Source organism: Biomphalaria glabrata, chromosome 3 (genome assembly GCF_947242115.1).
Source record: "Biomphalaria glabrata chromosome 3, xgBioGlab47.1, whole genome shotgun sequence".
In the NCBI taxonomy this organism is placed as follows: Eukaryota; Metazoa; Mollusca; class Gastropoda; family Planorbidae; genus Biomphalaria; species Biomphalaria glabrata.
This window is the reverse complement of record NC_074713.1, coordinates 29,087,909-29,159,997: the sequence shown is the minus strand read 5'-3', so window position 1 is coordinate 29,159,997 and position 72,089 is coordinate 29,087,909. Positions and strand designations below refer to the sequence as shown.

The window sequence follows — 72,089 nt, the reverse complement described above, 5'->3', positions numbered from 1 at the left end:
AGTTATGTAGACTAAGTTTGAAATGAGATGTAGTTATGTAGACTTTGTTTCCAATGAGATGTACTTATGTAGACTTAGTTTCTAATGAGATGTAGTTATGTAGACTTAGTTTCTAATGAGATGTAGTTATGTAGACTTAGTTTCCAATGTGATGTACATATGTAGACTTAGTTTCCAATTAAATGTAGTTATGTAGACTTAGTTTCCATTGAGATGCAGCTATGTAGACTTAGTTTTCAATTAGATGCAGCTATGTAGACTTAAATTCCAATAAGATGTAGATCTAGTTATGTAGAATTACTTTCCAATAAGATGTAGATCTAGTTATGTAGACTTAGTTTCCAATGGGATGTACTTATGTAGACTTAGTTTCCAATAAGATTTACTTATGTAGACTAAGTTTTCAATGAAATGTACTTATGTAGACTTATTTTCTATTGAGATGTTCTTATGTAGATCTAGTTTCTCATAAGATTTACTTATGTAGACTTAGTTTCCAATGAGATGCAGCTATGTAGACTTAGTTTCCAATAAGATGTATATCTAGTTATGTAGAATTCGTTTCCAATAAGATGTAGATCTAATAATGTAGACTTAGTTTCCAATGAGATGTAGTTATGTAGACTTAGTTTCCAATGAGATGCAGCTATGTCGACTTAGTTTCCAATGAGATTCAGCTATGTAGACTTAGTTTCCAATAAGATGTAGATCTAGTTATGTAGAATTAGTTTCCAATTAGATGTAGATTTAGTTATGTAGACTTAGTTTCCAATGAGGTTTACTTAAGTAGACTTAGTTTCCAATGAAATGTACTTATGTAGACTTAGTTTTCAATGAGATGCAGCTATGTAGAATTAGTTTCCAATAAGATGTAGATCTAGTTATGTAGACTTAGTTTTCAATGAGATGTAGTTATGTAGACTTAGCTTCCAATGAGATGTACTTATGTAGACTTAGTTTCCAATGAGATGTAGTTATGTAGACTTAGTTTTCAATGAGATGTAGTTATGTAGACTTTGTTTCCAATGAGATGTAATTATGTAGACTTAGTTTCCAATGAGAAGTAGTTATATAGACTTAGTTTGAAATGAGATGTAGTTATGTAGACTTTGTTTCCAATGAATGCAGCTATGTAGACTTAGTTTACAATGAGATGCAGCTATGTAGACTTAGTTTCCAATGAGATGGAGTTATGCTGACTTAGTTTCCAATAAGATGCAGCTATGTAGACTTAATTTCCAATGAGATGCAGCTATGTAGACTTTGTTTCCAATGAATGCAGCTATGTAGACTTAGTTTACAATGAGATGCAGCTATGTAGACTTAGTTTGAAATGAGATGCAGCTATGTAGACTTTGTTTCCAATGAGATGTAATTATGTAGACTTAGTTTCCAATGAGAAGTAGTTATATAGACTTAGTTTGAAATGAGATGTAGTTATGTAGACTTTTTTTCCAATGAATGCAGCTATGTAGACTTAGTTTACAATGAGATGCAGCTATGTAGACTTAGTTTCCAATGAGATGGAGTTATGCTGACTTAGTTTCCAATAAGATGCAGCTATGTAGACTTAATTTCCAATGAGATGCAGCTATGTAGACTTTGTTTCCAATAAGATGTAGATCTAGTTATGTAGAATTAGATTTCAATAAGATGTAGATCTAGTTATGTAGACTTAGTTTCCAAAGAGATGTAGTTATGTAGACTACGTTTCCAATGAGATGTAGTTATGTAGACTTACTTTTCAATGAGATGCAGCTATGTAGACTTATATTCCAATAAGATGTAGATCTAGTTATGTAGACTTAGTTTCCAATGAGATGTAGATCTAGTTATGTAGACTTAGTTTTCAATGAGATGTACTTATGTAGACTTAGTTTCCAATGAGATGTAGTTATGTAGATGTAATGAAATGATAACGATTAGAATACCAATAACATGGCTTTTTTTGACAAAATTAAACTACAGTAAACAGTGAATGAAACCAGCACGTCTAGCATACCACTGATGCAGTCTATACACACCCACACTGGACATGAAACACACATAATGGTCATGACCTTTAGACACGCTGGACGCACGCAGAAAATCAACTCAGTTACACTACAGTACACTTAGCTTCCAATGAGATGTAGTTATGTAGACTTAGTTTGAAATGAGATGTTGTTATGTAGACTTTGTTTCCAATGAGATGTAAATATGTAGACTTAGTTTCCAATGAGACGTAGTTATGTAGACTTAGTTTCCAATGAGATGCAGCTATGTAGACTTAGTTTCCAATAAGATGTATATCTAGTTATGTAGAATTCGTTTCCAATAAGATGTAGATCTAATAATGTAGACTTAGTTTCCAATGAGATGTAGTTATGTAGACTTAGTTTCCAATGAGATGCAGCTATGTCGACTTAGTTTCCAATGAGATTCAGCTATGTAGACTTAGTTTCCAATAAGATGTAGATCTAGTTATGTAGAATTAGTTTCCAATTAGATGTAGATTTAGTTATGTAGACTTAGTTTCCAATGAGGTTTACTTAAGTAGACTTAGTTTCCAATGAAATGTACTTATGTAGACTTAGTTTTCAATGAGATGCAGCTATGTAGAATTAGTTTCCAATAAGATGTAGATCTAGTTATGTAGACTTAGTTTTCAATGAGATGTAGTTATGTAGACTTAGCTTCCAATGAGATGTACTTATGTAGACTTAGTTTCCAATGAGATGTAGTTATGTAGACTTAGTTTGAAATGAGATGTAGTTATGTAGACTTTGTTTCCAATGAGATGTAATTATGTAGACTTAGTTTCCAATGAGAAGTAGTTATATAGACTTAGTTTGAAATGAGATGTAGTTATGTAGACTTTGTTTCCAATGAATGCAGCTATGTAGACTTAGTTTACAATGAGATGCAGCTATGTAGACTTAGTTTCCAATGAGATGGAGTTATGCTGACTTAGTTTCCAATAAGATGCAGCTATGTAGACTTAATTTCCAATGAGATGCAGCTATGTAGACTTTGTTTCCAATGAATGCAGCTATGTAGACTTAGTTTACAATGAGATGCAGCTATGTAGACTTAGTTTGAAATGAGATGCAGCTATGTAGACTTTGTTTCCAATGAGATGTAATTATGTAGACTTAGTTTCCAATGAGAAGTAGTTATATAGACTTAGTTTGAAATGAGATGTAGTTATGTAGACTTTTTTTCCAATGAATGCAGCTATGTAGACTTAGTTTACAATGAGATGCAGCTATGTAGACTTAGTTTCCAATGAGATGGAGTTATGCTGACTTAGTTTCCAATAAGATGCAGCTATGTAGACTTAATTTCCAATGAGATGCAGCTATGTAGACTTTGTTTCCAATAAGATGTAGATCTAGTTATGTAGAATTAGATTTCAATAAGATGTAGATCTAGTTATGTAGACTTAGTTTCCAAAGAGATGTAGTTATGTAGACTACGTTTCCAATGAGATGTAGTTATGTAGACTTACTTTTCAATGAGATGCAGCTATGTAGACTTATATTCCAATAAGATGTAGATCTAGTTATGTAGAATTAATTTCCAATAAGATGTAGATCTAGTTATGTAGACTTAGTTTCCAATGAGATGTACTTATGTAGACTTAGTTTTCAATAAGATGTACTTATGTAGACTTAGTTTCCAATGAGCTGTACTTATGTAGACTTAGTTTCCAATTAGAGTTAAATCTTGTTATGTAGACTTATTTTTTAATGAGATGTAGATTTAGTTATGTAGACTTAGTTTCCAATAAGATGTACTTATGTAGACTTAGTTTCCAATGAGATGTAGTTATGTAGACTTAGTTTCCAGAAAGATGTAGTTATGTAGACTTAGTTTGAAATGAGATGTAGTTATGTAGACTTTTTTTTCCAATGAGATGTACTTATGTAGACTTAGTTTCCAATGAGATGCAGCTATGTAGACTTAGTTTCCTTTTAGATGTTCTTATGTAGACTTAGTTTCCAATTAGATGTATATATGTAAATTTAGTTTCCAATGAGATATTGTTATGTAGACTTAGTTTCCAATGAGATGTAGTTATGTAGACTAAGTTTGAAATGAGATGTAGTTATGTAGACTTTGTTTCCAATGAGATGTACTTATGTAGACTTAGTTTCTAATGAGATGTAGTTATGTAGACTTAGTTTCTAATGAGATGTAGTTATGTAGACTTAGTTTCCAATGTGATGTACATATGTAGACTTAGTTTCCAATTAAATGTAGTTATGTAGACTTAGTTTCCATTGAGATGCAGCTATGTAGACTTAGTTTTCAATTAGATGCAGCTATGTAGACTTAAATTCCAATAAGATGTAGATCTAGTTATGTAGAATTACTTTCCAATAAGATGTAGATCTAGTTATGTAGACTTAGTTTCCAATGGGATGTACTTATGTAGACTTAGTTTCCAATAAGATTTACTTATGTAGACTAAGTTTTCAATGAAATGTACTTATGTAGACTTATTTTCTATTGAGATGTTCTTATGTAGATCTAGTTTCTCATAAGATTTACTTATGTAGACTTAGTTTCCAATGAGATGCAGCTATGTAGACTTAGTTTCCAATAAGATGTATATCTAGTTATGTAGAATTCGTTTCCAATAAGATGTAGATCTAATAATGTAGACTTAGTTTCCAATGAGATGTAGTTATGTAGACTTAGTTTCCAATGAGATGCAGCTATGTCGACTTAGTTTCCAATGAGATGCAGCTATGTCGACTTAGTTTCCAATAAGATGCAGCTATGAAGACTTAGTTTCCAATGAGATATAGATCTAGTTATGTAGACTTAGTTTCCAATGAGATGTAGATCTAGTTATGTAGACTTAGTTTTCAATGAGATGTACTTATGTAGACTTAGTTTTCAATGAGATGTAGTTATATAGACTTAGTTTCCAATGAGATGTACTTATGTAGACTTAGTTTCCAATGACATGTAAATATGTAGACTTAGTTTCCAATGAGATGTAGTTATGTAGACTTAGTTTCCAATGTGATGTACATATGTAGACTTAGTTTCCTTTTAGATATAGTTATGTAGACTTAGTTTCCATTGAGATGCAGCTATGTAGATTTAGTTTCCAATGAGATATTGTTATGTAGACTAAGTTTCCAATGAGATGCAGCTATGTCGACTTAGTTTTTAATGAGATGCAGCTATGTGGACGTAGTTTCCAATAAGATGTAGATCTAGTTATGTAGACTTAGTTTCCAATGAGATGTAGATCTAATTATGTAGACTTAGTTTCCAATAAGATGTACTTATGTAGACTTAGTTTCCAATGAGATGTAGTTATGTAGACTTAGTTTCCAATGAGATGTACTTATGTAGACTTAGTTTCCTTTTAGATGTTCTTATGTAGACTTAGTTTCCAATTAGATGTATATATGTAAATTTAGTTTCCAATGAGATATTGTTATGTAGACTTAGTTTCCAATGAGATGTAGTTATGTAGACTTTGTTTCCAATGAGATGTACTTATGTAGACTTAGTTTCTAATGAGATGTAGTTATGTAGACTTAGTTTCTAATGAGATGTAGTTATGTAGACTTAGTTTCCAATGTGATGTACATATGTAGACTTAGTTTCCAATTAAATGTAGTTATGTAGACTTAGTTTCCATTGAGATGCAGCTATGTAGACTTAGTTTTCAATTAGATGCAGCTATGTAGACTTAAATTCCAATAAGATGTAGATCTAGTTATGTAGAATTACTTTCCAATAAGATGTAGATCTAGTTATGTAGACTTAGTTTCCAATGAGATGTACTTATGTAGACTTAGTTTCCAATAAGATTTACTTATGTAGACTAAGTTTTCAATGAAATGTACTTATGTAGACTTATTTTCTATTGAGATGTTCTTATGTAGATCTAGTTTCTCAAAAGATTTACTTATGTAGACTTAGTTTCCAATGAGATGCAGCTATGTAGACTTAGTTTCCAATAAGATGTATATCTAGTTATGTAGAATTCGTTTCCAATAAGATGTAGATCTAATAATGTAGACTTAGTTTCCAATGAGATGTAGTTATGTAGACTTAGTTTCCAATGAGATGCAGCTATGTCGACTTAGTTTCCAATGAGATGCAGCTATGTCGACTTAGTTTCCAATAAGATGCAGCTATGAAGACTTAGTTTCCAATGAGATATAGATCTAGTTATGTAGACTTAGTTTCCAATGAGATGTAGATCTAGTTATGTAGACTTAGTTTTCAATGAGATGTACTTATGTAGACTTAGTTTCCAATGAGATGTAGTTATGTAGATGTAATGAAATGATAACGATTAGAATACCAATAACATGGCTTTTTTTGACAAAATTAAACTACAGTAAACAGTGAATGAAACCAGCACGTCTAGCATACCACTGATGCAGTCTATACACACCCACACTGGACATGAAACACACATAATGGTCATGACCTTTAGACACGCTGGACGCACGCAGAAAATCAACTCAGTTACACTACAGTACACTTAGCTTCCAATGAGATGTAGTTATGTAGACTTAGTTTGAAATGAGATGTTGTTATGTAGACTTTGTTTCCAATGAGATGTAAATATGTAGACTTAGTTTCCAATGAGACGTAGTTATGTAGACTTAGTTTCCAATGAGATGCAGCTATGTAGACTTAGTTTCCAATGAGATGCAGCTATGTAGACTTAGTTTCCAATAAAATGCAGCTATTTAGACTTAGTTTCCAATAAGATGTAGTTATGTAGACTTAGTTTCCTATGAGATGTAGTTATATAGACAGTTTACAATGATATGTAGTTATGTAGACGAAGTTTCCAATGAGATTCAGCTATGTAGACTTAGTTTCCAATAAGATGTAGATCTAGTTATGTAGAATTAGTTTCCAATTAGATGTAGATTTAGTTATGTAGACTTAGTTTCCAATGAGGTTTACTTAAGTAGACTTAGTTTCCAATGAAATGTACTTATGTAGACTTAGTTTTCAATGAGATGCAGCTATGTAGAATTAGTTTCCAATAAGATGTAGATCTAGTTATGTAGACTTAGTTTCCAATGAGATGTACTTATGTAGACTTAGTTTCCAATGAGATGTAGTTATGTAGACTTAGTTTCCAATAAGATTTACTTATGTAGACTTAGTTTCCAATGAGATGTACTTATGGAGACTTACTTTCTAATGAGATGTACTTATGTAGACTTAATTTCCAATGAGATGTAGTTATGTAGACTTAGTTTCCAATGAGATGCAGGTATGTAGACTTAGTTTCCAATAAGTTGTAGTTATGTAGTGTTGTGATTGTTGTGAACTCCTAGCCTATGACTTTGACATGGATTCATTACGTATGCACTACTTAAAGAACACCAGGGATGCATTGGACGTAGCTTTGTTCTTATACTTTAGGACAAGAGTTTTAGTCCCTGTGTTTATAAATTTTCCAGCTCTTTATTCCAAGAAAGTAGAGAGCTTACTTCTAACCAAAAGATAATAGATAGAAATCTCCTAGTTTATGTCAAAGGTTTGACACGTTAGTGATACTATAAGGATGAAATAGTTCACCTGTCAACTTGTTGACACACTTGCTGCTCCACCATTGTTGTGATTGTTGTGAACTTGTAGCCTATGACTTTGACATGGATACATTACGTATGCAATACTTCAAGAACACCAGGGATGCATTAGAAATAAGAAATATTTAATAAAGAAATAGGAATAAATTATAACTGTAGATAATGCTAACAAAAGCTGAATTCCTAAATATACATTAACTATCAGAAATGCCTTATAATGGCTCCTACTATGCTATCACAAAACTCACAATAACAAAACTTCAAGGGCTTTCACTCTGTCACAACCAATGGACCAATGAAATAATAGTAAAATATAAATAAACATAGAATTCTTTAAGTCTTACAACTAAGGTTCTATGACGTACCGTTTACAATATTATATACAAAACATAATCACCACATTCCCCTCTTACCAAAATAAGCTATTAATATAAATTATTAATAGCGTTCAAAGTTACTAGCTTAGATTTCAGTATCAGGTAAAGAAAGAGTGCACACAAAAAATACACAGATGCACTCTACCATCAATAGCATTGAACTCAAAACCAAATAGGAAAAAGAAAAAAAAGGACAGAATCACACAAAAATTACAAGTTAATATATCTACATTGCCCAATGAACTCTCCTTGTTCACAATTTCATCCAATTTCTTTACAACATCAAGAATTAACTAGTATTGGAGAAAAAAAATCACTAACTATACATCATCAGTTTAAACTAATCAAAACTGGTCATTAAGCTCTCATGTACAATACAAATAGGAGACTTGCTTCACTTCATTGTGAATTTGTTTAAAAGGAAATACATCTCAACTGATCAGCATTTATATTAGGTGTTTGGTAATGCGGGCCTTGGTCACTCATCAAGGCGATTCGTGTTCCTTCGTATCTGGTCAACATTGGCTGTAAGCTGAGAACTATTTTTCAAACTGTGCACATAGAAAGGAGTCAAATGGGTTGTTGACATATAATAAGATAAGAATAGGAATAAGATAAAATGTCCTGAGGATTGGGGGGAGGTAAACACTAGGTATGGGGCTATAATTAGTCATACATCCTAAGAATGTAGGTCTTAAAACGCCATGAATGGAGTCAATTGTTCTGAGGCTGTTATGGTGGAAAGCTGCCCCACCAAAAGACTTGGTCACTCAGACGTCACCTTGTTTCACTATTCACTTTTTACACATTGTCTCATACGCCGAGGTTTCAAAACGTTCTTACCACACCGAGAAGATTAAAGGTAGTGGTGTAAAGATATGTTGACCACGTTCTGCAGTCTGATCAAATGTGGTGGAGTCACAGTACTGGGGGGTGTAGAGGGACTGCTCTGTTGCAGTGCTGTTTTCAAACTTGATGCACATCGTCTGAATCAAGAGTGACTCAAAGTCAAAAGCGATTCGAGAAAGTAATGCCAGTTGTTAAGGAAAACAATGTCTCTATACACAGCAAACTTGTGACTGTTACAGACAGATTCACATTGTCTCATACTAACACACAGTTGTTTCCTTCTGGACGCTAGATCAAAGGTCACTAAGTAAAATATTCTGCCTAATACTTCGACACAGGTATGTTCACGTTGTTGTTTTTTCAGTCACAGGAACTGAAAGTAGTCTCCACACACACACAGTCAGCTACAGTAAGGCTGTAACTCTCTATATGACCTTGACCTTAAGGAAATTTAGTCCAGGCTATACTAGTAGCTCTGCACATGTGTAGCTTCAAAATAGATGCACATTCTAGAAGCAGGTCAGCCTTAAATTTCGCCACCACTGTCAATAAAAAAAAAACATTCATCACTCTACTGGAGCGTGCACTGCCCTCTGAACATACTAGTAAAACGTTTCTCTCTGTGGTCTCCAGTAAACGAAGGGGTTCCCATTTCATCCTCTTTCATGTTGACAACGGTATCTTGAGGATGTCATTGCTTACTTCAGTTCTTAGCGTCTGATGTTATGGTCGTTTCTTCCTTTTCCACGTCCATAACCAGCTCGAACCAATTCTCTTCGTCGCCATGGACCTCCCCATCTGTCTCGGTTACCATAATATCTGTTGACTGGTGGGCTGCCATAATATCTGTTGAGTGGTGGGCTGCCATAATATCTGTTGACTGGTGGGCTGCCATAGTATCTTTTGACTGGTGGGCTGCCATAATATCTGTTGAGTGGTGGGCTGCCATAATATCTGTTGACTGGTGGGCTGCCATAGTATCTTTTGACTGGTGGGCTGCCATAATATCTGTTGATTGGTGGGCTGCCATAATATCTGTTGACTGGTGGGTTGCCATAATATCTGTTGACTGGTGGGCTGCCATAATATCTGTTGACTGGTGGGCTGCCATAATATCTGTTGACTGGTGGGCTGCCATAGTTGCGTCTGTAACAAGGTCTACGTCCTTGATAGCCTTGGTATCTTTGAGGCTGGACTTCTCCTTGGTCCTCTGGATACTGCCACCTTCCTCCCTTACCATTTTCTCTGTACCATAGATACCATCCACTCGTCCTAGAGCTACTTTGGTCAGCAGAATCTCTACTGCTTTGCACATTAGAACCACCTGGACCAGTTACGTTTGCTGTTTCTCTTCGTTTCTCTTCTTCGACGACGTCAAATTCCATTTTTTCCGCCTTCTGTAACACTTGTAGGGTATTTTTTGGGGTTGCTTTTAACTATGGCCGTCTTGTGCACAAATAAATCTTCCTTATTTTCGTTACTGTTAACATCATCATAACTTTCTTGTTCAGTTTTTAGTTTTTGTTGTCTGTCTTCAACATGTTGTATCGTTTCTAAAGAAATTGTTGGACTACGGTTTTCTACGTCTTTAGGATCGTAGCCTTGTCTCATTTGTTGTTGCCCTTGAAATTCAGTCGTTGCTGATTGATTGATGTCATCAGCTTCTTGTGTTGGCTCCCAGTTAAAAAATTGTTTCCATCTGTCGATCTGAGCCTCACTGGGACACTCTATATTTGGTACATTCCCTATCACCACTTCGAATGGACCATTTTCAACGACTATAGCTTCAACCTTTTTATTGAAATACGGAGAGTTAATGTGTACTATAGCTGTTGGGTACCTCTTTATTTGCCCTCCGAAACCTTGTACTCTGCATTGTCTCTTGGTGTACTGGTGAGGTCTCACAAGTTTAGCTAGGAGTACACATTTGGTGGCCCCAGTATCGCGTAGGGCGTGGGTATGATAGCCATTTGCTATAGCTGGACATACGTACGGTGAAAGGCTATCCGCCAAGCCTCCAACATGGGCTACAACATCGTTCTTGTAGTATTCTGTTCTCCGGGCATCTCGACAATACTTCGCTATGTGCCCCATTCTCCCACAGTTGTAGCATCTCACTTCACTTCTCTGGGCCGGTGACTGATATAGTCTATAATCATTTCGTTCTCTTTGTGTATCTCTGTTTTGTGGTGGACTATGTTGTTGTGCTGTTTCTTCCTTTGTAAATCGTGCTGTTGTAGAGACTGCTGCTGCGGCAAATTCGATTTCTTCATTGTTTTCAATCTTTTGTAGTATTTCGCCCGGATGTGCCGCTACATAAGTTTGACACAGTTCCATGACGGTCTCCACACTTCTCGGTTTTCTTTCCTGTAGGAAAGCAAACAGATGCTTCCCAGCAATGATTTTGTCCACGATGATAAACTGCTTCAGACTCTCGAACGATTCTTCAATTCCAGACGCTTGGGCCCATTTTTAGAACGTTATTTTCACATCAGAAACAAATTGCAAAATGGTGGTTTTAGCTCATGAAACTTCTGTCGGTAGTCGTCCTCGCTGTATTGATAGAAATCGAGTAATCTTTTCTTGAGGATGGCATAGTTTGCTACCTCGTCATCGTTTAGGACTTGTAGTGTATCGAGGGCCTTTCCTCCGACCAGACTGTGAAGTTGTATGGCCCATTCGTGTTGTGGTTCCTTTTCAAGTTTCATCAGCATTTCAAATCTGTTGATAAATGCATCCATCTTATCCGTGCCTTCCACGAATTTTTGTCTCTTTGTTTGGGGCGTATTTCTTTTCCTCGTGTCTCTATTTTCCTGCCCCTCTAGATCCTTTGCTTTACTCTCTTTTTCAATTGCGGCAATTTTGGCCTTCGATTCCTCGTCGTCTCTTTTTATTTTGGCTGCTACTTGGTCCTCTTCTATTTTCCATTTAAATCTCATCTCTTCTTCCTGCATTGCCATCTTCCGTTCTTCTATTTTCGCCTTTTCTTTCCTTTCTTCCATTCTAGTATCTCTCTCCTCATTCTGTCTTATGATTTTAGCAACCCACTCGTCCAATTCTTCTCTCTGGTAGCCAAGACTCTTCCCAGTTTCGTTAAGTTTTAGTAGGTCACCGTATACTTTTTCGGCCATCCTATGGACGTAGCTTTGTTCTTATACTTTAGGACAAGAGTTTTAGTCCCTGGGTTAATTAATTTTCCAGCTCTTTATTCCAAGAAAGTAGAGCTTACTGCTAACCAAAAGATAATAGATAGAAATCTCCTAGTTTATGTCAAAGGTTTGACACGTTAGTGATACTGTAAGGATGAAATAGTTCACCTGTCAACTTGATGACACACTTGCTGCTCCACCATTGTTGTGATTGTTGTGAACTTGTAGCCTATGACTTTGACATGGATACATTACGTATGCAATACTTCAAGAACACCAGGGATGCATTAGAAATAAGAAATATTTAATAAAGAAATAGGAATAAATTATAACTGTAGATAACGCCAACAAAAGCTGAATTCCTAAATATACATTAACTATCAGAACTGCCTTATAATGGCTCCTACTATGCTATCACAAAACTCCGGTCCCCTGTCAACAATAACAAAACTTCAAGCGCTGTCACTCTGCCCCAACCAATGGACCAATGAAATAATAATAAAATAATAAATAACATAGAATTCTTTAAGTCTTACAACCAAGGTTCTACGACGTATCATTTACAATATTATATACAAAACATTAAGTTTCGTGTAACATTAGTTTTTGTGTAACTTTAATTTTGTATAACTTTAGTTTTATACACTTTAAGTATTGTGTACATTTAGTTTTGTGTCCATTTAGTTGTGTGCACATTAAGTTTTGTGTACATTTAGTTTTGTGTCCATTTAGTTGTGTGCACATTAAGTATTGTGTACATCTAGTGTACATCTAGTTTTTCGTATATCTAGTTTGTATACATTTAGTTTTGTGCACATTTAGTTTTGTGTACATCTAGTTTTGTGTACATTTAGTTTTGTACACATTCAGTTTTGTGTACATTTAGTTTTGTGTACATTTAGTTTTGTGTACATTTAGTTTTGTACACATTCAGTTTTGTGTACATTTAGTTTTGTGTACATTTAGTTTTGTGTACATTTAGTTTGTGTATTTAGTTTTGTGCACATCTAGTTTTGTACACATCTAGTTTTGTGTACATCTAGTTTTGTGCACATCTAGTTTTGTGTACATCTAGTTTTGTGCACATCTAGTTTTGTGTACATTTAGTTTTGTGCACTTATAGTTTTGTGTGCATTTAGTTTTGTACACATTCAGTTTTGTGTAACTTTATGCACTTTTAGATCGCTAACAGCTGATCAAAGACATAGAATCTGATGTCATTACAGTGGCTTTGATTTTGTACACATTCTCTCTCAGCAACTAGTCAGTGCAGAGCCAAGAAGTTCACCACACACACACACACACACTGAACAGGCTTTGTTATTTGTTGGTTTATGACTTAAACGTCGCCTTTGAACTCTACAGCGAATACATAGGAAACAAAAAGTAGACTGTTGAGGGAATAAATCATTTGAAATGGAAATTTAAGCTTCAATACTGTTTTAGAGAACTTTGTCACATGACAGTCTCATTCTATTTAATTACTTCTCGCAATGGTAACAATCAGATTTCTTTGCGATCTTAATCTTCTAATGCGACTTTGATATTGTGGTAGATTCAAAAAGACATATAGATCTAGTGTTGTTTTGTTGTTTGTTTTTAGCTCAATGAATGGAACTGAACATTTGACAAGTCAACCAACTTACATTGTTAACCTTTACGTCCCTCGAAGTTATCGATTTAACTTTCTCTCTCTCTCTTTCTTTCTCCCTCTCTGTCACTCCCTCTCTCTATCTCCCTATCCCTCTTTCACTCTCCTTTTCTCGTTCTCTCTCCTTCTCTCTTTCTGTCTCCCTCTCTTTCTCTCTCTCTCTCTCTCGTAAGTAGTTCTTCATTATTGAAGCTATTACACAACAAAAAATGCAATCCTTGCAGATTGACCTGAACACGGGTCATCGGTTTCTGTGGTCTCTACACAAACATAAGTAGTTCACAAATGGCTTCACCTGTTTCTTGAGATTTTAAAATAATTAGCTCTCTTAGCCAGGTCTCGACCTTTCACCTTTGGAGCTATTCCCTCGCCTTGTTATCAACATGTTCTATTTAAAATCTGCATCAGCTGTTGCAGCAATAGGATGAGGTCACGATGGCCAGTTCCAGAGATTTCTTAAGCAAAAATAAAGATAATCAAAAGAAAGTTTATTTTTAACGTTTTAAAATTGCTTTTGAGAATTTTTTTTTTTAATTGGAAGAGTGGAAATCGCGTGTAGAGTTATTGTCCCTTCAATCTTTGACTGACAGTTTCTCTTCAAATTGTATATTTTAAATATCTGCTTTAGGATGAGGAGTCTGTGCTATTATATGATATTACGTCATTGTTTGTTGTTTATGTTTTGTGCGAAAGCAAAGAATAGGACGGAAATAAAAAATTAGTTATAAATGTCTACCTTGATCAAGACAGTCTTGTTATTATCATTATTAATTAGTAACGTCTACAGTAATTTATTATTAATCTGTGACAACAGAACATGGTGTCAGATTTGGTTTCAGATCTTGTGTCAGATCTGGTGTTAGATTAGGTGTCAAATCTAGTGTCACATTACTTTAAAGTGCTGGTAACAGGTAGATCTAGATCTAGTGGTTTCTAAATTGCTAAAAGTACATTTTATTTGTGGTGTCGTTAGTTCATGTTGTTAGATCTAGATCTAGACATAGAATCTAGAATCTGTACGAATAATGGAATTATTTGATCCTCCTAAACCGTTGTTACTAGACGGTAATCTATCTGAAAGATGGAAAAAATGGAGACAAAGTTTTGAACTGTTTATGGTCGCCACTGAAAAGAATACGAAGCCCGAGCCAGTGAAGAAAGCTTTTTTGTTACACCTGATCGGTGAACCCGCTCGCAACATCTACAATACTTTTCAAGTATGTGAAGATGAGACTGTAGACAAACTCATTAAAAGGTTTCAGAATTTTTTTTTGCCTAAGTCCAACTCTGTGGATGACAGATTTAAATTCTTTTCAAGAAAGCAGAAAGACGGAGAAACGTTTGAACAGTATTATACTGATTTAAAGAATTTGGCAAAAGAATGCAAGTTTGACAACCTTCGAGATGAACTCATCAGAGATCGATTGGTATGTGGCATACATTCGGATCGAGTGAGAGAGAGACTTCTGAGAGATGAAGACTTAACTTTAGAGAAAGCAGCAAGCATAATTCGTGCTGACGAGCATACCCAGAACCAAATGATAGATATGAAAGGACTACATGTGGATGCTGCTAATAAATTAAAGAAGACAGAAGATAGAAAGCCAGTCAAAACCTCACAGGGAAAAATGGCAAAGAATCATGTAACAAGTTTCATTAGAGATTGCAGATCTTGTGGTGGATCTCATGGAAAATACAATTGCCCAGCATTCGGACAGACATGTCGAAAATGTAAAAAAAGAAATCATTTCGCTGTAAAATGTCGTTCGAAACACTTCAAAGCTGTTGATTTACTGGAAGATGAAAGTCAGTCAAGCCAAGTAAATGAGTTGTGGTTTGAGGCAATTGGTACTGACAACAATGTCAAAGTGTGGATGGTTGATGTCAATATTATGGGAAAAATAGTCAAAATGAAGATTGACACAGGAGCACAAGCTAATGTGATATCAGAGTCAACGTGGAACAATTTAGAAACTGATACTAAGTTAAAGAATTCAAATACTACCCTACGAGCATTGGGTGATGAAGCGTTAGAACTGAAGGTCACATTTAAAGTCGGCGATGTAGAAGTTAAAGATGATTTGTACATGATCAAGAAAAGTATAAATCCTATACTAGGTCTGAAGACATCTATTGCTTTAAAACTAATTGAGGCAAAGAGAAATGTCGAAGTACACGATGTCAAGCAACAAAATGAAGTTCTACGAGTGTTGATGAAAAAAATATAATCAAGTATTCGAAGGACTCGGTACATACAAAATGAAGTATCACATTAAACTGACGTCAGATGCAAAACCAGTTATTCAATGTGCGCGCAGAGTTGCACCATCACTCTATGAAGAATTAAAAAGAAAACTCATACAAATGCAACAAGATGGAGTTATCACAGGAGTTGATGAACCAACAGAATGGGTTCATAACTTGGTTATAGCAAAGAAGAAAGATAATTCTTTGAGGTTGTGTTTAGATCCCCGAGAACTGAACAAATATATATTGAGAGAACATTTCACTATACCAACATTTGATCAAATCAATAGTTCACTGGGAGCAGCAAAAGTGTTTAGTATACTTGATCAAAAGGATGCATATTGGCAAGTTGAGTTGGATGAACCAAGCTCTTATTTATGTACATTCAATACTCCGTTTGGAAGATACAGATTCTTGAGAATGCCTTTTGGTATATCCTCAGCTAGTGAAGTATTACAGAAACGTGCTTATCAAGTATTCGGAGACATCCCAGGTGTACATATCATGTCAGATGACATGCTGATTGCAGCAAAAGATGAAAAAGAACATGATCAAATTTTTGAAAATGTTCTGGAGAGAGCTAGAAAGAACAATGTAAAGTTCAACAAGAACAAGATACAATATAAACTTTCTGGTGTTAGTTATCTCGGAAGAAGAATTGGAGCAGATGGTATTCGTCCAGATCCAGCTAAAATCAAAGCAATAATGGAGATGCCAGCACCAACAGATCGAACAGGAATTCAAAGACTGCTAGGGATGTTGAACTTTCTGTCAAGTTTCATTCCAAACATGTCAACAATTACCAGTCCATTGTGTGAATTGCTAAAGAAAGATGTATTGTGGCAGTGGAATGCAGAGCAAGAAAATGCTTTCCAACTAATAAAGAAAACACTTAGTGAAGCTCCAGTTCTGCAATTGTTTAACCCTAAAAAGCCAGTTACTATTCAGTGTGACGCTTCTTCTAAAGGGTTGGGAGCATGTTTAATGCAAGAAGATAAACCAGTTGCGTATACGTCAAGATCATTGACAGAAACAGAGTGCAGATATGCACAAATAGAAAAGGAAATGTTAGCTATAGTGTTTGCAGCTGAACATTTTCACCATTATATTTTTGGAAGAACTGTGACTGTACAATCAGATCACAAACCTTTGCAAACTATTGTGACTAAGCCTTTACACAAGATTTTACCAAGACTTCAGTTGATGATGTTAAGACTGTTGAGATATCAATTAACAGTAACTTACATTCCAGGTTCAAAAATGCAAATACGTTATCGCGTGCGTATATCAATGGTCAAGAACAATCAAATTCAAATGATGACATGGTTATGAGAATTCATAGAGCAACAGCACAGTTTCCGGGAAGTGATCAGAAGATTATTGAAATTAGAAGGAAAACTGAATCTGATGCTAAATTAAAACTTGTAATGAATTATGTCAGAGAAGGTTGTTCAAAGATAAAAACTCAAGTTCATGAAATAGTGAAAGTGTATTGGTCATTTAAAGACAGTATTCATGAAGAGAATGAAATATTGTTTTATGAGAACAGAATTATAATTCCTTCCAGTATGAGAAATGAAATTCTCGACAAGTTGCACATAGGTCATTTTGGTCTTGAGAAAACCAGATCCAAGGCAAAACAGAGTGTGTTTTGGCCAGGATTGTCCAAAGATATTTTTTCGACAATAATGAAGTGCGCAACATGTGCAATGTTCAAAAGAAATATTGTGAAGGAAAAATTGCTACCTCATGCTGTACCAGACAGACCATGGAAAAAGGTTGCGACAGATTTGTTTGAATGGCGAAACAATGACTTTTTGCTTGTTGTGGACTATTTCTCCAAATATCCTGAAATAAAACGACTAGAGAACAAAACAGCAGAATGTGTTATCAGGGCAATGAAAGGTATTTTTGCTAGACATGGCATACCAGAAGAAATAGTGAGCAACAATATGCCATTCAATAGCTATCAATATAGAGAGTTTGCTTCTGAATGGGGTTTCAAGATAACAACATCAAGTCCCAGGTACCCTCAATCAAATGGACAAAGTGAGGTGTATGTTGGTATCGTAAAGCTATTTAACAAAGCATACAAAAGTGGAAAAGATCCATATCTCGCTATGCTCGAGTATAGAAATACTCCGATAAGCGGTTTGCTTTATTCGCCATCACAACTGCTGATGAGTAGAAGACTCAGGGACATCATTCCAACTGATCCCAAACTATTGAAACCATCGGTAGCTGAAAATGCAGAGACATTACTCAACGAACGACAGAGGAAAAGCAAAGTGAAATACGATTCAAAAGCAAGGTTACCCAAAGACTACTCTGTCGGGGAGAAGGTGAGAGTTTGACTAGGACAAACATGGCAGAAAGCAGTCGTCATTAAGAAACATCCATCACCCAGATCTTACATCATAAAGACAAATGATGGGAAAACATACAGACGAAATCAACGGTTTTTAAACAAGAGCTACGAAGAAGACATCTCTGGATACTATGATACAGACGAAGACAATGAACAGCAAACTGTTAGAACAAATGAAACAGACAATTATAAACCAACATCTAAAGAACTTGTTGTGCCGGTCAAGACAACCAGAAGTGGTCGAGTTGTTAAAACTCCTTGTAAATATAAGTCTTAAGAGCTTCAAAAGGAAGGATGTGCTATTATATGATATTACGTCATTGTTTGTTTATGTTTTGTGCGAAAGCAAAGAATAGGACGGAAATAAAAAGTTAGTTATATATGTCTACCTTGATCAAGACAGTCTTGTTATTATCATTATTAATTAGTAACGTCTACAGTAATTTATTATTAATCTGTGACAACAGAACAGAGTTGGCGACTGGAAATATATTCTCTGTAGCATTAATTACTTGACTAAAGAGTTTAGTTTATTTCACATTTCTGCTGGTTCATTTGGCTGTGATTGTCGTTCTTGTTCTGTATGTAATCTACAAAGACTGATAGAAGGTGTCTCTGGTATTCTATTATACTCTGCAATCTTGATGTAGTGGGAATAGCTTACATATTTCGAGTCTAAAGTTAGTAAGACTAGTCCAGCGTTTCTCAAACTGTGGTGCGCTCATTCCCCTTGTGACAAGACGTTCTGACGAGGGGGTGGGCTTCGAAAAGGTTGAATTTATCTTTAAAAGGACAAATAATATATTGGATTTGCATTATAGTTATAAATCCATGTTTGAATATGGACCAATTAAAATGGAAAGTTTAGAATATAGACCATTTTGTGAAAGTCGTCTGAAAACAGTTTTTGTTTAAGAAGACATTTCTTTTAATCTAGCGACTTTATAATGTCAGAACGGTTGAGTCTCCCATGGCAGTTGTACATTGCTCTGTAGTGTAGGACAGAGAGAACCCATCTACAAAATGCCTGCCTCAATGCAAAGATAACCTTTACTAAAATCATGCCTGCCTATTACAGGTTTATGAAAATAACCTTACGCAATCACGCCCATTACAGACGTATTTTCACTATATTCAACTCGAATCTTCTTCACATGCTAGTAGTGCTCGGGCCGCCCCCTTCTTTAGTAGAATTCATGACCTGCATTTTTTTTTACAAGAATCAATAATGCTCTGTAGACGTCAGGCGAACGCATTTCTGCAGCTAATAAACGCAGGAAAATACTTGACGTGGGGGCTCTGAGTTCCCCCAGCTGTGTAAAGGAAGTGGTCACGGGTAAATGTTTGAGAAACACTGGACTAGTCTCTGTATGCTTTGTGCCTTGGCGTAGCTTTTTTTTTCTCCAAATGACTCAACAATCACCATTTAAAATTGAACATTGCTTTGGCTGATAAGAATGACTCAATTGGGGAGAACCCGCTTTATAATGCCTCCACGAAACAGACATGCTTCGGGCCCGTGAATTCTAATACCACTTTTACTGCTCCAATTCCCCCCACCCCTACCATCCAGCTCACAACAAAAAAAAAAAACGTTAGTTCTACGTACATTCTCTGATTTTTTTTCTACCTCTCAATTCAATAGCACAATATTTAATATGGTCTTCAGTTTTTTTGAACGGAAACCACGACCCCAATACACACCACCACACACACTCAACAGCCCTCCCTCACACTTTTGGGCCCTTTTTTAATACATGACAACTCCTAACTTTTTTTTTAGCATCCTCTAATTGATCGACTCCTTACAACACACATTTCAGCTTTTTAACTCTAAATCTAGCACCTTTGGTTAGTTTTACTTTGTGTGTGTGTGTGCACCCTTTAAGCGTATTTCAAGCAATGTATGGTATTAGATAACGCAAACATTTCTTTAGGTAATTAGGTTCAGACCTAGAATGCATGTTTCGAACGTACCACTTGAATTCCCCCGGTCCTACCTTGCATTAAAATGGCAGTAACACACAGCATGAGACCCGCTGGTCGCTAACAGCTTAGCCTTGAACTTAGTGATATTGAGTTGTATGTATCATGGGATATCTTAATGAAGCAGCCATGCAAAACTGGTAAGTTGAACCCGATGCTTTATTGTGAGCAGAAAGGCGTAACTTTAGTTCATTCCGGGATAGAAACCCGTTGGTGACGTCACTCTTCTGTTAAATAGAGATCTCTACACCTTTAGCAAGGTGTTGGCCTCCTTCAGTTGTAGACCGACTTAGGACCTATACCAACAACAGCCAAATCTTTAATCAAATAAAACTGTCAACAGTCTCTCTCTCTCTCTCTCTCATCATTTATCTTCTTCTAGACAGCCTTGTTTTTCCTTGTGATGTGGGCTCTTTTAAAGTCTCTGTCCCGCTGTTCCTGGAAATTGTCACTTTGTTCGTTCTAACATCTTCTGGTTACATTCCTCTGTTGATTTGTTTGTTTTACATTTCATTTAGACCCCACCCTTTTTCCCCCTTTTTACAATTCCTCTTTTCATGTTGCAAACTCTTCATCGGGTCAAAAAAACAAAAGAGTGGAACCTGGGTGGATGAACACTGATCTCGAAAACGGCTCTGACGATTTATCTAAAAATTAGACAGTTAATGAGTATCTTTGAGAAAGGAATTTCTAGCTAATTAGCTACACTGGAAAAACTCTAGTTTGACCGTTTGAAATGTTCAAAGTCTAGTAAATAAATAGATTTAGGCGCACCTTCTTCCCACTGTGGGTCTACAGGCCTATCAGAATTTTATAGATGTATATATTCCCGTTACCAGAATTGTTTCTTGGGGATTGGGCCGTGGTGAGATGTGTTCTATTTCTGTTGAAATCTATCATTCATCAGCTATTTAGAGTCAAATAATTTATAAATAGAAGTCCAAGAACATTGTGCACACCGTCTTCTAAGTCTGGGTCTATAGGACTAGCAATAGAATGGGATAAAGTCTGGGTCTATAGGACTAGCAATAGAATGGGATAAAGTCTGGACCTATAGGACTAGCAATAGAATGGGATAAAGTCTGGGTCTATAGGACTAGCAATAGAATGGGATAAAGTCTGGGTCTATAGGACTAGCAATAGAATTGGATAAAGTCTGGGTCTATAGGACTAACAATAGAATGGGATAAAGTCTGGGTCTATAGGACTAGCAATAGAATTGGATAAAGTATCTTTAGGTAGTCTTGCTTTTGAATCGTATTTCACTTTTCTTTTCCCCTGTCGATCGTTGAGTAATGTCTCTGCATTTTCAGCTACCGATGGTTTCAATAGTTTGGGATCAGTTGGAATGATGTCCCTGAGTCTTCTACTCATCAGCAGTTGTGATGGGGAATACGGCAGTCCGCTTATCGGAGTATTTCTATACTCGAGCATAGCGAGATATGGATCTTTCCCACTTTTGTATGCTTTGAATACTTTTGCTTTCGCACAAAACATAAACAACCAATAATGACATAATATCATCAAATATTAGCACAGAATCTTCTTCATGCAGTGGAAAATTAAGAATTTTTTGCCTATCTGGAATTCTGATCATAGCTCCTGCGCCCAATTAATATAATTCAGAAGAAACTACAAAAGTCTGGACTGCACATACGGGAAGCTGCTGAAGAAATTAGTACCCTTTCATGCTTTCTGCAAAATGATGAGAAACTGACAAAAACCCAATCCATCGAAAAAGCCAAAGAAGGTAGTGTTCCTATGGAATTCCTGTAATCAAAACAATCAGAAGAAAGAAAAGACTTGATAAGAAGTTGAGTTCTAATGTAGGACTGTCAATAGAACTGCAATTCAAATGTGTTGCGACAGAAGTGCTGGACAGATTTTATATGGAGATGATGGCAGATTACAAAGGCTTGAAAAAAAATCGATACCTTTGGGTTTCTTCTTGAACCAAGACACCTGTTGGATGATGACACGCTTATGACAAACTGTGTTACTTTTTCCTGTTTGTATGATGAAATAAATGGCAAATCGCTTTTTCAATGATGTCATTGATGCACGAGTACTTTTCATCAACAAACCAGTAATACAATCACGAATAGACATATTGCGGACACAGGCTTCATATGGGCATTACGTGTACTCAAACCTTGCAACCTCCTCCAAATAACGCTAACTTAGGCCACTTCCATTGCGTCATGTGAGAGATCATTCTCAAAGCTCAAGTTCATCAAAAACTATCTGAGGAGCACAACGACACAAGAAAGGCTTATCATGACTTTAATGTCAGTGAAGTCACTAATACTAGAAAGTATCGATGTAGTTGATGTTATAGATGTCTTTGCTGCACATAATGCACGACGTTAAGCGATATGAATTGAGATTTGTCACGTGTGCATTATTTAACTAATAAACAACGCGTACTATTCAGTAAAAGAGTCTTAATGATTATCTTATCTATATTATCTTTTGTTAAGTTTACTGATATACTAAACCAATTTGATTTTTGTGCTTATATATTTTTTGCGTACATTATCTCATGTCATATTTTGATTGTCAAAATGCAAGGGGCCCCCAAATCCCTAGCTACGCCCCTGATGACATTGCTTTAATCTTTGAAAAAAAAATTAAATGTACTAGAATTCATGGCTTATTTATTTAAATAAGCCGGTTCGTTTATTTAAAAAGCAACTCGCAGAGTGGGCATTACTAAAACAAAAGTGCACACTTAGCACAAAAACCCATGAAAAAGAATAATTAGCAACTTAGTTATGTAAATGCGATTTGAATTCATGTCCACCTCATCGACGTCGGTTTCCTTTATTTGTAATGAGGTTCATTATGGGAATGAATCCACATTGTACCATATAAGAAGAGAGGAAAGCAGTTCATAACGTCTATAAAATGACCCATAATGCTAGATTTCAAATTGGAATATGTTTTTGTCACCAGAAATTGTGGTCTCCTTCTTCATACATTGGTTTAAGCTCCTCATCTGTGGATATTTCAAAAAGCAGCTCCTGCTTTTTATGGATTTATCTCTGATTGGGATCTGAGTTTGTCAATGTGCTAAAGGACTTAATACCGTAATAACCAATGTCTTCAAATCATTAGGTCGTCATAGAAAAATACATCATACACATATTAAACAGTTGTGAGGTGCGAGTTGATTATCATTCAAATTACCCTTTTGGATAAACTATCTTTTAGTGAAGTTTTTTTAATTGTCTACAATATTCATCTTTCTGCAAACCCTCTTCAGTTGTCTCAGGTCCGCAGGCTACAGTTTAAGAACCACTGCCCTAAACAAATGAATATAAATTATGAGAAAAGAATATTGCAAGAATAAAGCCCTGATGTTTAGGACTTTGTCAATAGCACATTCGGATATAGGAGGGGGAACACTTTTTACTGATCTAGAAATATTTCATACATTAATATTAGACTTGTTAATGATTTACATCATGCAATGAAAATTAAAGAAACTTATGCTAAGTACAGTATTTATTTGTTGTAACTTTTTAGGCACAATTCAGTTAGTGGATTCTATTGAACATTGAAAGTGTTGTTTTTTTTTAACTATTTCAAATCCATCAAAATTTTGGGGATCACAAATTGTCACTAGCCAACTTAGAAATATTCTTTTTAGAAGAGCTGGTAAAACAATAAAATAACTTAAAATTTCATTCTAGATTTTTTCATACATAGACATGCATTATTTTGTTGTTTTTGATTTAATAAAATATATTTGTTGATATATTGATCTTCTTTCCAATGTGATTGGAGGCTAGAGTGGGATCAAATCTATCAGATTTTATGAGCTAGTAGATGCATAGTGAGTATCACCATACCTGATACTTTTGATAAATTTGTCTTTTGTTTACTAAACCATGTGATATGTCTATACAATAGCAAATTTGTAAAGATTGTAAATTTCTTTTTTTTTCCATCAAATAAAGTATAGAGGAATACTTATATGTTAATTGTCTTTTTTTTTTTTTTTTTTAATATAGTTCTTGCTATTTGTTTCACCCTAGCTACAAGAATACCAAAGAAAAATCTCATCTATTGGTGTTTGGGTTGTAAGACAAGCAATACATCAAATAACTTGTTCAGCTTATGGCGAAACTTTGGTAAGTGTAGAAACATTCAAGATTTCAGTTATTCTTATCAATTAACTAAAGGTGGTTTTGCAGATGTGCTAAAGTCTCAAGACTAGATGAGTATTTCACATAATTGTATATAGTTATCAGGATACAGAATCATGGGTATAGGAATTGTTTATTGAAGTGAATCATGTTTTGCTCTAAATGTCAGAAAAGTCACCACACAAGAGGGTAAAGAAATTCTTCCTATGCTTCAATCATGCCATCATGTTTATTTTACATTGGATGTGATACAGAGAAAAATAAGTGGCTCACAATTTAGAGTCGGCATATTTCTCTAAAAAAAAACATTTAAAAAGAACCACATTAGCGAATATACAAATATCAGAATGTTTCAATATGTTTTATTTACACTTAGAATTCACCCACAATACAGTGTCAAATTATGGCAAATACAATGACAACAGTGGCAATAAGCTCAAGTAGTAACACCTTGCAAGCTTCACTTTGGGCACTAGTAATGACTTACAATGAGAAAATCATTTAAATACTAACATAGGCAATTGAATACACCCCCCCCCACACTCCTCTCTTTAAAAGGATGAAAGATTACAAAATAAAATTATTTTTTTTTACCTGAAAAAAAAAAGAATTTTTTTATTAACAAAAAACAATGAAAACTAGTTATGGTAAGATTATATTGTTGTCTTAATCACTTAGTGTTAGCATTACTATTCTAATAAATCAAGTGCAGGACCTACATATTGGAAACAATCTCATAAGCAGAGTTTGTGTGGAAGTTATATAGTAAAATTAGTTCTACAATAAATTAATTGAATAATCTTAGAAGTGTTCACTCTACAATGTTTGTTCAATTATATCATGGCACAAAGCAAAACACAAACTTGTGTGTAGAACATCAAGAATAGAATCAAGTCATAACAAAATTAAAGTATAAGATTTGTCTTGACTAAACTAAGTATTACATTTAGGTTTATTATTATATATATGTATTAGTGATTACATTTACATGTTAGAAATTAAACTAGTTTGTGATCAAACAAAAGGTAGCTTTTGATAAAATGAATTTTGATCAATAAAAAACAAATGGTTTAAATATGTTTATGTCTTCCGATAACACTATGTAAATAAAAGGATATAAACATCAAAGCAATCTGAACACTCCATATAGTGCTTAGCTAAAATAATTATTACTTTGTTTCTCTGTAAAATGTTTGTGTGTAAAAAGAACAAAGTTTATTTCTCTACTGGGGCAGAAACAGAAGGACAAGAATGATCTCAGTTATAAAGATATGACAACTATTTTATTACATGTCTAGACTAAGACAATACATTTGTTATGAAATGAAGTACACTGAGAGCTAGACAAAAAAAAATCAAGATGGTGCCTTTAGTGCTGCCCTTATGCCTTCAGACACAAACATGTAGAGAAGAAAACATTGACTTTTTGAAGTAAGACATAAACAACAAAAGAAATAAACAAAAGCCTATCATAATTGTGATTCAAAAAGGTAACTAACTACCAGTAGACCTATCACAATTGTGATTCAAAAAGGTAACTAACTACCAGTAGACCTATCACTATTGTGACTCAAAAAGGTAACTAACTACCAGTAGACCTATCACTATTGTGACTCAAAAAGGTAACTAACTAACAGTAGACCTATCACAATTGTGACAACCTCTTTGAAATAATGTAATTAATTACTTTTCATATTTGTTAGCAAAAGGTAGATATCACACCATCAGACAGGATACATGTATTAGAATGTTTCTGAGATTCAACAAACAAATTTACAAGTACACAATGTAATGACCACGTATTGACAGTTACATCTCATTTGAAAACAAAATTACATTCTCAATCCATTGACTTTAAAAATAATCCCTTTTATACATGATTTCAAGGTTTTTAGTTTGACTGATTAGTTTGTACTTTTCTTCAGCAGTTTTCCTGTATATAAATGTTTCCCTGTGTAATTGTATGAACTAAAATTGTGATAAAAAAAATTCATTCTAACAAGTAAAAAACAATTATTTCAAAGCACAAAAGAAGGCAGGATTTACTGTAAGCTGATATTTGTCATGTGATCAATTCATTTAATTTTAGGTAAAAAAAAATAAAAATGATGTCACCCTAGTTATTAAAGTTTAAGAAACAAAACAAATTCAAAAAGCTACAATGCAATTATCTATGTGACAATAGCATAGAAAATATATTTGTGATTTGAAAAACAAACCAAAAAATCTTTTTCAAAATATTTATTCACAACATATCTCTCTCTATATATATATGCAATTGTTTTTCCCACCTAATAAATAATTTTTTTTTATATAGACTAGAACATTTTTTCCCATTTGTACAGACTTCATGATATTTTTTTAAACAAAGCAATACAAAACCATACATTAAAGAATATTAATTATTATACTGCTCATTTATTGTATGGCTATATATTCCAATACATAAATATGAATTATTTATTAATGTGACCATTCTAACACTTTACAAAAAAATTCACACAATGGCAAGCAATGAACATTTGAAAGAACAGAACCCAATTGAGAGTTCAGAAGGTATTTGCCAGATAATTGCACTCAAGTACGTTACTGGTCACTACAGGATCTACTACAAAGTCCTTTATTGCAATACCTTGTGTCTCAATCGTTACTGTCATATAGGAAATACTATAATGTCTATGGATGTTTAAGCACTACTATGATTCTTACACTGTTTAAAAACACCCATTGTACAACAAGGCCAACAAATAGTAATGCAAGGGAAATGTTATGCATCATGTAACAGGATTTAGTCAAAATTCCTTTTGATTCTGAAACAAGCAAATCAAAGTCAAAGACACCAAAAAATATATATAAAGATATGAGCAGTGAATGCATTTATATTTCAAACGCACCTACTTGACTTACATGAAAATATAATCAACTTTGCAATCTTAACAAACATTTATTAAGCCCATTTAAGCCTGACAATTTATATAAAGTATAGATAGAAAAACTAAATAGGCTTGGTATTAATGAAGAGGTAAGATATGCTTCATATTTCTGAAACTACAATAATATACAAATTCTCTTATAATTTTTTTAAAGATTAAAACGATTCGTAATGTAACAAAAATAATGATGAAAATAATTTATAATTTTAGTCTTGGCCAGAAATATACATTTTTATAAAATGAAATTTATTAAAAAACAAAACAAAATGAAACCCAGCAGTCAATACGAAAACATTCCAATTCAAGATTTAAAATTGTAGAAGACAATAAAGATATTTTCCATAACCCTCAGATTTTATTTCTTGAAAGATAATCTTTTAAAACTAGTTTAACATTCTTATGAAGAAAAATGTCTCTTTGAAAAAAATTCTGCACAAATAAAAAAAAATAATGAAGAAACAATAAGAAGATCTATAATGTCTGTCAGTAAGAAACATCAATAACATTGAAACTATCACAATTAAGACCAAAAAAACTGAAACATTTGACAAGAATGAAACTCAGAGCTTAGAGAGACAGTCCTAGGTCACTATGACATTTTTGTGTTAGTAGGTCACTAAGAGATCTGAGCGAGAGGGGACTGGGGGATACTGGAGAAGTCCTCCTGACCAAGAGTGCTGTGTGTTGCTCCATAGCCAGAGGTATGAGAAGAACTACTCTGTTCATGTTCCAGGGAGAGATCTTGAGTCAGTACACTGGCTACAAAAGGCTATAGTAAAGAGGAAAACAAAAAATCATTTTACCTTCAATGAGAAAACAATGTACAAAATCTTCAGCACTGACTATATTGAGACTAAGACTGCTAATAAATGAGTTACTTTTTATATTTTATGATGAGCATTAGAGGCAATTTAAAAGAAAAGTAAATGTATTAATATATAAAAAAAAATTAGCAATAAGTAAACTCAGCTATTACCTTAGAGATGTGAGTGTCTAGAGTATCATCACTATTCACCATGGAGTCAGGTTCACTTTCTTCAAAGTTCTAAAACAAAATAATGAATAGAAATGATGAAAACATCCTGTCATATTCAATACAAATTAAATTTTTTTTTTTTCAATCATTCAAATTTTATTTCATCAAAATATCAGTGCATTCCTATAAAACAATGACAGAATAGTTCCTCCATTAAAAAGCTTACCCTATACCGTGGTCGTCGCAAGTGTTTAAACCATCCAAAGCTAATGCGGCCAACAAAAATGATCAAAGTGATGAACAGGGCAACACAAGAGAAGATAAACACTGGATCAAAACCTTCTGTACACAAGAAAAAATGATTATTATTATAATTATTTTGATATTATGCCTGAATTAATACTTCAATTAAACAGATTTGCTATAGGGTAAGAATAAAAATTTTTAGTGAGGAACATCTATATATCATGTCTCATTGGATTCAAAGGTACTAACCAGCATTGCCACCAGGGGTGAAATGTTAACATTCTACAATGTTAACATTCTCCTATATTGAAGTTAAGCCTTATCCCCTTATGCATCAAATAATGACTCATTTAATTCAAAGGTACTATCTGGAAGGTCAAATCCACCCAGAATGGTGAGTATGTGGGTATTAAGATTTGATGTAATTCTTTTATTCTCTATATTTTCTTACAAAAGGGGTTTTGTGGAGCATCTTACCATTTATAAAAGATCTTTTACAGACATAACAGTCAGTGTCATATCAATCCAATTAAACAAATAAAGATGTTCAAATACCTTTTTTTAGTCTTCATTGTGTATTTATCATTAATAAATTTCCAGCACTGGAATGCAGACCATTGTGTATCTATACTTATTAAATGACCTGTAATCTTTTTGTAAAGATACTGATAATATAGTGAAATGTCAAGGATGTTCACTTGTAATGGAATCATACCTTTTTTAATTTCAGTGCAAAGCTCTATTTAAACTGATCGCTTACCTGCCCTCAACCCAGTGAAGAACACCACATTGAATTGTAGCAGTATAACAGCCCATAGCACAAATGTCACAGCTGAACCATGAATGTGTTTATTGATGCGTGATGAATTATAAGCAAAAAAAATGTTGTACCTGTCCACCACATGCTTGAAGAGCAGATAGATTAATCCTGCAACAAAATCACAACAATAGTTTTCAAATGAATGACCATAGTTTTGTAGAAATGCAGAAAGAGGCATAAAAGGTTATAAAGACAATATGACTTACCAAAGGGAGTGACCAGTGGGCAAGGAATGCTATATGAAACTATTATAGCCACCATACACAGCATCCAAGCGTACTGAACACCATACTGAAAGTCCCAAAGCACTGACTGAAAGTGAGAATAGAACAGTTATCCATTGTGAGAATAGAACAGTTAATATTAATAATATTAATAAGGTTAACTGGAGAAGCTCCTTTGTTTTTCAAGATTCAATTAAATGTATGGAATGTATAATTTTTTAGGTAACATCAGTCAATTAGAAAAAAAAAAGTTTTAATGAAACTAACAATATCATTTACTTTACATTTAAATTAGACAATAAGATATTTTGCAATACAAAATTAAACACCACCAGTTTCATAATTGATATAAATTTACAAAAAACTGTAATCAAAATACACAGATACTGTTATACTCTATAAATACAAACAAAACAGCTTAAAATACTATTAAAATGAAAACTAAACTAGTACTAGGAATCTTATCAGTTTTTTCTTTCTTTTTTAATTGAACTAAATGCTTTCTTACTTTTCTGACAGCAGCTCTCTCTGCAACAGACCTGGCAAACAACAGCTTGACTCCATAAATAAAAAGCTCAGAGAAGCGCAAAAGCTCTAAGGCAGCACCAATAAAGGCTGATGTAATGATGTAGTTGACAAAAAAGGAGCCATTACCAGGCAAAAATATGCACCTAGAGATATTACAGTTTATTAAATAAAATGTATATTTAATATAACTTTGTAAGTAAAACAGTTTATTTAAAACAATCGAATAAGTGTAGTTTTTTTGTGTATTTGTACTACCTGCCATAAATAAGTAAATTTCATTTTTTTTTTAACCTAAATGATGTAGCTATACAAAAAATTCTATAACAAATTATGCATTTCTACCTATATGGTGTATATTTTATCTCAGCACTAACTTTAAAAGAGTGACTAGTTACATAAAAAGTTCAATAAAAACCAGAACTTTATATTGAATTCAATTCTTTAAAGATTTCTGTTTAGAATTGGAGATATATATGCACTATTTTGAAACTTTAAAAAAAAAATGGAGTGTATTCAAAAGTCTTTTTTATTTCCTTTTAATGTGTGATATAAAGTTTCTACAATTTAAAAAAAAATTCTCCTTTATTAAAGAGATTTTTCAAATTGGCAAAGTATTAAAACAATAAAATCAGAATCTTTAATGGGAACTCAATGCTTTTCAATTCCATATATAGAATGTGTATTTACTTCATTTTATAGGAAAGACAACATACATGAAAAGACATATCAAAAAAAAAAAAAAAGAGAAGCATTCAGATAAGTCTGTGAGACTAAGAATATAATAAGACATTGAAAGAGTTTATACTCAGGTTGCTTCTAATTGCAAAATAATTGTTTCATGTAAGTGTAGAGAAAAACAATGTTGAAAAAGAGAAATATGGCATGCATCTCTCTGAACAATAATCTTTTTTCCCTCAAAATACATTTAGAACTTATTTTTCTTACAGTGCAAGCTATTAAACCTAAAAATAAGAGTAGTAAAGAGGGTGAATGAGATCTTGTTTCTAGACAATCAACCAAATTGAACTTACTGCCACTGGAGACTTCTGGTTTTACTCATCACTATCCATTCAAACAAAGCTTTTGCACTGAAAGATGGAAAGAAAACAAAACTAAACAAAATCTACATTTTTCAAGATCTTCTTATTTTGAATACAAAACTTAGAAAAGTACAAAAAATGTAGCTGTTATGATGCTCAAATAAATAATTTAAGTAAATTAGTACATTCAATAATAATTGAATTCTATTACCTGGTAAGTCCAAGTGACGGTAGTATCAGCACCATAAATAAAATAAATATAAATGTTTTCCTCATGATTGCATGATGTTCAGCAGTTCTGTAAGCACAAATAATGGAATTTAAGAATTCAAGGTAATATAAAAGTGTCAATCTGTATGTCAAGGTGACACTATTTGTATCGTATGCTGACTCATATTAATTTTATATCCTCATTTAAAGAATTAAGTTTCAAAAAATTTGTAGGTTTAATGCACTAAGTGTATGTTGGCATATTGATGACCTGGGCAGTGCTCTAGGATGAGCTCTATTGAAAATACAGTCACTTTGAGGGTTTTTCCTCCTTTCAGAATAAGAAAGGTAAATATTTACTAGACTTACTTAGTCCAATGTCCAATGATCTGATCAGACCAATAAACTATACTGGGTAGCAGAGCAGAGAAAATCCATAGAAGTAAAGTTGGCAGAAACTGTACCAGATAAGCACTCTAAAAAAAAAACCCAGTAGAACAGCAAATATAAACAACATTAGAAATAACAATGCCATATGAATGAACTACAAATTCTAAGACTATGGTTAACAGATCATAGTCACAAACCATGCATACACTTGAATGTTGTTAGTCTCAGTGTTCTCATTGAGATCAATCTGTAAAGACATTTCTTTGTTGGATGGACATATTGATATTTTCTTATTCTAGAAATGCCTTATTTCATTATTGATGGCGCAGATTACACAAAAGCAGACTGCTAATTGATAAAGATGCTCACAATTCTATACCATCTATGTAGGCAGATAGTGTCCCAATCTCTTTTTGACATGTCTCTAATTCATATCTGTTTAATCTAACTTTAGAAAACATAGTCAATTTTCTAGTAGTCTTTCTCACAATCATTGTTATGGTAACAGTACATTTAACTAGAAGGAAATGTCATCTTCCTGTTTATGTAGCTTATGTAGATGTATAGGCAAGTGAGTTTGATGTAAAACTGCATGGAAGATTGGGGACTGTATCAGTGTGTTGGTAGAAAATAGTGTGAGTATGAACTTAATTACAGAAAATTGGGTTTGTTTGTTTCAAAACAGTTTCTTTTTTTTTATGAAGTGGAATGAATATAAAATATTGTTGTTCAAAGAACAAGCTATTTTATTAGATAGGTTAATCTGGGAGAGAGAAAATATACATATAAATATTTTAACAACATAGTTGGCAATATGGTGCTACATAACCCCTGTTACATTTTAGTTTTTCCATTTCTCATGCTCAGTTACTAAAACACTATAACCTAGAACTTATATATACAAGTAATTCAAAGCTCATTCTAAGAAGTGACAAACAGACAAAGAAAAAAGACAATGTCTACTTAATGTAATCAGGTCAGATAGCAGTGAACACTCAATTCAGTGTAAGTAAAATTAAGTGGGAAGACTTTAATAGACTTTTATTCCAATGTAAATAAAATTACAGAACTCCTACTTACATGTAAGTTTTCCACAGGTTTCTTAATGTCTATATTTAACATGTCAAGAGTGTGAAGAAACATGATGGGAGTGGTCAAGAAAAACAGAAGGACAATCAGCACACCATTAATGCAGATAGCTGTTGTCCACCACCGCCAGTCCGGAACAGATAAATTCTCCCTGAATAAAAACAAACATGAATACAACAGTCATTGTAGATTACAAGTACAATTTATAGCATTGTTGGTGGGACTCTCCAGATAAAGGATATAAAAAAAATTGAATTCATATTTTTTTAACAGCAGACATAAAATGAAAGCAACGTTGCAATGTTATACAATAAGATTGAAGAGAACTAAAAGAACTCACCAATGTATACTTTCTGGGGAAGGAGCAAAATGCATGATCCAATTCTGAACTTGTAGCTCCTGATATAAACTGGACATTTGAGGATTATGTGTTCCTTTACAACTTGCACGGAAGTCAGTTCGAATCCTTATGTTTAACAAATTTGCAATAATTAGATAAGACAATTTATTTTGTTGTTTTTTTTTTCTTCTCCATTATAGAACATACTTAAAAGTGGACTGGAAAGTCTCTACATGACTTGATGAGCACAAAAGAAATGCTTGACTCTTGATATCATCTCATGTCTGCCATCATTTAGACTTAAGAATAAGAAATGTGTATGAAGGAAGATGACATGGAAAAAGAAGAAAAGGGAATTGCAGGGACCACAGACAAAACAGACTATATATTTAGTCTGTGCAAGTGAAAAACGTTATCAGTATATTTAAAATATGTACTTTTGATTACTAAAATGATTAAAATTTTGCAGCAGCAAAAATTCATTAGATGCAATTTCAATCAGATACACTGAAGTGAAAAGTCAATAAAAGTGTACTAAAATGAAAAAAATCAATAATTTGTTTTTACCAATACAGTATACAAATATATAGTTTGATATGTACTTGAAAAGTATACTAATTAGATTTAAAAACAGAATTTCAATATGTAGCAATTCTTGACTTAGTATCAATATTTTTTTTATAATAATTTAGCAGAGCAGCTTCCTTACACTGGCTTGCACTGAACGGACAATATTATTTTTGAGATTTAGTTTAAAAACCTTATCACAGAAGATATCATCCCACTATCAATCAAGTGTTTACCTTTGTGCTTGTGATTCTGAAGCCAATGTGATGAAAGCTATTCCCAGTGGAGTCTGGTATGCTGTTTCCTTCTCTTCTTCACAAGCTTTCTTCAGCTCAGCTTCTTCAGCTTGGTAAAAATTAATGGCATCCACCTGGTCATAGTTGAGCAATATGTATAGTGCATATAGGATTAAGGTCATTAAATAAGTCATTTACTCATTCATTTTAGTCAACTGAGATGCAACTGGGCTTTGTGGGTAAGTAAGAAATTTTATGAAGTGTGCTAAACAAGTTGGCAACATTTTAAAAGAAAGTTAAAAAGTAAGTTCTTAATTATACTAAGCCTAACATAAAAAAAAATATATTATTATTATAGTTGACCACAGGTGACAGGTGTCATCATTTGTCTGCACTGAACACTTAGATTTAATAAAATATGCTCAATTAACTACCAGGAACCAAAAAATCACAAAATCTACAACAACTTCTCTTGAAAGTCAAGACATGCATTTATCAGTGTACTTCTCAACTGACCTCTGCACAGCAGCAACATATTTGACCACAGATGACAGGTCTCATCATTGGACGCTGGCCAGTTGTTTTATAAATATTTTCACAGAATTGTTTGGCCTCAGCAGCTCTTTTCCTAAAAAAAAATATTTTTTTAAATTTTCTTTAAACAAAAAGTTTAAGAAACTGAAACACCCTCAAGGTCATAAGAAACATACAATTTTATCAACATTGTAATAAATATAAATAGACATAAATGAATGATAATCATTTTAATAAGCAAGATTTTTACATATAAGAGTTTCACAAATATGGGCGAACTGGCTAAATAAGTATTCAGGCAAATGTACGGTGGGCCAGTACCCGATGAGCTGGCAAGGTCAATGAATGGACCACCTGAATGGACCACCTGAATAGTAATATTCTAAGAATTCATAATGTTTTATTCTAAAAGAGTACATGATGCATCAAGCCTTAAGTTGTATAATTTGTGTGTGAAAGGTGTGTACTATTCACAGCGTAATAGTAATCAATAGCTAACACATTGACAAAATAATATAACCTACACCCATATTTCATGCTTCTTGTAGACTTCAATCCCTTATACAGTACGCATTGCAGCTTATACTCATGTCTCAATTTTTTAAAAAATCAGAACCCAGAAAAATATGTTTAAGGCTTACATTAGGGCAAAGCTTGTATTCAATTAAATATAGTACTTTTACTATCTATTTATTTTATACTCAATCAAACCTGTGTTTGTCCAGAAGTACAAGACCTGCAATATCATAAGCAAACTGGATGTCTGTAACATTGGCTTCAGGATAGGCTTCTCTGAACAGATAAAGAACATTTGAAAGTTTACATTTAAATCTGCATAGATCAACGCACTAAGCAAATTTCAGATAAAGGTTTATAATTCATCATTTAGCCCAAAAATATAATAAAATGAGAAACAGCCTGCGCTTGGACAGCTGAGAGTAGCAATCAATCCATTGTAAACTGAACTCACTCAAAGTGTTGGAGAATAGTACTGTGAAAACATTTATGTTTTGGTATGTTGGACACCATCAAGGTTCTGCTAACCTGGAGAGTAAAAGCATATAGACTTATTAAGCTTAACTTGAACTCAACTAGTCATCATAAAAAATACAAATGACATCTTTTACAAATCTAACATTAAGCATAGAATAAATGTTGCCCTTAACTGTTAAACTACTGACAGTTATAAGGTCACTGAATTATCATTGGTCTGAAAGTATAAGCTACAATTATATGATTATAAACATTTCTCCTAATTTATGTAAGCTAGCAAATAATGTCAACTCCCAGATGTACTAGTAAATTTTTAGATTCACTCCCATAAGGCATTCAATTTTTGAAGGGTTTCAAGATTAGTCTCTAATTAGATGTTACAATTATTTTAACATGCTCTTTAGAAGCTAAAATATCACATTATCGTGTCTGTAAGCTAAAGTAGGTCTAAAGTGTTTATGTGGCATAAAGGCTGAGATGAACAAAATTTCTTATACTAAGTCTTGTGATTGAATGAACTAAACTAACCTGTTCATCTTCCTCAACATCCAAGTTGAGTCTAAAGTGGCTGAGGACACCAATGACAATGACTAAGTAGACTACAGCCATGACCGCATGGACCCACAAGATGGGGTCGCTAAAAATATTATATATATGTCCAGTTTGTAGTGTGTGTCATTTAAATAACTACATTTCATTAGAGAGTTAATTATGCATTATGTTTGGGATATGTAGCAAACACAAACAAAATCTTCAGTTGAATAGACAGAATAGTTAGTGAAATAGTGAGTGAAAAAACATGAGACTGCACTGGTTTGTCAAATAGCATTTCTGAAGTGAACCTATCATCAGGTAAGTCATTAAAGTACAAAAACTATTACAACTGGGCAGACCAGATTTATATCTCCAGAAATAAAATTCAACAGACTTGTGCTTTATTATACCACCTCTTTTAAACAAAAAAAAAAAGGAAAAAAAACATTCGTTAAGTATTCACAACAAATATATAGTTGACGTAAAGACTAAAGGGTAGAATTCTTGGATTACAAGCCAAACTTAGCAGGTCTGAATTGTGACAGATTTTAAGTTTGAGATTATAATATGTAAGTGAAAGTAACAATATTTTTCAGGACAAACAATCTCCTACAAAAGGATGTTGAAACATTTTACCATTAATTCTCCTATTCTAAGGGATAATAAGTGTTAGTAGTGAATGTTGCTATATACAATAGTAAATATTGTAGTGTGTTTTATAGGAAAGGAATTCCGTTGAAAGACTAATTATTAGAGATCATAAAGACAACACTTTTTTGTGTGTAAATAACTGAATGAACAAAACAAAAACTAACTCACTTAGACTCTAAATTTCCAATAGTGGTGTGACCGAAATCTGCTGATGTACCCACTAAAATAAGAAAAAAATTTGCAATTAAAAAAACTTTTTGAGAGATATTAAATGAGAAAAAGAAAATGTTGCAACTCTCCACTAGAACCAAAGAAAAGAAAATGAAATGTTGTGTATAGCTTCCAACACCTCCAATGTGTTGTGGTTTGGATCTGATGACAATTAGAAGAGTATGCTATGTGGGTCATACATTTAGCAATAAAGTTTTAAAGTTTCATTTTTCTAAGCAAGGGATTCATTCTAAAAATGTTCACAAACTGAACAAACTTTGACTTTAAACAAAACAATTGATATAGTTGATATTCTGGATACATTCAGAGAAAGTGTAAATAGTAACTTAAAACCTGGACAGTTTGGATACATACACAGAGATCCCTGGAAGTTTAAAGGAAGTATGACACCAACTGACAAAACTGTGATGATGGAAATGTACACAAGGAGGTAGCGTTGGAAAGACAGATACTGAATGGCATCTCGACCACACTTGTTGAGGATGTCTACATCTCTGTACAAATGACAAAGTTACACATTTAAAATCTCTGGTGTTTTAGAAAAAAAACTTAGGACTTAACAGTCGAAAAAGCATCATTTATAACTGCACAAGTATTAAGTGTGTGCATAAAACATTTATTACATTAAAACAAATCAGTAAACAGTAGCTCCACTTTCTTTCCAACTAATACTGCAAAATTCAAATGAAGCCAGTAAGCTTACATTTATATTAATTAGGGGTGCACCGGATAGTCGCTCCGGCTCCGGCTTCTGCCAAATATCCGGCATTTTTTACTATCCGGTGCTATTCGGCTCCGGTCGGATATCACTACCGGATAGTAAACCGGATAGTAAAAAATACACCTATTTAATATGCATAAAGTGGACCTCGTTCCATTAATGTCTGTTGTAGAATGTATTAATGTTTATATTAAAACAAAATAATGTACTTAAAAATAGAGCCATTATGAATATGCACCAAACATCGTTTATTATAAAGACAAGGCGCGTTAATAACTTAATATAAATAGAAATTGAAACTTTACATCATAAATGCGCTTTACATACAGAGCAGCAATGGCTGACACTTTTTTCAATTTGTCTTGACCTTTGAGTAGGTTAGTTAACATGTTAAAATGCTACATTCCTTGACTACGTCATGCTGACCAGACGTCTGTCTAGCTGTGCGGGTATATCTCCAGAGGTAGAGATGAACAACTCCCACCCCTTTTATTTGTTTTGTCCATCACATTGAGTTTTTTTTATTATAGGCAGGTGACCACAAGTTAAATACGATGGACGTAGGTTTAATGTCAGCGTATTGACACTCTCTAGAGGTCACACCTTTCGAGGGAACTGAGTTTGTTTATTTAGTAGTTAATCTTTATTAGGGGGGCTGGACTACAGGAGCCACACCTCTTAGGTAACCAGGTATATTTCCAGATGAACAACTCCCTCCCCCTTTTATTTGTTTAGCCCATCACATTGAGTTCATTGATTGACAGGTGACCCCAAGTGAGATACGATTGACGTAAGCACTCTCTAGAGGTCACACGAGGGAACTATGTTTGTTTACTTAGTAGTTAATCTTAATTGGGGGTGAGGGGGGGGTGTAGACTGGACTTCTACACGGGTATCCGGACAAAGAGTTTGCTTATTTGGAGAAAAATCTTAATCACGTGGTTGGGCTAGAGGCCACACCTTTTCAAGTGTGCCGAGTTACTTGAACATAAATCTCAATTAGTAAGCTGGACTAAATATCACACGCACCGAAACGAGTGACCTTTAGCTACACAGAACACAAACCGCGAGATTATATAGCCCAGTAAGCCAGTAACTAATAATTTTGTAAAAGACACGACCAGGGCTATCTTTAAATGGAGAGCTAAACACCCCCTTCTCTTTATTTTATTTCTTTGGTCCTTGACACCCAATTTATTGATAGACATCGACCATTTTTAAGCCAGAATGAAAAAACACAACGTACTAACAAAGGATATTACACTGTCAATAAATTTTAGGCCTACGGTTAAATACTGTTTCTAACGTGTTAACTTGAATATTACTCCTGCAGTTAAGTGTCTTGATTTGATAACAATATTCTTAATAATTTGTGAAAGTCAATTAACCCCTTGTTATTACTTTTTTTTTTACTAAAGATGCGTACTTAGCCACTGTGTATCAGGCTAGGACGACTTTTACACACCTGACATCCATAGGCTTATTATCGTTCCTTTTTGTAACAGTTACTGAAACCACGAATAAAATAATTAATAAGTAATAATTAAGGAAGATGTTTCTTACATACGTTCTTTGCATTTAATGTTTCTTACGTACGTTCTTTGCACAATAAAATAAAACAAAGATGTGCATGTTTGAGTGTGTGTATTTTTTTGCCTTGTATTAAAATCTTTAGAAAGAAAGCTAATTTCGTTGTTTAATTCTTTTGACTTAATAAATAATGGAAAACCTTACAGTAAATTTTAAAATCGCATAAAATAAATTGTTAGATCTAGCAAACAAAGAAACAATATGCTGGACCGTAAAAAAAGCAACCCTTGACCTCTAACTAGTGGACGGGTATAATTTATCTACATGCTTGACTGACCATGCCAATGTGTTATCTTTTTTGACTGACACCCAACTCTATTACGTGCATATGCTCAAGGAAAAAACAATGCTTGATGGTTAACACAAACAACTATACCCACTACACTAGGACTACATGTGTAGGCTCACTAGGTATATCTGACCAAGTTGTTGGTCTGAAATTCATGAACACATACATCTGACCACTATACAAGGCAGATTGCACTTTACTTATGAGATTTACATTAGTAACTATTTAAATATATACTAACATTATTTACATTGACCTTCCTACACACATCCTTTACAGTTGGTAGCATCGTACATACACACAGACACACTCATGCTATACAGATTTTTAGAAATACTGTTAAGCTTGAATAAATCAATCTGTAACAGAGTTTAAAACAATAAGGTATATAAAAAGAAAAAATATAAAAACAACCAATATAGGTATGTTATTTAACAGTTTCGTAAAGTGTTCAGCAACACAAGCTATTAACAAGACACTTAGGTATCCGGCTCCGGCCCCGGCCGAATATCAAATTTTACTATCCGGTCATATCCGGCCCCGGCCGGATATCAAAAAGTACTATCCGGTGCACCCCTAATATTAATTACAATTATATTAATTAAAATTAGTAACTTAGAGAGAACTTTAATTTTCAAATTCCCTTTACCTCAGTCTCCAGAAAGCAACAATCCATCGAAACATGCCCTGCAAAAGTATAGCATAAATATGTATATTGGCAAGAATTTTTTTAAAATTATATTTACTACCTTAATAGAGTTTGAATATATTTTACAGTCTGGACTAACAACCTAATATAAACATTCTTATTTACCACCAATAAACGGATGAACAACACTAAGTCCCAACCATAACATGTGACAGTTCAGCTAAATATATATATTAATATCCCAAACCATTTTGTAAAGGAAGACAAAGATACACTTGCTCTAACCAAATCATAAGACTTATTGCCTAAAAATATATGTACTATGTCTCCAACATATGCAATTAAGAGCTATGAATAATATATATATATATAATAATTGTCTAGAAAGGGGACTATGCTTAATACCCACCTAAGTCCTAATAGTAATAACCTAAAAACAAGATATTCACCCTTGCCATATTTATATATTTAAACAAGGTGATAAAAGAAATATCTAATGCACAAATTCTCATAACTTTCTTCAACTAACAATTTCCCATCACTCTAAAAAAGAAGACAACAAACAAATTTTAATTTACCTTATCCTGGGATGTAACTGTTGTGTCCAATGACTCCTGGGATCCAGTAAATGACCTCCGATCCCGGTCGCCAAAAAATAAAGAAGTCCATCTGTTATATAAAAATTAGGCCAATTCACAACTCTACAAGTTTTATCTAAGAACAAATTTTGTCACTTGAGCAAATGCTTTCATAATCACTTTATTTGTAGTTGTATAATATCTTTCAGTTTTAAAATATAATAACCGATTCATAACCTTGATTGTTACAATGAAAACTTTTAAAATTGTATTATGGATGGTAAAGATCAACAAATTACAGCTTCAATGGACCAAATATAAGATTTTAATAATAATTATTTTTAAAAAGGAAACAAATTATCAAATTATCCTGTTATTAAAATGACATTTGTATGGGAACATTCTGGTTCTAATAAGATAACCCTTTTCTTTAATTTTGGATTAAATCTGAATAACTGGCAAGTCAAATTACCAAGTTATTCAATTAATAAGCATAAACAGCATATAAATAATTTTCTGTGTTCTAGTAATGTAATTAAGGATTAATCTGATTAACTGGCTATTCAAATTACCAAGTTATTCAATTAACCAGCATAAACTGCATATAAATAAGTGTGGGCTTATAATTGAATTCAACTTCTTGGTTATGTCATTCTGTAAGTTAATGTTAATGATTAGCAAACAAATTAAAAAAGAACAAGTAGTAATATTTATTTATTTGATTTTTGTAACTATCATTTCAAAACACTAAGGCAGCAAACAAGCAACAACTTCAATAGTTGGTTAATAATAATATGAATTGAGAGTAGCTGAACAATGTCCTATTATAAAGATATAATGTAATTAAATGGAGTTTTTCTCTTACAGCCAAATTTAATATGATCACAATATTGTTGTATCCAAAGATGATGATGATATGTGTATCCAATCTTTTCTTTTTTATTAAAAGATTGTTACACCATCAAAATGATAGGTCAACTTCTTTATCTATTAATTTATTTTTTCTGTTAGCTATAGCCTTTTTTAAACAAGGTGAATAGTGCTCCCTTGATTCAACTGAAGAGATTTGAGCACACAGTGTACTGGTAGTAAGATGTTTAGGTAGTTATATTAATAAGAAAAGGTCTAAAGTTGTTGTTTTTAAAAGGAAAAGTAATTGCTCTAAGAATATATATAAATGTTATTGAATATAAAAGTATTTATTTAAAAAATGTAGAGATCAAATTTCCCCACTATTTTTTTAATAAGTTTGAAAAACAGAAAACAACAAAAACCTTTACCAGATGATTTGCAGTTTCTCTCTTTTTTTTTTAAATAAAAGCAAAGATAGTAAAGCAATAAACAGTGCATCAGAGTAGTTTTAATTTGTTTCATTGTTCCAAACAAAATAGCAAATTTGCAAGATTTTAATAATACTTTTTCAATCATTAGCTTGGTTGGTACTAAAGGCAAACTAAATCAATGGGCCCTATGAATGCAAGCAGTTAATGACATATTAGTATTAAGGCTAACAAAAAGTAAAAAAAAAGCCATACTGCACCCCTTTGCCCAGCATGCATCATGTTAGAGCCTAAGTAAAATAAACATACACATTATAGCCTGACCTCCCCTTTCTAATGGCTTCTCTGAAATAAAAAACATATATTAAAACAAACAAAAAAACTTACACATAAAATAAATAATAAACTAAAACCCACAAAGAACATAAAAAACAACAAATAATTACATATATCTCTAGTTCTTAATTAACTCTTAATTATTTTTATTAAACAGTTGATAAATTATGTTTGCCACTTAAAGTCACAGAAAATTGCCCTAAAACTAAGTATGCAATGACATAGAGAATATATCACAAGTAAGAAAAATAACTTGGGTGTGGGAGGAAAAAAAAGGATTTGACAGTAATTTTCTTTAGATACAATGAAATTTATTACAAAATAAACAGAAGTCTTAAAAGTTGTCACTGTTTAAACTTGAAATAAATCAACAGAAACTGAAACGAGTCACAGTTTAAACTTGAATTAAAAAAAAAAGTTACTGTACAATCTGCTCAAAGCAAAAAACACTTTCTGAGCACTGCATAGCAGAGACACCCCATTGGCAATGAATGTTATTAAGTAATGTATATTTATAAACTGCATCAAATGTATCAAAAATAAATTTAAAAAATGCTTTTTGCTGGTTCAGATTGGAAGACAGAATTGTGTTATGACTTACAAATTCAGCCACCCCATGCAACCTTTCCAAATATTGATACTATATAAGGAGGAGATGCAGAAGACAGACTTAAGTAAATCAAATGGATGAAGTAAGATGCAGTGTATACTAATTGTCTAAAAGAATGTAAATAGAAGTTAATTTGCCTGATGTAATCAACTTTCTTTCTTGTTTAAAGGAATCGGTTAAAAAAATTAAATCATTACATTTATTATTAAGCCAGTTAATTCAATATAAATAAATTAACAATAAAAAATAATTAAATTAATCATATTATAATAATCAAAGTAAAAATTAATAAGATACAGTAAAAATAACAAACACAATATTTCAATCCAAATTGAAACAGAACAAACTTTGAAATAAAAAGTTAGCTATGTATAAGTCTGTGACTACTTACACTTTGGGCCTTCTTACAACCAAAGGTACTCCATCACTTTAAAATTAAAATTGAAATAGTAATGAAATAAATCACTTCAAGTTTGGTTTAACTGGGTTTTCTTCATTTGCAAAACTTCAGTTTAGCAAAGGTCTTGAGACCGACTCAATTTAATATGGCTCATTTTCAAAATAGCTCTATTTAGCTCAATGCAATTAATGGTGAGCTAATACTACAAATGAATTACACATTTAACTTATTGGTAACAATTTGGAGCACATATAAGACATTTGTAACTAAATTAAAGCCCTTTCACTGTTAACTTCCTTAACGTTAATAACCACATTTTAAATTTTACACACATGATTTCTTATCAAATTGATGCTCTGCTCGTATTGAGTAGTAGGCCTATAATAAGTACTGGCATAAAATAATGCAGGCCATTTCTAATAAGGGTATAGAAATAAATCATGTTTAATTTGTTAGAAACAAAAACTTTTGTGTAAATAGCTGAAAACAATTAATTCAGCATTGTATTCCTTAGTTTCATCAATAGCTTGAGTTTGACTACACTTGTTTCTTTATTGAAATACAGTTTACTCTTGCTAGTCCATGGATGGCATGACAAGGGAAGTTGGATTGCTCAAAAAGGTTAAGGTTAACAAAGGTTATCTCATAGTGCACATGTAGATCTTGAAAGTTGCTACTAATTAATTAAGCCAGTTTCATTGCTCAGAAGAAAGACAGTTCAATGAATTAGGCATTTAAGTTTTTGATAAAGTTTGCAATTTCTATCTTGTTGACAGTTGTCTTTCCACAAATACTCAAGAAAAATATACTATTCTGCTTTTAAGAATTCTAAAATCATCTTTTTCTCTGTTCTTTTCCTGTTTAAACCAAGTAAAAAAATCTTCCTCAACTTGGGAATATTCTCTTGGTGTCATCTTGAACAGATTTCACAAATGTTCAATTTTTCCCAATTTTGCACAATGTCATAAATGGTAGGTTAACCAATGTCAAAGTTCACCTTGATCACACTTCTTAATAATTTCTCATTTTTCAGGGAAAAGATAATGTTTAATGTTTACAAGTGTTAACAAAACCTCAGCACTAAAAATATGGGAGGTAAACTGTCATAAAGTAATCACAGAAAGATGTGCAGCTGCTGCATACATCGCAGTCGCCTCAATATACTGAGTGTGTTGAATTATGAAGTGTTAGACTATCAAGAATCAACTGTATTTATCTCAGATAATTAATGAAATTTTCAAATTAATTTTCAGCCTTGATTTAAAACATTTCAATGACATTAGCAACAATTTCAACTGGGTGGAGAGAAAAATTTTTTAATTAAGTAGCTTTTTTAAAATAATGAATTTTAAGAAGAGAAAATGACCATATAACTGATATGGGAGTTGAAAACAAATGAAAAGAACTGGAATTTTAATATAATTGTGTTGGATCTCATTAAGTTACACAATACGAATGGCATGTTTCAGTGAAAGCTTTCAAATTTGTATCTACCGGTACTAAAACAAACAAACAAAATGAAGCAAATATTGTTTACAAATAAATGACAAGATAAAGAGAAAAAAATGGCAGAAAATACTCAGACCAACAGTGTTACAACATTGAGATGTGACATTTAAGAAAAATTACTTTTCAATAACACTAAATTGTGCACAAGCCATACGCTTTAAGAAAAAAGGAAACACTTTCAACCTTAAATACTTACTTTTCTTCAGTTCTGTTGACAAGTGCTAGCCTTCCATAGTCCCAAGCAATCTTGCGCAGTATGGTAAATAGCAAGAGAAGGCACTATAAAGAAATGAAGAAAATAATTAATAAAATTACAGATAGCAAGTAAAAAAATGTTGAAATGTTCAAATACATTCTAGCAAGAAAAACATAAAAAATAATTTTAAAAAAAAACAACAAAGCTTAAACAAGTTAGTTTAAATCAGTCATGTAATTAAGTTTTTAATAGATCTAGACCAACAATAATAAATCTTTGCAGTTAGAAATATTTTTACCAATTTTTTTTTTTTATCAAGCAGAATTTCATGCCTTTAACTTGCTCAATATGCACTTGTCTGGACCAGTTGGGAAAATAGAGAGAGGATGGGGGGGGGGGGGGATATCTAGGTGAATTTTACTGTAATCTTTTTTTTTTTAAAGCATTTATAAAAAAAAAAGTGGAATGACCTGAATTCGAACTCATGACTCAAGCCAACTCAAGCTGACAATTTTAACCACTCTGCTTGTGAAGTGTGTATGAAAATAGAAGATTGTATAGTTATGTATTGTTTGTTTCAAACTTTTTTAAAGCAACAACCTATAAAAGGGGACTAATTCAGCTCATACTACCACCTCAGTCAATTACAATTTCTTCCTGTTTTTGTAGTTAATTAACTAATTGGTTCATTTTTTTATTGATTATTGTGTTGTCAGGTAATAGAAATAATTGTGCTAAATTTCAGCTTGACCCGAGATCTTATAAACCTTTTAGCAGACTGAGTGACAGAGTTGATATAAGCTTTGTAAAAATGATCTACTGACAGAAATAAAGGATTGAATAGCAAGAGGCAATAAGGCAAATACCACTTACTTAAAAGCAAAACAATATCAAAGAAAACAAAGAAAATTTTATTAAAAAAAACTTGATAAGACCAATAGCCATGTATTGAAGTGAGACCTGAACACAACAGAAAATCTGTTGAATACTTGGGAAAGGAAAATTCTTTGAAAAATCTATGATGCTATACAATATGAAACTTAATTAAGCACAAGCACTAACTAGGAGATATACCAACTATATAATGCTTATTGTATACTCAGTGAGCTATGGCCCAATCACTTTTGTAGACCAGTTTTTGGAGGGGTTATATCTGTGAGAAGGTTTCCATGCTGCCTTTTCAAAAGCAATTTAAAAAAAAAAAGGTTGTTCAAGTCTGAATTAAAACTTGAGTTTCTGGGATAGTAGGCTGATGTGCCTGCCACTGAGCTATTCAAGAACTTATAAAATTATAAGGTTTTTAGCCTACTGTTAGTTAAAAATTTAAAGTGAACACCCTACTTTACTCAAGGCTTATCTCCTTTAAGTTTTGTACACTCAGACAGTGAGTTAATATGATAAGCTTTGTACAAAAGGGAGCTGCTTCCTTGTACTTACCACAAAGACAACAAGATTGATGATCAAAGTGTCTGGAATGCCATTGTACTTGTCATACAGAAAGACATGGGTCGAATTCCCATATCTGGCAACTTCCTCGCAATTTGGAGACTCATTGGAAAATTTAAAAGGGCTCACTGTTATTGAAGACATAATTCTGTAAGTGGACTTTTGAAGATGCCTCTGGCAAGCTTCTATGTCAACAACATTTACAACTTTGCTGTATTAGTCAACCTGTGGAGAGATAAACTACCAATAATTATCTTGCAGTTAGAGCCTCTTACAAATGTTATTATTCTATTTAATAATGTAAGGAAACAATACAAATATTATTTTAAGCTACCTCTGTATATTTCAACAAATGCAGAGCAATTTTTTATTATTTTTTTAAAGATAAATATTATGAAAACACTGGAATATACAAATAAAATAAAATCTTGAACACAGAACAAAAAAAATGTTTTGTGATAATACAGTTCAGAAAATTTAGTATTATGACCCCATTGTCTATTAGCTCCCAGTTACCAGTCTATGTTTGGCCTAAATTAGAATGCTTCCTATCAAAGTATATTTTGATCTAATCAGCGTAACATTCAATTATTGTCTCTTGAATTTAAAAGTTTTTTACATCCTTCAATGGAATCACTTTTTTCAAGCACTCTAGAATCTGCACACACACACACACATCTCTGTAGCTCAGCACTTATAGTTCTCAAGCAAGAAAAAGGTGCCTGCCCCACCACCACCAACTCACCACACACCTATTTTCCATATATAAATTGAAAAATTCAGATTTGCAACATATCAATATTTAAAAATAAAATGAAAAACTCTTTTTCAAATATGCCTTGTCTCATATAATTCTGAAGTGAGTAAGATCATAGCTATATTTAATCCTTTAGAGCTCAAAGTAGGTAAACTAGAAACAATGGAAAGCTATCCAATAACAGCTTCTCATTTTTACACGAATTGATCAGCCTTCAAAGCCACCATAAATGATGGTCTTGGTGTCATTCTGGTTTTTCCGACAATAAAAACTTTGAGATAAGTGCACCCTCAGGAGATTACTAGTCAAACTTCCAGGCTGATATTGAGGCAATCACTATAGCATTGCAGACAGTTGAAAAAAAGCTGTATGACAGAATACAAGCACCACCAAATATTGTCTTAACAGATTCACAATCCACTCTTCCATCAACTAGCAGCACCTCATTTAGCCCAAGTTAGTAGAAAACACTAATCAATATAATCCATCATATAATGTATAATGTCAAAATTTAATTAAACAGTCAAATTACAATGAATCCCTGGGTATATAGGCATGAGAAATGAAAAGACTGATAAACTATCAAAGGCAGGGTCATTCTTGGAACAACCATACAGACTAGTAAACTACCTCACTCTCAAGTCAATGTTAGCCAGCAATCACTAAGAGCAGTGGTGCAATCAATGGGCATCAGAAAGCACAGGCAGAGCTATGTACAATCTTCCAATTAAGAACAGGACACAAACCTTTATATTATCACCTTAACAGAATACCCCCCACACACACACACACACACACTCCAGTGTAGACACTGCACCCACTCTTAGTTAACTCTGTGAATCATATCCTCTTTGAATGTCCCATTTAATCCACCTTAGGCAGACCCTACTACCACAATATCCCAACATAACCAACACTCTATATGGCAGTGCTGAAAATTACTAGTTTCCTTGGCCTACAACTCAGCAGCAAAAAGCTGGCTAAAAGAAGAATCTAGATCTAAATTATTGGCTAATTTTACTCTAGGTGGGGAAACTTCTAAAGTACATGGAGATTTACATCTGAGATTTACATCTGAGACCATTGAGTCAAGCTTCCTTGCCAGCAGCCCATTCGTTTGCTTGAAATTGATTAGTTGCCACAATAATAATATGAAGTTAACCTTTAAAACAAGAAAAAACAAAAATTCTTTTTAGAGAAACAAAGCTTATATTAAGTGCAATTGTATGAATTAGTTTGGATCAGTCATGTAATTATATGAATGGTTGACCAAGACCTGTAAATCTGTGCGATCTTCCTTCACTTTCACCTTTCCCTTAGTCTATTGGATCATTGGGGCACTTACAAAAACTGTCATTAACCATCTTTCTCCATTCCTCTATGTCCTTTGCCTAGTATAGAATTTCATTCACTGTCATTCTTTGATGTTGTCTTCCCATTGTTTTCTGTCTTCCCCTTCTTCCTGGTACTATTCCCTGAAGGAAGGTCTTTGCAAGCTCTGAGGATCTTGTGATGTAACCATAGAGTTTACATTTTTTAGTGTTAGCTGGTCATACAACCATGGGGCATATAAATCTGTGTGATAAGAAATATTTTTACCAATAGTTTTTGTCTAGCTTTTAGTTTTCTCACTTGTGTGGGCCAGTTGGGAAAGGGAAAGAAAGGAGTATCTTGGTGAATGCTAATCATGATTGTTTTTTAAATGCATTAAAAAAGCTGTTCACTAAGGGCTCAAGATTCCTCAAGGGGACTAAGTCAACTACATCTGTCAAGTATGATTTTTTTCCCTTGTTCAAGATACCAAACAAACAAAAATTTATTACCAATAGTTAATAAACTGTGTTTTTTTTATATTTATTATTGTGTTGTCATGTAAAAGAAAAAAATTTGCAAAATTTTAGCTTTTAACCCAATATTGGATGTGGGAGAAATAACATGCACATACTTTTTACCAAACAGACAGACAGAGTGAGTTGATATAAGCTTTGTAAAATTTGCAAAATTTGACCTTGAACACTTAGGCAATTGTGAGGTTCAGTGGCTAAGTGGTAAAGCGCTTGGCTTCTGAACCAGGGGTCCTTTTTTGGGTTCGAATCTCATTGAAGATTGGGATATTGAATTTCGGGATCTTTAGAGCGCCTCTGAGTCTACCCAGCACTAATGGGTACCTGACATTAGTTGGGGAAAGTAAAGGCGGTTGGTTGTTGTGCTGGCCACATGACACACTCGTTAACCGTGGGCCACAGGAATAGAAACTTTGCTTACTTCCCTACAGATGGCAAGGTCTGAAAGGAGAACTTTACTTTGGCAATTACAAACAAAGTGTGTGTATGTCTGTGCGCGGTGTTCAAATGTTTCTTAGTGGGAGCTGAACGACTTCACAAGTTGCCCTAGAAATTATATACAATCTGGTAAACACAGTCGCTTTCCTACAGAAAAAAAACCTAGATCTAGTTATTGACCTCCACGTGATCAGGTGGAGACTAACAGTTCCTGCAGTGAGCGGCAGAGATCTAATCTAAACTATTTTTGTTGAAATAGAACTGACGTTCAAGTAGTAACAGCTGTTCTCTAACACAAATAGACTTGTTGCTATTTAAGAGAGTTCAATAGATAGTCCATGTAGGCCTCTGACTTTCTCTATCAAAATGGGGACATTTATCTGCCTTGATTTAGTACCATAGACTTCTTTTGGATGCTTGCCTGATCGTGTGGCATGCGCTTTGGGCTGTCGTCTCGATGGTCTCGGTTTAAACCCTGCCCGCCGATGTTCCGCAGAAGGTTTGGGCTTAAATGCAATAATCTTCAGTTCTGACGGAAGATCTGAGACATGTAAAACATGCATTGCCCTACAGCATGTGAATAGATTGTTTCCAATGTGTAGGCCTATCTGTCCTTGCTATAAAGTTTCTTTGACTATCTAATCTATGATTTTAACCAGTTTTCTACTGTAACACTGTTTATTTGTTGTGTATGTTTCGGACGTTCCTAGCGCACTCCTCCCCGCAGGACGGCGAGGCTGCGGGCTATTCAAGCAGATATACTTATGTTGGACATAGATCTAGCGTTGCCTTGCGTTTAGCAGCAATGATTGTTAAGTGATATCTTTGCTCTGGTGCAACAGTTGAAAATTTTTGCTCTGGTTTACAGTTTAAAGTTTACTTTAAACCAAACATCTCTAAGCAAATAAACCAAACTCTCGTTCTATTAGGACTACTAAAATAGATCTATTGCATAGGGATGATTTGATAATTAACACAAAATGTAACTACTGAATCCAAAAAGTTCATGATCGTAAGACGAAAAGTAAAACAACTCAAATATCCCCTTTTCCTTTCTGGCCGTATCTTATGAATTCCAACTGATCGATATTACTATAGTCATCAGGTCACAGTACTGCCATGAAGTAAAATACAAATATAGGGCAACAGTAAGTAGAACTGGTGTTGATGTCAGACAAAACAACAAATCAAGCCATTCGCCAAACTAAACTACCATTGCCGTCTTACCACTAAAACAAACAAGATAAGAAGCAAGAAATATTGCAGTAAAACCTTGAGCAAGCTCATTTCTGTACAAGCTTCAACAGCATCTGACTCCATCTGGAGATTGATAAGTTACCTTATAGTAGACAGTTAACACGGCAGCTAATTATCCAGTCAACACAAGCCCATGTTGTCAGAAATGCACAAAGAATTGAAGTTGTTGAGCAGAAGGGAGTGTTTGTACTCTCACGTCTGCTACGATGGCAGCAAGGTCGTATTGATTTTATCAGACGCTCGTAGGACAGCAGAAAGGGGAAATTGTTTCCAACAGTGTAACACGCGAGTGAAGGGGCGGACACAACGTCATAGATTTACAAAAAATAAAATATTCATATAGTAGAAAGCGGCTTAACTTTGATGTGCGTCTGCTGCATTACAGAGAGCTCTCATACATTTTCTGAAAGGCCGGAGTAGCCGTCAAAACATAAACACTTTTTCATATTGATAACATTCAGCGATATTGGCTGATCATTAAAGAGGTTAATCAAGCCACCTAGTGCTCAGCAGCACCGACAGGGGGGGGGGGACAGGGTAGAACTAAGAGAGAGCTCTGAGATAGGTCGCTGACTAGTTCACGAGGCCGGCGCCCAGTAAAATAGGAGCCGGAAAAGAATAGAAGGTCTATCTTTGACTACTTAAAGTTGAATCAACTACTCTATCTCTAGTGTATATATATAAATTGCAACCTGCGATCGCAGCTGTGTATCAAGGATTGGCCTCTTTAGTCACACAAGAAGTTGCAAAGGGAAAAGATCGTCTCTCGAGACGTAAAATGCCAGAGATATATATATATTACCTTTAGGAAAAAAAAACACTACTCTATAGCTACGTTCAACTTTAGGTTGATCAGCCATTTTATAGCTAGCAACTTTAGGGTGAATCAACAACTCTATTCCTAGTAACATTAGGTTGAGTCCACTATTATTAGGTAACTTAGTTTCATCGACTACTCTTTCTCTACACTTTGGCGTGAAATCTTAGAGGCTCCTCAATCTCTTGCAGCTTTGGATGAAACGTAATCTTATGTCAAAATATTAAAAAACTTGTTTAAGCAGTCACTTTGCAGTGCTCAAAACTGCACAAACCATAGCAATGATCTTTTAAACACACACATACCATAGCAACACGTCCTTTTACCTTCACACCGGATACACCGAAAGTTAAAGTTTTTTCCGCCATGTAGGAAAATGTCCGATGTTAAAATACCAACTCATTGAAGTGCCTGTGTACCAAGAGATTTCATCCACTGCTGTACGCATTCGTTTGAAATTTTGTACACAGGATCCTTTTATCTCTTAGGTGCTTGCTAACACACGGTCTGGACAACACAGATTCACAGCCTGAACGCTGCAAGCTTTCTATTAAAAAACTTTGTATTTTATTTTTGGTATTTCCCAAATAGGCCGCAGTCTATTAAAAAGCTTTCATAGAAATCTTATCTCATCTGTTTTCATCTTTCCCTTGACTTTCGCTGTATGGGTGACCAATACGACATAACCAGCTCAGCTTTCGTCCCTTCACAGTATTGAGAGGTTCTTCCGATTTGCCAGCCAGAGTGTTGAATGTAAAAGTACAAACTCTGTCTTCTTTTATTGGTATCTGGTATACGCAGCATTTTTCTGTAGCATGTACTCTTGGACTTTTTCTTTCAGCGTTCAGTGTCGAACTTTCACAACCATATATGACTACAGAGACCACTAGCAAAGAATAGGCCTACAGTTTTTATTTTAGTGGGAAGCTGATTTCGCTCTTCCATATTTTCCACAGTTTGGTCATGGCAGCGGAAGAAAAGCTTAAACGAGTTTTTATCTCTTATTATGAAAATGAATGACTTTAGACCTGTTTCACTCACTTCCATAGTGTCTAGATGTTTAGAAAACCTGGTTAAAATGTTTCTTCTGAATGATCTTTCTAGTAAATTGGACCCTTTACAATTTGCTTACCAAAAGGGTAAAGGTGTAGACGATGCCATTCTAAATATTTTAAATTGCGTCTTTAAACATCTGGACTTACCTAACACTTATGTAAGATTGTTCTTTATTGTTATTGATTTCTCATCAGCTTTTAATACCATACAACTTCATTTACTTATTGAAAAAATGAAAGCGTTGAAGATTAGTCCATATATAATACTATTGGCTAATGAATTTTTGACCCAGACACCTCAGAAGGTTAGGGTAAACAATGTAATATGAAATGCACGCATAGTAAACGCAGGGGCATCCCAGGGGGCTGTGACATCGCCATTGTGGTTCAAGTTGTACACCAATGATTTTCAATCCGATAGTCCTTTTTGCTCCTTCACAAAATTCGCTAATGATGCGGCTCTTCTTGCCCTGCTCTCACAGAGCTCAGACGTAAATGAGTATTTCAGAGAAATAGAACACATTGAAAAATGCTGTAAAGATAATTTTTTATTATTAAATGTAAAAAAAAATGATAATCGATTTTCGTAGGCAAAAGAAGGAAAATGATCTTGTTTCTGTAGCTGGAGAGATTATTGAAATAGTGCAAACTTTTAAATACATTGGTAGTATCATAGACAATAAACTAAATTTTACTGCAAATACGGATTGTATCAGCAAAAATGGGCAGCAAAGATTATAATTACTGAGAAAACTGGCTATGTTTTATCACGCTCACATCTGCAATATTTTAAGTTTTATATAGTACCACTGCCTGGTATGGCAATCTGAGCATTAAAAAAAAACTTCACAGTCTGAGCTTAAAAATAAAGTTCACAGAATCCTAAATGCTGCTGGTAAAATCAATGGCAAAAAAACAAACCCCATTTGTTTGAGACAAACATCCATAGAAAAACTAAAGATTCTAGAAATAAAAAATCACCCTTTGGGTCAGGATCTTGTGATTTTACCATCACAAAAAAAGATACAAGACACCAATAGCAAAGACAAACAGACACAAACACTCTTTTGTTTCCCTGGCAATCAAATTATTAAATACAAACAATCTGATATAAACTTTTCACATGTAAATTATCATGGAGTCATGTGTGAATGTATATATTTTGTTTTTTTATAGTTACAATATTTTGCTAGGTGTAATGCACAAATTGTAAGACAAATTTCCTTACGGACAATAAAGATTATTATTATTATTATGTTTGACCCTAAGTATTTAAATGAGTCAACTTCTTCAAATGTCTGGCCACTCAACTGTATGCAACATCACGTAGGCCTACTATCTTCCATCACAATTAGGATTTCGCTCTTTTCAGCACTTATTTCCATGCCATCTGCTCTAGCTACAGCATCCATTTTTTGAAGTAAGATCTTTTACCTGGTCTGCTTTTTTTTCAATGTGGTCTATATCATCTGCAGACCTGAGATTGGAAATAGGCTGCCCATTTACGGTGAAGCTAGGAGTAAATCCTTCCATTTCCATTATAATATGTTCCAGAAATAAGTTTAAAAGATCTGGAAAGAGAATGCATCCTTGAGGCATTCCTATGGAGAACTTTCTCTGATTTGTTTTTTTTTTAATCAGATTTTCTGTGGTTTTTGTCAGCGTCCAGGTTTCACTTGCCTATGTGACTACAGGTCTGATGAGGGTTTTGTCAGCGTCCAGGTTTCACTTGCCTATGTGACTACAGGTCTGATGAGGGTTTTGTCAGCGTCCAGGTTTCACTTGCCTATGTAGGCTAACTACAGGTCTGATGAGGGTTTTGTACATGATTTTCTTGGTCTTTTTAAAATTCTTAGCTATAAGTTTGCTTTTAAGTATGTGTTGTATGATGACAAAGAGGCAAATATCTCTTTCTCTCCATATTTATTTTGCTTGTTCGATAGAATTATTCATTTTGCTTATTTGTATATCACTAACCTGTTATGATTAAACTTTAATAACTTCTTTTGTTTGTAATCCGAAAATGTTATATTCGGTATCGAATTATAGGGAAATACAATACAATACAAATTAACGTTTTTAAATACAAAAATCAATTTAGTTTAATGGGGTCAAATCAACGTTAATTAGGAGAGAAAGAGTATACAATAGCTAAAAGTCCGTGCATGGAGACTGGAGACATAAAGCAAAGGATAGATCAGAATGTGATAAAGCAGGCCAGTGCCCTCCAAGGGATGTAGCGCCACTGGGATATATATATATATATAAAAGCAGTAAACACCAAGGCTTTATACTGTTTACTATGGCCACATTTTAACAATCTCTTTAACATACACTATCGTACACATTCACATGAAATTTCGTAGACAGGTTCTTTTTACCTCAAAGGCGCGCACTATAAGAACCAGCTATGACAAATTGCAATGGAATTGTGACAGCATCCCAAACGAAGAGTTAAGAGACAGGGTTACTGCAGCCATTGAACCCCACGTTGACCTGATAACTAGTGTAAATAAAAACACACACAAAGAAAAACAACGGAAACTAAATTTCTATGGCCATATTACAAGGTCTTCGAGCTTGCAAAGACCTTCCATCAGGGAACAATGCCAGGCAAAAGAAGAAGAGGCGGACAGAGAAAGCGATAGGATGACAACATAAAAGAATGGAAGGGCCTGTTTCTGAAAGAGGGTCTATCCAAGGCAAAAGACTGAGGAATGAAGAAAGACGGTCGACAAATCTTGTATGGTGCCCCAATGGTCCAACAGACTAAGGGATAGGTGAAGGGGAAAGGTGAATTCTACTATCTGATGGGGCATCTAGAATTATACTTTGACTTTATTGCAGCTTAATAAAAATCATACTTTTCACAACTGGTTGTAGGAAACAAAAGTACCGATAAAATAACATTTACTTGTTTTGAAATGTTAAAGTACTCTTCACACAAATTCGACCAGAAATTTTATAATGCGTACAATTTGCAGTTTGCATAGTCATAGGAAATCTTGCACACATCCTTAATCTTCGGAATCAAAGAGTGCCATTAGAGTCAGAATAGATAAGTACAAAGTCCATAATGATATTGTTCAAGTTTGCTTTTACTTTACAGAAAGAGCAAATAAAATCAATTTTATTTTACAGTATACCGGTACATGGAACACCTATAGAAAAACTGTCAAAAAATGTTAACTCAAACTCTATGGCCACATCACAAGGTCCTAAAGATTCACAAAGACCATCCTTCAGGAGACAGTACCAGGAAGACGAAAAGAGTAAGAAGAAGCCACGGGAAAACAACATCCTAGAATGGACAGGCTCGTTTATGAATGAAATTCTAACCAAGGCAAAGGACAGAGAGGAATGGAGAAAGTTGACAGATCTGGAGTGGTGCCCTAATGGTTCAACAGACTAAAGGATTGGTGAAGGTTAACTACCTATAGACAAATTAGAGTTAGCTTGCTTCTAATATAAAAACAAAATCAATCTTAAAATTAAAATTGTTAAAAACTAAGCTGTGAAACAAAAGACATTTTTTTTGGTTTGTGATGAAATATTATTTCAAAATTGTGTAGTTATGTAGCTTATTGCAGCATAAGGAGCACCATCAGTGGTTGGACGCTACAAACTCTTCATAAGTAATATAGAATATAGAAAATCCAGGTTTATCCACTATTCACTTTTCAAGTTGTGATACACAGGCAAGATCTTGTTAAAATTTTAGCCCACAATTTCATTTCAATTTGAATCTAATTATAAAAATTCTAAATAAAATACAAACCCATGTCGAAAATAAGCTAATCTTTCGACAGTTTTGTGAAACAAATGATGAGCAACGTATTAAACTCTTAATTTAAACTGGGGTTAGCTACATTTCAAAAGGGAGTTTTATTGCTCGTTTTATTAAGCTCTTTAATAAAATTTTGGAATTATTTCAGAAGCAGGAAGGTTCATCAGTTGGCTATGACTTAAAGTAGGCTAAAAAAGAAAAGATTATTTTTACATGGTAGGCATCTAACGCAAAATGAATGAAACCAACCTTTGACTGCATGGAAAGAAAATGACTTTCATTGATTAAATTGTATTTTTATTGAGATATTAAATCTATTTTAAAGGATTTAACAATCTCACATAACTTGTTTGTTGACAAATTAATTACTGCCTAAAGACATCAATGTTTTATGCAATTCACCTAACAATGCTCTATATGAAAATGTTGATTCGCTTGTAGGATGTAATAAATTTGACAAATTTAAATATCTGTTACTGATGTTCAAGATGAATCACAGGAACAAAAATAGATTAACAAAACTATGTCTTCAGTAAAAAGAATGTTAACATATGAGGCACAACAGAAATATGGCTGCACTTAAATGTTCCTGTAAAATTCCAAAACTGTGGTCGAAAATGGGAAATATTTTTAGCTTTTCCATCTCAACATACATGATTAAACTGAATTTAGTGTGTAGCAAACTTAAAGAGTAAGTAAAGAAATATACTGGATGTCGTCACTAGGCGAGACCTTCGCCTTACTTTGGATAATATAAAGCTTGACATTTCTAATATTGTCAGACTGAAGAAGGAACATGGCTCCTATTAGCTTAATTTTCATTTTTTAGTGAATTCAGCAATAATAATAATATTATATTTAAAAAAACTAAATTTACAATTAAACCTAAAAATAGGAGGCCATAATATTCAATAATTTAATTTAATAAGGATTTGAAAGAAAGTCATGACAATGAGATTAATTTTTGTTTGTATTTACAATAAGTTATTTCAGTGGCGTCACTTTTTATTTAAAAAATAAATGTCAGTGCCTAGATACCCAAACATGTTTATACACAATTAATATATAAATGTATAATAACAATAGTTTTTTTCTAATTAAAATAATTTTGTTTGAAATCTCATCAAAATGTCCAGAACATTCTTTAAGTTATATCTCCACCAAAACATTAAAAAGTAGTTTTATCTATATACCAGCTGCATGAACATGAACTCTGCTTTGATTTAAAGAACTGTTTTCATCAAAGCTATTGAAAAGCACTATAATATCAGGAAGTCTACCAATAGTCAGTGTGATCAAATGACAACATTCTTCAGACACTAAGTGTCCCAAAGAAGAATATTAGGCTATGAAAAATGAAAAACATTGACAGTAGGACTTACAAAAACAAAACTACTATGAAATTATTGCTATCATTGACGTTTAAATAAAACAAAAATGGAGTGACATCTTGACATCTAGATATCACAATGTTTCTAGCAAAGCAGAATTAGACATTTCATTAGCCTATTGACAATGAGTATTTATTGAATAAAGGGAATTTCCATGTGATTTAAAAAATGTGTTATCCAACTATGATTCAGTATTGAAAGAACACTTATAAGACTGAAAAGCAGAGATACACAAAAACTCATAAAATGAGTTTTTAAATGGAGACATAAAGGTTACAAGATACTTCATATATCTAGCAATTAGGTCTCTAGAAAAGGAAATATTAGAAGATATTGGCTTCATGAAGTAATTGATAATTTTACAAGTTTGAATTCAGAAAAAGAATCTTTATTTGCAAGAGCATTTTATTAGTTCTTGTACAATTTAAAATGTTTCAGTTTGTAAGCATATTTTTTCTTAAAGTTTTGTACCTTTAATGTATTTTAAGAAAGTTTAAATAGTTTCAGACGTAATTATTATCAGGACAGTATAATGAAGAATATTTTCTGTAACAGCCTTCTTGAGCTGACCTTAGTGATGCCACTGAGTTATTTGACAATTTTAGTTTAATAGTTATAAAATTAACAATCTGTTAGCATGAAAATTTATAAATAAATGACATTTTATTCAATTTTTTTTTTCTCCCGCTTCTTGGTATGATTATTTTTTTATTTAATGTAAATGATACTAAATTGTAACTAGATTCTAAATGTTACTAGATCAGTAGAGGGCTGAGCTGAGTTAACTTAGTAGATCAGAATCAGATGATCATGATCTCATACTGAGTCTGATTCATGCTCAACTCTCATACTCATACATAGAACATAGATCTAGTTAGTATACTAAGTACTAAGTCGTAAGTAAAAGTATAGTCATGAGACACAAGACAGATCTAGATAAAGATTTCTCTTAGAACTTCTAATCTAAGTCTAAGTTAGTAGGCTACTATACAGTAGTGAGTAGATAATATATCTAACAATCTAACTCAACTAACTGACTAACTCTAACAGTAACAATTTAAACTAGATCTAGATCTAGTCTAGTAAACAAGTAAGTTACGAACAGTGTCGCAGTGTCAGTAGAGATAACAGTTACAGTCTATTTTCCAACTATATAGTATAATATAGTTAAACTGTCTACTAGTCTAACTCGATATCTTAATTTAATCCTAGATTGCCTAGATTTAGATCTTTCTTACTTTCTTATGATTTAGATCTACCCTAAATCGTTTAATCTATAGATCTACATAGATTAAGTCTTAGTAGTCACCTCAAGTGGCGGCTCCAACTAAAGTCATAAGACAGTCGATATGTTTTTAGTAGATCTAGATTGTATATCTTAATCTTATCTATAGATCTAGATCTAGATCTAGACGTCTAGATTCTAGATCAAGATAGTCTTGTTTACCAAATTTAACGGAACGGAATTACGACTAAACTTTTTATTTGTCACCGGAAGCTTGAACTACCGGTACAGGTATTTCTATTTTTGTTGAATGTATTGTAAACAAAACAGTGAAACTAGATAATCTTGAGTCTAACTTAGATCTAGTCTAGATCTAGATATAGTGATCTAGATCTAGATTCTAGTAAGGTAGATCTAGTTTAGATCTAGATTAGTAAGAGTAAGCTCTCTATTTTACGATCCCACTTTTGCCAACTTTTGGTTATTTTGTCTTGTATTTATCAGTATTAGATTTTAGATATATATATATATATATATATATTAGATTCTTATATTAGGCACACCGTATTCGGGAACTAGGTCAAATTTTTATTTTATTTTTTTATTTGGTGACGGTTTAACTTACAAAAAAAACTGAAAGCAGATTCTTATTCTGCAACTAAAGGACTATAAAAATAGCTGTGTTTCTTTGAATTACCACTCATAGTCAAGATTTTATTTTAAAATAAACAGGTCACTTCATGCTCCTATAATAAACGCAGTTTTTGTGCTTTCTCCTTCAGCACACATCGAGCACCGTTAAGAAACACCACTATGTTATTGCTAATAAATTATATCTGTGTTAATTAAAAATTATTTAGATTGTATTAAAAGAAGTAGATTCACTTCTGCAATATGTATTTATAGTATATTGTCTCTCTATATATGCCTACCTATATAATCTATGTGTAGAAACAGACAAATAAATCTCTATAAATCATAGATCTATAAATTAATTATTATAATTTAATAAACATGATATTTTCAACTAGGCTACATGTATTCTCTGTCTCTTTCTTTTAATTCCCATCCAAGGACCCTCTTCTTTTCATAATTTGGATGTTCGTTTTGTTACACCTTAACATCCCCTCCCTCCCATAGATGCTTATAATTCTTTTCATGACTCTCTCCCCCTTCCCTCCACTGCCTGTATGATAGGTTGTGACACTACACGCTTAGTGTATACCTCTCCTCACCACCAGCGCTCGCCTGGCGTGATCACCTGCAGTGGGCATGGTCTCTGGCTTCAAATTAGCAGCCCGCACTTTTTCTTTCATTCATAAATTATATATTCTAGATTTCTCGATCTAGGTCACATTTATTTATTGAAAAAAATCATAGATTTATTAATCCCAATAATATTTCTTATTACGATTTTGCCTTGTGCACTATAGGAGAATGTGTTTAATTCATTATTATTCATTGAAACACCTCCTTTTTAAATTTTATTTAACAGCTAACAGTATGAATGTGATTGGAATGTCTTTCTAAAGATGTTTGAAAGCTTATTTTCATAGATCCATCAGCCTACGATCAAACAGGCTCATAATATAGCCTTCATCCCTTATATGGGTATGAATTGCCGGGGAAGGTTTAAACAATAGCTTTACATACTTGGTTACCGAGAATCTAAAAAACTGCCATCTGCTTTGGAAAAGCGGAACAAAAATACAGGAACTTATCTAAAATTGGACATGCACTGTCCCGAAACATCGTTTTTAGCTCCAAACATAAAAACAAATTAATTATAAACAAAAAAAGCGACGTGTTTCTTAAAGGAGATTTTGATGAGCTGTGCCTAATATAAGAAGCTACTATATATATCTATCAGGGATATGAAATAAAAAAAATATCTTTGAAAAAACAATTTTTCGTTAGTACATCATTAAAATACTTTGAAAGAACTTTCCAATGGTGTATAAATTATGAATGTAGGTTAAACAGTTAGAAAGTTATGATTTTTTTGTGCCAATTGTGATTGTGAATGTTCAATTAATTCAATATCTTGAATATGTGAATGTCACAATCATCACAATGAGATGATAATGATTGTGACAATCACATTGAATTCAACCTTCAATGATTGATAAAATTGATTGTCACTTACTGAGTTACTGTGACTTACTTCACTTAGATTTTTTTAGATCTAGAGACTAGACAGATCTAGAATTTAGTAGAATCTAGGCCTAGATCTAGATATCATCTATCATTCATTCATCATTGGCCTCCTTCAGTCATAGAACGACTATGGTTCATCTCGCACACTTCCTCTTGTGGCTGTGGAGCCCTATTTTGGAGAGACACTCCCGTCCACAAATATCGCAGGTTAATGTGGCTTTTGCTTCGGTGGTAGAGGAACTGGCCATTTTTCGCATTGTCCGTTTTTCTTCCAGAGCTGAGGCCCATGTTCTTTCGCTATCCATAGCTTTCTTGGTCACTGTCTCTCTCCATCTGATGCGGTCTAGAGCTATGTATTTTTAGCATTTAACATTTTAAGATATGTAATACACTAAAATTAATATTCCTGTGATTTTTGTTAATGTTATTTAACTGTAAAATTAACATTATTCTGTAATATTATTTAAAGAGAAAAAATATGTTTATAACATTCATGACAACCCCCCCCCCCCCTTTTTCCTGGCGATGTCTAGATCTAGAATAATCTAGAAATTCTAAGGTACACAATCTGACTTATTGGGGTTATGACCATGTCCTAGTAAAAAATAATGCCCTAAAATCAAACATATAATTAAATAAATTAAATTGTTTCTTTCTGTGGCTAAATAAATTTATAAACACAATAAAGGAAGGATTCATTTGACCCACTTGTATAGCCGGTAGGGACAAGAGGATTGGCTGGGCCCAGTCATGTGACTAACAAGTGACATCGTGAATGACGCGAAGGAAAAAAACAGGGCTGCGCAAGCAATTTGATTGGACCAAAATATTTGGTTAATTTCAATCAAAAGCCACTGGAATTGACAATACTTACAAAAAAAAACAACTAATTATACATATAGAATTGGCAATTGATATTACTATTTTAAAATAAGATTAGTTAATTTCAAGAGTTATTTGAGAATTGAAATTGTCATAAGCATATGGTATAAAGACATTTTCACTAATTTATATTTAATTTATAAATATCTTTCTAAATAAGACAATTTTTACTTTGCCTGATGCAGAAGTAGTCATTCTGTAGTAGAAAATGAAGAATCAATGCCTGTATTTGGAACTTTGCAGGTTACATATATATACTTGCAGTATGCGTGGCTCTGCCTGTTGATTTATTCCCAGTCTTTATATTGTTTATTATTGGTGGAACACCCCTTCTTTTTCTTTTTTTTTAAATTTTAATAAATGTTTTAATTTTAACAATCAACCCAACATACTATAAGTTTTTTCAATGCTTTCTAATTAGACTGCTGCATTTTGGGGAAATACTGAAAATAAAATATAAAGGTTTGATGGAAAGGTTGCGTTTTTTTTTTTTGCTAATAGTGGTACAAAGGTTGCAATCCTGTCAAAAGCAATTCTTATTTGGGTAACAAAAATGAAGCTTTTTTTTGTTAATATGTTAATTATCATTTAAATAATGTTTGTTTTATAGCTAACAACTTTATTTTCGTTTAGAATAATGGAAGAAAAGATTTCTAGTGAACTTCTCAATGAAAGGAGACAATATGTGGAGTCAGCTCTATCTTTTCTTGAGGCAGAAAGAAAGAAAGTGAATGATGTTCTTGAGAAACTAGGTCTGTCATCAGAAGAGCTTCTTAAGGTTTGTTTAGAAATCTACTTTATTCTAAAGTATGAAGTCCTTTATGACAATGTTCTAGATTCTCAAGGTCTATTACAAATACTTTTTAAGAAATCCTAAATATTATTAGAAGAGGTCTTACTGCTTATTTAAAAATTTGCTTGCCCACTGAAGAGTTTTTTTTATTCTCTCTCCCCCCACCCCCCTCATATATATATATAGATATAGATATATATATTGTTTGTTATGACTCTACATTGCGCACTTTCATTAGGTGCGAGACTGTGCACCATGAGACACAGGACAGACACGAAAGGATAGAGGAAGTTAAAGATGGCCAAAAATTAGAGGAGAGATGAAAAGAAGGACGCTTGTGGTGTGATTAGTTTGGCTCTAGGTCTAGTTTCTTATTAATGATTAAATGTTCTATTTTATAATCCTTTTGTTGAGGTTATTTGGCTAAGTTACAGCAATTTATATATGAGGGAGGGAGGGAGCTTTGCAATCCATGGACTAAATACTCCTTATCAGGCCATGTTTCTCCCTTAACACTTTCAGTTTGCAGGCTTTTTCAGTGCATGGATTCAAGGTTTGAACTCTCTCCCCATTTATTTCAGACAAATAGCATGCTTCACTACATTGAAGAAGAACATTAAGACCTATTTGTTCAAAAAATTTTTAGGCTAGTTTGTCTTCTTATCTTATCTTATATAATACAGACATTACTTCAAAAAAGAAGATGAGGAAACACTTGTGTTTTTATCCGTTATGTTATTATTGCGCCTTGAGCCTACATTATGTTTGTTAACAGCACTTTTTAAATATAATTATTATTATTATTATTGTTAATCTATGTAATAGCTAAGTAAGGCTTAAATTATTTAGCTATAATTACAATATCTTAATAAAAGGTACTTCTTTTTGTTATCTAAAAAAAATGTGTAATATTATAATAGTATTCTTTTTTTTTTCATTGCTAAAAATTTGTTTTATAGACTGAGAAGAAGCAAGTTTGTCCTTATGATAATAATCATATAATGCCTGAGAAAGCCTTGAAGAAACATATTGAAAAATGTAAGCTATTGACAGCAGGACATCAGAAAGATGAATTGGTTTGTAGAGTTTATATCTTGTAGTCTTAATTCTTTTCTATGGCTTAATTGTTTGCTATTGTTTTATTTGGTTAATTTTTTACTACCATATTTTGTGCACCTCTAAAGTGGGTGGGCAAACCTTTTGGAGTGTTAATACTACTTGATTATATGAAGGTATAAACTTCTGGTGCCATCACATTGCCACCATTATTTAGTCAGTTTTTTTTTGTGACCAAGTAGAGAAACTAGGTCTAACCCATAAAAGACTCATGTCTGTATTGTTATTTGCAGAAAAATATTATCATGATATTGGCTACACAAATGCTATAGAAAAAAAAAGACATCATTTCAATTTCTTCTAAATTATATATATATATGGCTCCTTTTGTCTCGAAAGGCAATGGATGCGCCCAAATGAGTCACTGGTTTTGGTTTAATCTTGAGACGGGGCAGAATCTGGTGTGACTAATCAAGCCAATTCTAGAACGGCAGACTTTGCCACAATTCATACATGTGTATGCCTCTGATTCAGGGCTAGCGGACAGGGCAGCTTTCTTTTTTTCCCTCTTGATTAAGGCTGCTTCAATTCTTTTGTTCTCAGCAAGGGTTGTCCCAGCACGCACAGTCTGTCTCCATGCGCTCCGGTCTTTGGCTATGTTTTCCCACATACTTTCGCTGATGCCTGTGGCTCTCACGTCTCACTTGCAGACATCTCTATATGTTAGTCTTGGGCGGCCCTTGGGTCTGACTCCTTCCACAAGCTCAGCATATAAGATATCTTTCAGGATTCTACCATCTGGCATGCTGGTGACATGTCCGAGCCAGCGTAATCTTCTTTGTGTCAGGAGAGCATACATGCTGTTCATATTGGCCAATCTCAAAACTTCCTGATTGGAGACATGGTCCCTCCAAGAGATGCCCATTATGCGTCTCAGGCAGCACAAGTGGAAACTATTTCTTCTAAATTGAGGGGTAGTAAAATATGCTAAAGAACTCAAAAACCAAGCATGATTTTTTTTTATTAATAAAGTAGTTGTTTTTTTTTTATACATATTCTAGTCCATCATTTGGGTCAGAATTTTTTTTTTCTTTCTTACATCCCTATATCTGTCTTATTATGTCAAGTGCTTCTTGTGCAGAAAAGAATATGTTAAATTTAAAATACTAAAATTTAAAAAAAAAAGTTGAATATAGGAGGGGGGAACCTTCCCCTAACACTGTCATAGTAATATAAATATATTGATTAAAAAATGTAGAAAGTATGACATCAAGGTTTCAGTTTATACCATGAAAATTGAACTTCTCAGAATAAGGATATTTGACAAAATCTAAACAAGAAATTTCTTTTCCTGTGATACATAATATAACACAACTTGATTTTATTATTTCTGGACCAAAGTTATATTTTCTATGTAAATTTTTCAGCCATCACTTCTTCAGGATCTAGACTCATTTTATTCCAATGCAAACTCAATACTTAAAATTGTAATAGGTAAGTGTTTGGTAATTCTATATATGCATTAACAATTCTGCTTAATAAGCTGTGAAGTCATATATATTTTTAATAAAGTATTCAGAGATTGAGCCATCAAAAGATTCCATTTGAGGCATGAAATTCTATAGTAAAGTAGAGCTAGCTTTAAATATAGCCAACTGTGAAGCAAAGTATATACTTGATGAGGATGCTTGAATAAATATAATGAATGCTGAGTCACTTTCATTGAACTAATGTCTAAAGAAATGTAACTCATATCACAATTATTTTTCAGATGAAAATTTATTGAACAAAATTATTTGGGACCATAGCATTGCTACTGGCCAAGGTAAGTGTACATTCCTAGGTTAGTATTCATTTTTTTTTTTAACTTTCTATAAAATGAATACATTTTTAAATATGATATGTTAACATAGATGATAAAATAATGTTCTACAGAACCAATATCAAATGTCAAGTAGTTTTATGAATTAAAAAAACAACTTTTGTGTTTATTTTTCAAGTGTACACTGGTCATCGCAAGATGCCTATCAGTCACATAGATGAAAATATTGTGCTGACTCAGGAAGATAGATTGGCTCTTTATCAATATGTAGTACGAGGTTCTCATGAAGCTGGCAAAGTTATTCCAGTTGACCGCAATGATGACTTGCTGACCACTGATTGGGGTAGCCTTGTTAAAAAAGGTATTTAGCTGATAAAATGTAATAGTGTCTATTTTAGCTATACATCATGATTCTGAAAAATATAGAGAAGATAGTTAAGGGGATAAGTTGATGAGTCATATGAGAGATAAGCAGGTCTCACCCTTACGATCTGTGAATAAAACTGTCAAAAAACATATTGTGTTATAAGTCATCATAGTGCCTGTTGGTGACAACTTTCTTAAATTTCAGGTTTACTGGATGAGCAGAATAACAAGCAGTATTCTTCTAAACTTGAACAGCTAGCAGCTCTCAGGGACTTGAAGAGAAGACGTCAGAGTTACAGAGCTAAGAATGTGCATATTACTAAAAAGTCTTATACTGAGGTACAATTTAATCCAATAAAAAATTTATGAACAACTTTAAAAAATATGCTCTTAGTATTTTTATTTCATTATTTCCCTCAAGTTTAGTTTTTTTTTTCACTACTAACCTTTAGTTCTTGACTCATTTAAACTTGATGAATTAGAGCCTACTGTACAGTTTTTAATTATTTTTGGATGGTTATAAGCTCATTTTACATAAACTAGGATGTTAATTCAGGATTTAAGTGCATCCTTGGGTCCACCCAAAAACATTATTAGGGGGGATACAATAATTATTAGTCATGGTTCTGTCCACATGACACCTTTTCAACTTTTTTAACTCATAGGTCACTTTTAACTGTTAAACTCTACACTTCCAGGCCAATGGGCTTTTTAGGGCATTGTATCTCTTATTATTATGTAGACTTGAAATATTTTAGTAGTTGTATGAATGAATCTTATAAATAATGAATGTGGATATCTTCTGGCTTTCTTATATAAATGTTATGTGTACAGCCTAACCTTTGAGACTTATTTTTATGTTTAATTTTTATGTCTGCCTTTGAGCTGATAACAAACCTTTAATTTTTCCTTATTGTTATTTCTCCTCTGAATTAGATCATTCGAGAAGTTATATACAATCAGATGGAAATTTTGGCACCAGAGGAGAGACACAAAGATGTTAACTCTACAGGTGGAAAGGAAGAGGATGAACAATCTGAATACAATGCTAACAAAGTTGCATATCCAGATAAAGAAAGAAGAAGAGAGAGTCCTAAGCGAGGATCTAATGATTCCTGGAGGGCAAGAGACGTAGAGAGAAATAGGTCAAGAGAAAGGTCAATTGAAAAAAGAAGATCCAGAAATTATTATGTTAGAGGAAGGGATAGATCTAGAGAAAGAAAAAGATCAAAAGAAAGAGATAGGTCATGGGACAGATCCAAAGGTAGAGACAGGTCAAGAGAGAGGAGAAGATCAAAGGAAAAGTCAAGACATAGAGACAGGTCAAGAGAAAGATTCACTGGAGATAAGAGACATGTAATTACGAATGAGGATGAAAAAAACAATGATAGAGATCCCCCTCAAAGCTCATCTTTGCATGGTGATACAAACAACATAGATGCCACGCCCAATGCTTTAACAGAAGTAGGCTTGAATTTATTTCAAGAAATCAAAACAGAAGCATTAGACATTGATACACCCATCTTGCCTTCTAGTGAGATCTTGGCCAATGTCTTGGATAAAGAACCCAAAGCTAGTTCCTCTGATAGTGACACTAGCTATAGACACAAATCAAAACATAAAAAACATAAGCATAAAAAGCATAGTAGAAGTAAAAAGCATAAAAGCAAAGACTGAATCCTAGCTTACAAAATATTGTTGTTTCTTATTGCATTTAATTCTGATTAGTACATAAAAACAACTTTTGTGATTTTTTGTGAATGTATTTTTCTTTTCTACAAATAAAGTTTGTACCGGTATCAGGTACATAATTATAAATTATAATTTTTAATTCATGAAATAAATTAAAGTGCTTTGATAATACAAAAAGTAGCTGAAATTTTGAAATAACATCTTTTTTTTTTTTTTAACAAAAACAAAATCTCATATTTTTAGAATCCTTAAAGGATTAAAGGGCACCCTGTGCCAAATTAATCCTAATTACAATAACCACATCATTTGGTAGAATATTCTGTTATTTTAAACATAAAAGAACTAACTCAGCAACTCTTTTTGTGTAATTGAAGAGAACATATTTTTGTTTATCTTTGTAAAATAAATCTCTGTGCATTGTTAGAATAAGTGAATCCAATGAGATTACATTAAGGTCATTACTGAACTATTAGGTGAAGATAGTTGTGATACATTAAAATCATTCTTTTATGCTGAGAGAAGCAGCAGATAGACAATCAGAATCTTTAAGACAACAATTTATTTTTTTCATGTAAATAATTGAAAATGGGTTCTTAAAATAAAACCAAACTGAAACTAAGACAAATTGAAATAGAAAGCTAATGAAGTAAATTTCCCATGCTAAAACAAAATGAAGAGACTGCTGTTTAAAATATCTAAACATGTACTCATTACACTCGTACCATCTTTGTAAGGCCAAAAGAATGTCATTGAACTCATTACTCTTTGCTTAAACCTTTACAGCTATAACATCATGTAAATATATTATTGTTTATTTCAATCATGGAAGATCAGCTAAAGTTTAACTTATAATTTTGGCATTAAATTGAATTATTCAATTAACAATAGTAAACTTTTAATATATGTCAGGAGAATATTTCTTGTTCATCTATCATCAATCTCTGTCTTTCTACTTATAGTGCTTTGAATTAACTTTTTAATGAATTTCGTTGTTAAAACAAGCGAAGTCCAAAAAAATACTTTAAAAAAAAAAAAAAGCTTATATTAAGAGTATTAATTACTTGTCTGGACCAGTTGGAAAGGGGTGGAAGAAAGAACTTATGGGCTAAAACCTTCTCAGGCTTCTCAAGCCAATGCAGTAACCACTGTACTAGTGAAGAGTCTATGAACATGAAAGATTCTATAGTTCATGTTTGTGTTCACTAAGCCTCAGATGACAATCTATAAAGGGGACTAATTCAGCCTATACCACTTCAGCCAAGTACAATTTCTTTCCCTTGTTTGAGATACCAAAAAAAAAAAATAAGGTAAAAGAAATAATTGTGCAAAATTTCAGCTTGATTCAGAGATTAGTTGTAGAGAAATAAGGTGTACAAACTTTTGGCCAGACGAACAGTCTATACCAGTGGTGCCCAACCTTATACGGCCTGGGGGACATTTTAATTTCCGACACTCGTGTCGCGGGCCACATTAACGAAAGATATAAAAAAAGAAATAGAGACTAAAACATTTTAAATAGTTTTATCACAATCCCATGTATGCTGTAGATCTACTTACACCCATAAGTCAATATGTAACAATGGTTTCAGGCGTCTTGTAACTGAAAGTTTTCCACTAAATTAAGTTCTTGTAAACATTGTGATCATACCCAGAATTTCAGAAATGTGCAAGGTTCATGAGGACAACAAGGCGTAGAAATCTATTGTCTGCATTGAAGAAATTTCTCAAGCAGGGAAGTCTGAACCACGTCGCGGCGCGGGCCGTAGTTTGAGCATCACTGGTCTATATGATCTTTGAAAAAATATCCTCTGTGAAATATCTTTAAATTGTAAACAAAGTAACTGACTATTGGTGCAAATTCCAATGAAAACTTGTTTATTGGAGCTTTGATTTCGAGTAGGATGATATATTGCCGTCTTTAAGCTTGTCTACATTAAATGGGCGGGGTCGTGTGGCTCGTTTTGGTTGGCGATTATGTCGGAGCTTACATTTGCCACTGGCAAGGAAGTGGTCTGAGCCAGTGGCGTAGCTATAGCCATGTGCGGGTGGTGCGGGCCGCACGGGGCATCAAGTTGATGAGGGGCATCAAACTGAGCACAAAATTTCTCAGTAAAAATTGATTGCAAACATTGACATACTTGAACAAACACTAACTACTCAATTTGATTTTAAAATGTATCCTTTTGCCTCTGTGTAAATATTATGGGCGTTGCTCAAGATTGATAAGTCTGGCTGGCGCTCATAGTGCTAGCTCAGACGGAGAAATTGTCTTCTCTGGTTAAAATGGTTGACGACGGTGATCAAAGGGTCCTAAAGGTAAAAATCTGATAATGAAAAGAATCTTGGATATCATCATTCCTTTTCTCTCAAAGCAGAATCTGGCCCCCAATGGGCAACACGAACGTGTTGAAGAAGAATTGTAATGACTAAATCTCTTAAGTAGGCGAATTGTTAGTTGCTATGCAGTCTTAATTTTCTCACCTATTTTAGATTTTAGGCTCCTGAATTAACTGAAATAAACGACGGGTAAAACTTCAAAAACAATGTTCGTCAATTCGATATTGCACACTTAAATGGAAAACATTGATAACTGCTGTTCGGAAAGGCAACGCTGAAGCCATTATTACCTTCAGGGAAAGTTTGTTCTCTGATTAGTGCAGAATATCAAAGAGGTATTGGCTACAATAAAAAGAAGTCAAGCGAAAAAGGTGAAGATTCTGTAAAACACATAAACAGCTACTGGTTGAAATTTATTCTTCCTTGGACGTGATAGTTCAAGAAATAATTCCCCAATAGGATCATAATGTGGTAGGTGAATATGAATTGTTTTCGCTATCCCAACAATTGAATCCTCAAATTGAAATCAATCTCGATGGTGCTCATAGCAACAAATTTCGTCTGGAGCAGGCATGTCACACTCATTAAGGTGTATGGGTCACATAAAAATCTTACTATGACCTGAGGGGCCGCAGCAAAAAATCAGTTGCAAAACAGCCTACTAGTTTTATGTAAATTAGAAACAATACAATAGAATACAATATTTAATTTCATACTCTGTCCCTTAGCTAAATTTGTATTACTATTTGGTAATTAAAATTTGCAATGATTACGCATTATTTTCTTTGTCCTGGTGCTTGACATCGTTTCTGGAATACAAGTATATTAATGTCATGTTGAAGTTTTTTTTACCACTGACACTTTCATCACTGATGACAATCAGATAGTCTTGAACGGTGAGGTGTTTTTGTAGCTTTCATTATGGAAAAGAACTGCTCACACAGATCAGTGCTGGCACATTTCCGATATTCAACGTAACGTTCAGGTAAATAACTGTACAATTTTGGCACAGACAAACCAATTTCAACAAAGAATCTGACTGCTATTCTTTCATTCTAGTTGCACTGCACATTATCAGCAGCATTTTCAGGAGCAAATGAGAATTGAGATACAAACAACGAAAATTTTTGCTCGTATGAAACGAAGTCACGAAAACGGTAATTGAAAGCATATACTAACGATTCCAGATGAAAAAGATGTTTACTAAATGTTGTAGCCGTATTTATTCTTTTTAGTTCCTGACACGTTGAGAAGTGAACAAGATTTTCTCTTGATATTTGGTTTATCCACAGTCGTAATTTTGCTTTAAAGCATCTCACATCACCACACGCAGTTGTGATCATTTTGTCTTTACTTTGAAGTTTCAAATTTAAGTCTTTCAGGTGACCAGTGAGATCAAATGCTAATGCCTAATCCTGAACCCATTCGTCAGTTTGGAAATGTTCAACAGGTTCACCTTTCAAGTTCAATTTCTTCACGCAGTGCAAAAAATCTCTTCAATACTTTATAATATAAGAGCCATCGGACTTCTGTGTAGTAGGGAACACAATCAAATTCGTGTCCAATGTCATCCAGAAACATTGAAAATTGGCGAGGATTTAAACCACGGGCACACATAAAATTGAGAGCGACTCAAAATGATCTTATGGTATGTTGGAACTGTAATTGCTTTGCGCAGAATGTTTCTTGGTGAATGATGCACTTAAAAATTAGCAAATTTAAAATTAGCAACAGTCTTTCTTATTTTTGAAAGTAGCTTTGCATCAAAACCATTTCATTTCATGGTTGGTGCGCCATTCGTTTTTAGACTAGCTAGCGTTACCAAAGATAAATTGTAATGCAATATCACCCTCCCTTATTGTGGTGTTAAGCATAGCACATAACGCAAGTAGCTCCTCGTGTATCTCAAAATTCCTTT

General features: G+C 33.4%; 2 protein-coding genes across 16 annotated transcripts; one reads left to right on the top strand and one right to left on the bottom strand.

Annotated features, from left to right (window-relative positions):
* Window positions 1–26,965: 26,965 nt before the first annotated feature.
* Window positions 26,966–59,244, bottom strand: LOC106055488 (CSC1-like protein 2). Of its 10 annotated transcripts, none has more exons than XM_056024391.1 (26): window positions 59,151–59,244; window positions 46,487–46,720; window positions 45,050–45,132; window positions 43,336–43,371; window positions 42,936–42,974; window positions 42,308–42,343; window positions 40,719–40,809; window positions 40,141–40,178; window positions 37,246–37,385; window positions 36,829–36,880; window positions 36,004–36,112; window positions 35,453–35,526; window positions 35,194–35,274; window positions 34,465–34,576; window positions 33,949–34,082; window positions 33,146–33,271; window positions 32,797–32,956; window positions 31,696–31,802; window positions 31,328–31,414; window positions 31,108–31,164; window positions 30,057–30,219; window positions 29,531–29,636; window positions 29,265–29,432; window positions 28,485–28,600; window positions 28,259–28,327; window positions 26,966–28,051 (listed from the first exon to the last, which is right to left on the bottom strand). In XM_056024391.1, the coding sequence occupies exons 2-26, from the start codon at window positions 46,637–46,639 to the stop codon at window positions 27,899–27,901; spliced, it is 2,490 nt and encodes an 829-aa protein (XP_055880366.1). In that variant the 5' UTR covers window positions 46,640–46,720; window positions 59,151–59,244; the 3' UTR covers window positions 26,966–27,898. The 10 variants fall into 10 exon arrangements, with proteins under 10 accessions (XP_055880366.1, XP_055880367.1, XP_055880369.1 ...); XM_056024392.1 differs by lacking the exon at window positions 59,151–59,244 and adding an exon at window positions 50,874–51,034; XM_056024394.1 differs by lacking the exon at window positions 59,151–59,244 and adding an exon at window positions 50,762–50,785.
* A 25-nt stretch (window positions 59,245–59,269) lies between these two features.
* LOC106055476 (U11/U12 small nuclear ribonucleoprotein 48 kDa protein-like) lies at window positions 59,270–67,961 on the top strand. Of its 6 annotated transcripts, none has more exons than XM_056024402.1 (8): window positions 59,270–59,357; window positions 62,739–62,883; window positions 63,858–63,974; window positions 65,382–65,448; window positions 65,726–65,779; window positions 65,955–66,137; window positions 66,348–66,481; window positions 67,079–67,961. In XM_056024402.1, exons 2-8 carry the CDS (start codon window positions 62,743–62,745, stop codon window positions 67,817–67,819), a joined length of 1,437 nt encoding a protein of 478 aa, XP_055880377.1. In that variant the 5' UTR covers window positions 59,270–59,357; window positions 62,739–62,742; the 3' UTR covers window positions 67,820–67,961. The 6 variants fall into 6 exon arrangements, with proteins under 6 accessions (XP_055880377.1, XP_055880379.1, XP_055880375.1 ...); XM_056024404.1 differs by having other exon boundaries at window positions 59,333–59,351; XM_056024400.1 differs by having other exon boundaries at window positions 59,357–59,474.
* The last annotated feature ends 4,128 nt before the right edge of the window (window positions 67,962–72,089 follow it).

What these genes read in the sequence shown, in the direction of transcription:
- LOC106055488 (XM_056024391.1), bottom strand. Translation starts at nt 46,639, where the DNA reads ATGTCTTCAATAACAGTGAGCCCTTTTAAATTTTCCAATGAGTCTCCA. An exon ending in CAGTTACATCCCAGGATAAG is followed by an intron (nt 40,179 to 40,718) that starts GTAAATTAAAAT and finishes ATACTTTTGCAG; the next exon opens with GGCATGTTTCGATGGATTGT. An exon ending in AAACTTCCAGGGATCTCTGT is followed by an intron (nt 36,881 to 37,245) that starts GTATGTATCCAA and finishes TTCTTATTTTAG; the next exon opens with TGGGTACATCAGCAGATTTC.
- LOC106055476 (XM_056024402.1), top strand. Translation starts at nt 62,743, where the DNA reads ATGGAAGAAAAGATTTCTAGTGAACTTCTCAATGAAAGGAGACAATAT. An exon ending in AATACTTAAAATTGTAATAG is followed by an intron (nt 65,449 to 65,725) that starts GTAAGTGTTTGG and finishes ATTATTTTTCAG; the next exon opens with ATGAAAATTTATTGAACAAA. An exon ending in CTAAAAAGTCTTATACTGAG is followed by an intron (nt 66,482 to 67,078) that starts GTACAATTTAAT and finishes CCTCTGAATTAG; the next exon opens with ATCATTCGAGAAGTTATATA.